Here is a 72,089-nt window from a genome sequence, read left to right as displayed (position 1 = left end):
ATTAGAAAAAACTAGCAAAATTATATTTTTAAACTACCTCATCTCATTTTTTTCCTCAGTTGAGACAGTTATGTCCATGACTGGGAAAAAAATAAGGAATGCAGCAAATTTAAAGGAGTTTAATTGTGATTGTTCCATTTATACTCACCTGAGAACCAAGAGCTCTGAGTCCTCCCCTTATGGCTACTTTTTTTTTTCCATTTTTAAGTCCTGTCTTTGAAAACAAGCTCAGATGGGAGTTTGAAAGGTAGGAGACAAAGGTAGGAAATCAGATTTAGGTGCTGGGACTATTCCTTAAGCTAAATCACCAGCTGCTGCTGATCCTCATGATTTCTGTCAGAACAACATGTGTAACATTAGAAGAGCAGCTCTACTTTTTGTTTCATCAAGAATTCACTTGCCTTAACTCTTCCCACTGAATCAGCCTCTCCTCATCAGTGGGGAAAGGCTATTTAGTCATGCCGGCCATGCCAAATGAAGGCATATGCCATCAAAATATTTGTACCCTTGGTTAAAAACTTTTTGCATTCTAGTGTTTAAATTAAATGATAAATTAGAAGTAGAGATGTGACAGAGCCACTGCCAGTATGTGACCAGTATCTGCACCAGTGTGACAGTAACTGTTTTGCTGTGTTAGTACAACTGGCATCTCTGGACTTTGGGGGATGGATGGCAATGGGGTAGCCAAGGGCTGTCTGGAAGAGTGACCCAGACATGTTGCTGGTATGCAAATATGACAGTAAGTTCATCATCTTAGTCCATAAATAGTGGACAGCCCAGGGCCTGTTTGGCTCTCTGCACAGCAACGGGCTGCATGCCAGGATATCCCCTTCAGTAGGGGCATCTCAAGGTTATTTCTCAAGTCTGAGAGACTCCTTGCAGCAACAGATCCTTGGGAAGTGATTAATAGCACACTAAACTTTGAAATCTTAGCAAAGGGATGCAAAGAATTGATTGTGCAGACATACATACTTTAGGCATGAACCATTGACCAAGTCTGGGACTAGGTATGGACCCACCTATCCTCAGAGTCCTGTCAGAAGAGCTTAGAACACAAAGGGATCCTTTCTGAAGCTCATGGCTCAGTCGTTCTCCCTGATAGCTCTGTGTAATCCTTTTCTCTGTGCAGTAATCAAGTGTATCTTGCCATTGAATCTCATTAAATCACTGTTACATTTGCCACCAAACTTTCTTAATTCAATTTTTTATTTCAATAAAAAATGCTATCACTTCTGATAGGATTTCCCTCTGCAGTGATTTGCATTAAAATCCATTGATGTTAAGTATTAAATAACCTGATAGAATGATTTGGCTTGGGAAGGACAAATAAGTCCCTTTCTGTATTGCCATCTAGCTCCCTCTGCCCCGCCATGGGCAGAGACACCTTCCTCTAGACCAGATTGTTCAGAACCCCATCCAGCCTGGCCTTGAACATGGCCAGGAGTGTGGTAGCCACAGTTTCTCTGGGCAACCTGTGCCAGGGGCTCCCTATCCTCACAGGGAAGAATTTTTTCTTCAATTCTAATTTAAAGCTGACCACTTTCAATCTAAACCCATTTCCCACTGTCCTATCACTCCAAGCCCTTGTCAAAAGTTCATCTCTAGCTCTCTTAACCTCTTTGGACTGGAAGGACTCTGAGGTTTTCCTCAATCATTCTTTTCTCTGGGCTGAACACCTCCAGCTCTCTCAGCCTGTCTCCAGAGCTGGTCTTCCCCAGTCTTCTGGGCATATCTGTGGACTCCTAAGGACTCCTTTCAACAAGTCCACATGGTTTTTATTAGGGACCCTGGAACTGGACACAGGTGGGGTCTCACCAGGGACAATCTCCTCCCTTCACCTGCTGGTGACACCTTTTGGCACAGGCAGGACACACTTGGCTTTTTGGGATGCTAATGCACACTGCCAAGTCATGCCCAGTTTTTCATCTACCACCACCTCACAGTCCTAGTCAGACACTGTTTTCCCTTCATTTAATTCCCCTCTCAGCATTGCCCAGAGAGATACCTTATAAATACCTGGATAAGGCTGAGATCCAATTTCCTTGACCCCTCATTGTGTTACTGACTCATTTGACTTAATTTTCTGTAGTGATAACCTGACCACAGCACTTTCCTAGTGGTTCTCACGGAGTTGTGATGGCCATTTGTGGAGTTGTCTGACATATATGGCTAAGAACACGCTGAGGAACACATGTAGGTGCATTACAACAAAGTTATACACTTACATCTGAGTTTGTGCATTTAGCACATTTACTAAAGAGCTGTGGGGTTTGTTGTGGTTTAGTTTTGCTTTTTTGTTGTTGTTAGTTTTGTGTGGGTTTTTTTGTTTTTGTTTTTTTTTTTTTCCCCCATTGCCTGTGCATTTAATTAGCAAAGTGAAGCTGACTTAACGAGACAGGAGTCATCTTCTGGAAATCCTTGTCTGTCTGTATTTAATATAGGGAGAGACTGATAAAATTTTTATTTTAACTTCCTGGAAAGTGGCTGAAGTTAGGTGGAATGTAAACATGGAGATGGAAAAAGTATAATTCACTTGCATATGCAAAACTAGAATAAGAAGCATTTATTTCCACGGAGAGTTTGGAAAACAAATATGTTTAACAGTCTGATTGACAAAGAAATTAGAGTATTCATTATGTTTGCTGCAAAATTGAGTTAAATATTTGATGAAATATGTTTCTGAAAGAAGACAGGGAAAATATTTTTAAAAATGTTTGTGCATCCTTTATTTTATGTGGGAGCTATTCAGGGCACTGTAATATTCCTATTAGTACATGGGAAAAAGGAAGATCATTTAAAAGGAAAATAACTAGATAATAGTTTATCCATATAATTATACTACAGTGAAATAATTACTGATAAATTCCTTACCAAGATTGTACCTGTCATTAAAAAACGGCACTGTCAAATATCATCACTTTTTGACAAAACTATTTCCTGACAGAGGGGAAAAATGATTAAAAACTTCAATCCACAAAGTGACTTTTATTTTAACAATAAATAACATACAAGTCACATTGCAAAATGAGACCCTTAATCATTTTCTGCCATGTTATTTGTCAAAATATAGACAGGAAAAAATGATCACTCATAAATAAAAGGTAACTTTCTTTTGCCATTTGCAGGGCGGGGGAGTAAATGCAGTGTTTGTTGAAGTTCCTAGAGAGGGAAATAAATGGCTGAAGTTTGGAAAATAAAAAATAACAACCAAAAAAAACAAAACAAAACAAAAAAACTCTAATAAAGTTAGTTTGATCAACCAGATTGAGTAATCAAAAATTCATTCTTTAGAAAACCTGTGGGGAAAAATAGCATTTTATTGTAATATTAACACTGAAAGGTTTGAAAACATCAGAGAGGGACAGCACTTTTCAAGAGCCTACTCTAATTGCCTGTGATATATAATCCCAGCCTAATTTAATGTTAATTGGATCACCCAATGTCATTGTCCAAATGACATTTTTTTGTTTTAGCTGCTTTCAGTCACTGATAAAATCACAGAAAAGCTTTTATGCTGAACATTTGTTTCCAAAAGGCATGAATATGTAGGATACAGTATTATACAAATCAGAAAAAAGAATGGGGATGATTAATTTTTATTTTGGAAATTTATATGTAAGATTTTCTTTTTTACAATAAGCTTTATTTACTAACGACAGCATCCTGTATGTGGGAACATTTTCCAACTGATTTCTGTATGGTTTCCTTCTTGTGTCAACTGCAACACTGACCTTTAGCATCCTTATGCATATACCCCATCATGTAAAAGTAGAAAACAATTGACAGTAAAACAATTTTTACTTACTTCATGGGCAAAGGATTACAACTTACATGTAGAAAGAAACCAGCATCAGTCAGTAATGTCCAGAAGTTTCCAGTAAATTATCACAATTCTACTCCCAATTTACAAGTTTAATGTCCCCAATTTTTATTTTTTTTTTTCTTGCTGTGATCATGACTTGAAGGTTCAAAGAGTTAATTGACAGACTTTGTGGTAGTAATGTGAATTCACTGTTTTGGTTTTTCAGTTACACCAAACTACATTGTCTGGACCAAAAATTTAATAAAATAAACCTTTTTCCTTAACAATTCTGTGTTTTCTATACCTATACTACAAAAAGAAAAACAGACAAACAACACCCAAAGAAAATGAAAAAGAGAGAGAAAGAGTGAGAAAGACAGAAAGAAATTGTAAAAGAAAGAAAAAAAAAAATAAAAGAATAGAGGAAAAAGAGTCTGCTTAAGAGTTTCTTTGATTACAGAAAATTATGCATGGACTTTACCTAGAAAGAAAAAAGTGATGTTGGGAGGACAGATGGTAGGGAGGGAGAAAGGCAAGCATGGAAATTTATAGATCCATTAATTAAGCGGCTTAGAGTGCCATGCAAATATAAATATAAATATAAATGGCAATATGAATTATGTTTTTTTTTCCTTCTTGAAAAAAAAAATATATAAACAGTACTCACTGAACACTCATGAAGCAGTTAATTAGCTTAATGTCCATTTCACATCTAGCCAGTTTCAGTTCATATAAGGAGCAAAATACTTGAACTTCTGACAAAAGTATATAAATCCAGTTCCTATGCTCTGGACATGTTTTTAAAGATATCAGTTTTAGCCGAAACTGTCTGAATATGAATTTTGCTCTTGCTTAGAATGACAACAGGATTTCCATTAGTGCCATAACAGCACTGTAGGACATACTTATTTAGGTTTTTTGTGAAATAAGGTGAGAATTAAGAAAGGAGCACAGAAAACAGCTCAGCAATAGAGCTGGTGATGCAATTCCAGTGTACTGAAATTATTTCAGTTGTTTAAATCCAAAGTACCCTTTTCACAATCAATAACACATTGAGCATCCAGGGAAATGCCTGAAACAGACTAAAGACAGGTATTGGTGAATCCACAGTGATGAAGTTGGCAGGTTTTCTGTCATAGATTTCAGCTGGGCCAGAAGATGGTCATGCATCTTATAATCTCTATTAAAACAGTATTGTAGGTTTCAGGAACACCCGTCTCTGTTTATGTGTTCTTTATCAGTATATGAAGAAACTTCTGAGTGTGGGGTGGATGAAAGAAGTTTGGTTTCAAGTCCTTCAGCTGGCATGGAATTCAGGAAGTCTCTTTTGCCATAGATAAACCACTTAAGGAGCAATAGGGTCCACATAGAAGATCTGAGAAAGAATAATGTGCATTAATTTCTGAGCTCAGGTCTCTGAAAGGGAGACCTCTCAATCCCAACTTTCAGAAAGAAATAGAAAGTTCAGATCAAGGAGAGAATATTTTTCTTCCATATCAGAGTTTACTGAAGATCCAAGGTGTTTCTAATTGAATTTGGTGAATCCATGTATTTTGAAATAAAACTTAAAAGAAGGAGATACTGTTTTTAACCCTAGATGAAGCTTCAGGACTAGGATAGCTTCTTGCATTTCTGTTGCTACCATATTCAATGAATCCTGAAGACTTGAGGAGTAAATGTTTCCCCAAGGAGAGTTTCACCTGGGCAGGTTAATTATACTACCCACTTTGTGCCTATGATACTCATCTCTTTTTGAAAGGACTGTCTCCCCTGGGTAGCTGTCAAGTCTTTGACACTTAGATTTGGATGTGGAATTCGTAAAGACTAATGAGTCATACAGGCTGGAGCTCAAGTCTGTTATTCCTCTTGAATAGCTCTTGGGCATTTTGTTTCCATTGCAGGTGAACTTAAGCAACAAGCATGTTTTTTATTTGCCTACCAAGTAAAACGCATCTGCTAAAGATGCATCTTTTTTAATTGTGCCAATTTATATGCAAAATAAGGTTTAGCACTTGTGCCTGTGGACAGCTGCCAATGCAACTCTGAGCATCTCAGGTCCAGACAGCAGGAACCCAGACCTTTGTCCCTTCTTGATCCTCACTTTCTCACTTTCCCCTGTATCTTCAGAACTGATTGTGGAAAATAATGTTCCCAGTTTTACCCAACAATATTTAAAGCTCTTCCCATGCAGATGGTTTTATAGAGGCCTGAATGGAAATTAGTTGAGGCATCTCAGAATCTAGCATCATCTATGCTAGCCATAGTCTAGCATAAAGAGAAGCAGAAGATAACTAAGATTTTGCATAAGGCAGCTCACTTAGCTTTCTTAATGGAAAAAAAGGAGCTAAGTCTTGCTCAGTATTGAGAAATTCCTCTATTAGTGTGTTAAAGATTGGTCCCTTTGGGTCAAGGTAGTGGAACATTAAGGGGGAAAGAGTAAAACCTACCTTCTGCCCATCTAAATTTAACTTGTCCTACAAATGATAAGAACATTTCATTCTTCTGTGTTCTCACTTTTTTTCTCCTTTCTTCTTGAATGGTGAATTTATCATTTAAATGTTAAAAAGAGAAACCAGATGTTATAGTTATTAACTTTTGGAATCAACTATAATCTTCCTATTAAATCCTTCCATCCAGGTACAGGCAATTATTTGCTTGATCTAAAGGTGCAGAAAATGTAGACACACTGGGTTTCAGAAAGTCCAGTTTAATAAGACAGGTGGGTAACTAATAATGTGGAAAATTACCTGCAGATTGAGGATATTGGGAATGACTAATGGCCAAAACTAAGCGAGTAAATTAGTTGCAAAATGATACCATTTGCAGTAGTTGTGTGAGTAGGGGACTGGATGGCACAGTGGCATGTGGCAGTGATCTGTGCTTGAATATGGCCCAAATTCAGGAAAACATGCCATCAACTTATGGCTTTTTCTTTTTATTTTCTTCATTTTATTATATTATATTTTAAAATATTTTTATTTTTTTTTCCATGTGCTCTGTGCAATTTATGTAAGGTTTAACAGCACAGTCACAGAGGACCATTTAGCTTTGCAAAGTTTAACATCAAAGTTGTCATCAAGGTCAAATGCATTGAAACTGAGACATCAGTTTGCTTTACAAGCCAGAGTTCAGATAAGCAAAACATTCAGTTCATTGGGGAAGATTCTGAAATGAAGAGAAGGGAGGATTTCAAAGAGGGTTTTTTTCCCCCTAATTTAAGATGTTCCATAAGTTTCTAATTCCAAAAGGCACTCAAATATTGGTTTCAATGGGACCATTTGTGCATTCAGATTTAGCACATGCTGAAGTATTTGGGGGTTTAATTAGCTACCCCCAAATACATGATTGGACAGTCTGTTCATGGCTAATGTTTTTCCAACAAATTGCAGACCAGGTTATCTTCTCAAAAATCCAAGTACCCTCAAGTGAGGGAGTGAGCAACACATTTAAGATCCCAGAGAAAAGTAGTCCAAGAGTGAGAACAAAATTTTCATATCTGTCTATCTGATCTTAGATTTGCCCACCCGACTGAGGTAACAATCGCACATTTTCTGCTGGGACTATTACCATGAGGAATGACTTTATTGTACCAGCTGTGACAGTATTTATTCTCAGAGAGGGTTTTAAACATAATATAATAAACTAATAATGACTGAATTAGCTTTTTCCACTTTGACATACTCATGTCATCTTCATTGACAGCCAGGGATACACAGAATATTCTGAAAATTACATAGAATTGAATACTTTTGCAAATTAAACCAGGCTGAATTTATAATTTTTCTTGACTTTTTTTGTGCTATTGCAAAAAAAAAAAAAAAAAAAAAAAATTATAAAGCAGAAGGGTGGAAAACAGATGGACTGTGAAATGTATATGCGTCTTTTAGAAAAACATACCCTCTAGAATTTGACTATGACATGGAACACACACAGAAACATTGACTTCCATACATACTCACAATCCTGTACAGACATTTATATCACGAAACAGCAGGGTAGATGTTACCCCATTAAACAACTTTCTTGACAAAGTTATTTTATAAATAAAGTTAAAAATTACAGCTGTAACAATATTTCAAGATTAATACTAGTAATAAAAACAATCATTTCAGTTATGTAGTTCACCAGATGAAGGTGTGCAGGTATTTCTTTCCTCCTACTGCCAAAAAATCACTTCTCCCCCCACCCCTCCCAATTTACCCCTTGTGTTCCTCATGTGGATTCTCCCTAATGAGCCTCTATAGGTTAGAAGAGATCCACTCTGGTTAACATTTAAACACAGCTTATTTGTTCTCCAGGGCCTAAACTGTATTCTGTGAAGTCTTGCTGTTGGATTTGAGAGACTGAGTTAATTTCTTAGGATCTCACTTAGTAAGGGCCACATACAGTAACACTAAAATACGATTCTCAGGGGTTGAACTTTCTCTTATCTGTCTTTGGGTGGTGATTGTCTCTGTATTCTTACCTCTCTCTCTCTAATCCTCTGCACTTCTCTTTATCACAAAATTTCACTGCAACTTACTCCTTCCTTGCTGTAAGACTATTTTCCCAGAGAGCATTTGTGTTTTTTATATATATCTGCAGATGCTGTAAAAAAGTGGACAATTTGATTTTAGAACCAGTGATAAGGGAAATAAAATCCTACTGTTTTCAGATTTTCAGGATCCCAAAAGTTGATTTAAGTATTTTGAATAAGTGGCATTTAATGCCACTAATAAAAAAATGAGGAAAAAAAAGATAAAAAAACACAAACAGGTGAAAACAGCAACCACAAAAAGAACCACATGCACAAAGACCAAGACCAAAATTTTAAAAGCTCATAGAGAGATTTATTAATTACATTGAGGTCTGACCTTCTTGTGAATAACACCTATAAAACACAGAAATATAATTCTACTGTACCTATAAAAATATGGCCTTCGTGTTTAGAACCTGTAAATATAGTGGGTTCACAAATTATTGGCACAGAATTAGTCCGATTTCCAAGGGAAGGATTTCCACTGAAGTAAATAGTAATTGATCTACAGAGGGACAGAGCAATAATTTACACTGGCATAGTCTAATCAGTTGTATGTGATAACGCAGGTCACATCTGTGTGGCCTATTCATTTTCCTTGTTGAAAAATGTTGAAAAAAAAAAAAGAAAACAGAAAGAAAAATGTATTGTAGCTATTAATACAAGTGGATCAACCAGCCTACTTTTCACTGCTCAAGACAGATAACCTGACCAAGAGTGCTAGAACTGGGAAGAAATCTATATGAGATCAGGGGTAATTAAACATTTGGGATCCACAGCAGTCAAAATTGGGCTAGCTGTCTAGAGAGCTGCCTGGCCCTTGCTAAAAATCTTGCTGTAATTTCACAGAAGATTTGTAAATAGTGTGGGTTTGGTTGTCTTGGCTGTAGGAATTTCCATTCTGCATGTTTGGATGCAAACCATGCCCATGAAACCAGGTAGGAAATTTTTATCTGTGGCCAGTGAAATGATCATGATCCAATTTCATCTGAACATTCCTGAGGCCAAAGTTTGCTGTTTAGGGCAGTGTCACAGCTACGGTATAGAGACAAAATGAAAATGGCCCTTCTTGACTTCAAGGACATAAAACAAGGACTGAGGTGCTTGTATTATATGCATTTTATGGAAGTCATTGCTTCTATCCCCTCACCTCCCATAACCTTTCTTGACATCAGCAAAAAATTATTAGTTTTGCTCTTCACTGTCATGCCTCTTGGTTACCTCTAATTGAAATGGAGGTGTTCTGAGCAGCAAAATCAGTTTCAAATCTATTCAATTGCCCCTTTTGTATAATTTATCATGGGATTCAGAGCTTGTGAGCTTGGATCATTTAGTTCTCAGGAGTCTTTAACATCTGATCACCATTTCTGGTGGGACAGTACTTGGTATAGTTGGTAGAATGTGAAGATAACTGAAAATTTATTTACTGTATCAAATGCTGATGTTGCCAGAAGAGTGGTTTGAGATGAGGATTACCTTTCACAGCAAATTAATTGCAAGGAACCACTTAATTTGAAGGAACATAGACAAGAAAGAAAGAAGGAAAAAATAGTAAGATCCTGTAGGTACTGAATAAAAAGGAGCTTGAGCTTTCCTCTGTAAATTATTTCTTTCATCATGAACAAGGAAAAAGATGCTCTAATAAGAAATAAAATATTTTGACTTTAGATAGAGAATGATACATGGAAATTTACCTTCATGAGAGCTTACCTTCCTGATCAGGCAATCACCCTTTATTCTTCCTTTGGAAATAGCATATAGCTACAGGTCAGTCATCTTCACCTTTTCTTTCTGTTTCAGTCAGTGTGGATACTCTTTAAAGCCAGTAAAAATTGTCATGGTAGAATTTTGCCTTTGTTAGCCAAATTTCTCTATGAAATCTGTATCTATCCAACTTCTGTACCATTATTCCTCAGTGATTTTTCAATTATTAGTATCAGGAACAGTTTTTTTCTAGAGGACTGGAAAATTCCAAGGTGAATTTAAAAGTCTGTTTCTCTCTTAGTCTCTGTGTAAAGAAGCTTGGCATAATACCTCTTAGGTCATGAATTCTCTGTGTAGATTTGATCAGGTCCCTTAGATGATTTCCTTGCTGACCATGTGCTGTGTTCTGTAGGCTCTGGGCACATCTGTGTATCTTGGAAGGATCAGGGCCTTTAGGTTTTACTGACTCATAGAAATTAGGGTATTAATTCCTTCAGCTGCCATCAAGAGCATGGTAGTATATTTAAAAATATACAGTAGGCTTCAGATAAGCATGTATTATGGTGATAAAAGAAGCCCCAGATCTGCAAATGAAAGTATCAAGTAAAATATTTGTTTGGTAGTTTTTCTTCTTACAGCATTGCCTGTGAGTAGCAAAGTAATGGCTATGCCACTGTTTAACAGAGTACAGAGTAATTCAAGAAAATTAAGAAATATTGGTGTTCATCTGCATAAAAAAATAGGAGAGTTGCTCTTACTTTTTGGACTGGACATCTTGTACACCTGGAAGAAATGTTGATTCCCCATGCATTTAAGACTGTAGCAGTACCTCTACACATCTACTGAACTGTCATGTTCAGAATAACTCCAGTTTGTACATTTCATCCAGATTATGCCAGTCAGCAGCACAGGTATATCTTTCACACTGAAGCCCTTGGGGAAAATGAACAAATAAGACAAAAAAATTGAAAAAAGTTTGTTGTTGCAAATTGGAATCATAGAATGGTTTGGGTTGGAAGAGATCTTCAAAGACACTTTTAGTCCAACCCCACGACCATGGATAAAGGCTTCCTTCACTAGATCAGGTTGTTCAAAGTACCACCTATGCTGACCATGAAGCTGTCCAGTGTCAAGCCATCCGTGATTTCCGTGGTTAACCTGTTCCAGTACTTCACTACTATAATCATCATCTTCTTCGCACAAAATTTAAATCTACCCTCTCTCAGTTTAAAATAATTTCCCATAGTCACTACAAGAATAGATAAAAAAATCACTCTTTAACTTTTTTATAAGTCCTCTGTAGGCAGTGGAAGGGAAATAAGTTCTCTTCCAGGCCTTCTCTAGGCTGAACAGCACCAACTCCCTCAGACTGTCTCCAGAGCAGAGGTGCTCCAGACATCTCAGCATCTTTGTGGCGTCCTCTGGACCTCAAGAGGTCCACATTTTTCTTGTGCTGGGGACTCCAAAGCATCCCAGCACCCCAATTTAGGTCTCACAAGAGTGCAGCAGAGAGGAACAATGGCCTCCCTTGGACACAGCATGTCCGACTTTCCAGGCTGGAAGTTCACAGTGGCAGCTCATGACCATTGACCATTTTCACTACCTCATCTAAAAGCATCAATTTTGGGCTGTTTTATTTTCTAATATGGTCGTTGTATACCAATAAACATACAGCACAATTTATTATCAAGTTAAAATAAGTTGATACATTTCTATTCTATTCTATTCTATTCTATTCTATTCTATTCTATTCTATTCTATTCTATTCATTATATATTAATGGCACTTATATACCTTTATATATCTTTGAAAAAGAAGATACTATTAAAGCTAGTTTGCTTCCTCTCATTTCTTTACTTTTCTTTGTATTTTTATCCTACTAAAGCACTTTCCCAAGTAATGGTTGGGCAACAAACATAGGGAAAAGCAGCACTGTTGGTTTTGTTCATTAACTTAACTATTTTCTTGAATTCACAGTGTGTAGGCACAGTGTTTTCCATAAAGCACTACAGTGTGAAAGGGTGGGCAGGGGGAGGGGGTGGAACAGACAGACATCACCCAGAGAGAAGTGATATTGAGAATAACTTGGAAAAAGACATCTTCTTCATGTTAAGACTCACTAAGTAATTCCAGGGGAAGAAAAAAAAAAAAAAGTAAATATTTGCTGCAAGTTTGCTTGGAAGCTGTGGGAGACTAAACCAATCACTTCTTACATCTTGAATATTCTTTCTTTCTTTTTTAAATTTCTTTTTATAACCATAATTAAAAACAAAACAAAACAAAACAAAACAAAAAAAAAAAAAAAACAAAACAAAACCAAAAAAAACCACCCCAACATTCCTCAAAGCATAGATTGCAGCCTGAGTTTAGCTTTGAATATATAAGGAGCTGACTGAGAGAAGAAAAAAAGGCACACCAGTCTATGAGGGAAGCAAACGCTTTCTCCTTCATGTTTCTAGTATCAAATATAGGACCAGATGTGAAAATTGAGAGAATGACTGGAAAACTCAGGTTTCATCAGAAACTGGGATGTTGGACTCAGTCATGAGAGGAACAAGATGTATGTCTATGCTAATCCACCCAAAAAACTCACCTGGTCATAGAATCATACAGTGATAAAACAATCAAGGCTGGAAATGACCTCTAATATCATTGAGTCCAACAGTTAACTCATCTCTACCAAGACCACCACTGCCCCATGTCCATAAGTACCAAATCTACACACTTTTTTAGGCCTTCCAGGAATTTTATGACACACAGAATGAAAAAAAAAAAAAAACATTCTGGGGAAACAAATCAGATAATACTTCCATCCCTGGAAGTGCTCAAGGCAAGTCTGGATGGTGCTCTGAGCAGCATGGTCTCATGGAAGGTGTCCTGCCCATGGCAGGAGGGTGGAACTGGGTGATTGTTAAAGTCCTCTCCAACCCAGGCCATTCTAAGTCCATGATTCTGTATTGTCCAGTAAGTTTCCAAAAGGCCACAGCACATATATTGCTGTTTCTTGACAAATACTTGCACAACATTTACAAAACTTCTACAAAGAAACCCTGCAGAAAAAAAAAATGCAGTGTACACTATCTGCCTTTTTCAAAAGACCTTATTTTTCCTCTGTATATTTTCTTCTGTGCCTATCCAATATCTAGTGGGTATAGAAGGAGATTATGCACTCTCTGTTTGCATATTTAAAGTATTTGAAGGTTTTTATCGGGTTTCCACATCAGTCTTTTCTTTAGCATAAACTTTGCTCTTTCCTCACTGATCATGCTGCTTAGACATTTGATCATCCTTGTTGCTTTTGAATCCACAGCAGGTGCCTGAAGGCAGTTTTATGCCCACTTTGATGCAATAGAAGTGCAACTTAAAAGGATCTCAGGCTCTCCCATATATCTTTATATCTTTTAGGATAATAAATAATAATGATCCATATTCACATTGCACTTTGCATTTGCAAGATACTCTACAAACATTAATTAATTAGTCCTCATGGCTCTCCTGTGTGATAGCAGTAATAAAGCTTCGCAAGGATATGACACCTTTGAGGTAAGGTTCTTAGATAACTTCAAAAATATTAATGAATATCCAATCTATTTATAAGTTACTGCTCACAGCAGGGCAAAATAGGAGGTAAATAGTGTAGTACACATTTTACATTCATCACAACTGAGACCAGGAACTTTTTTGACTGGGGACCCAATGCTAATATCAGTTGCAGACTTGTATGAAACAGCACTATGGGATTTTGGCACATATCCTAAGAGATCAGTCTGTATATGATATTCTCTATCCAGTTTACCATATTTTTCCTCCTACCACACCTATTCCACAAATATAAAGTCTGAAGGAGCAATCTGAATCACCCAGATCACCAAGCAGGTTACCTTAACCAGAGTCACAAAGTCCATAATTCATCCAGTTAGAACAAAATTATGTTAATAACCCATACATACATACATAACAAGAAAATAATTTTAAACTGTCATTCTATGTCTGTAAAAAACTTAATAAAAACACATATACATATAACTAAAATTTTAAACAGGAAAGCATAAAATTTAGATTAAAGAAATTTTATACATCTGTTATAAAACCACCAGTCTAGACTCATCATTTCTGTACTTTTTTTCCTGACTATTATTATTATTAATCTTGGAAACACATGACTAGGTAAATAGCCTTTCTGTGTATAGGTGGGATCTCCAGTATAAAAAGATAAAAAACTCTAAAAATTCCTTCAGCATCTAAATACACATGATAATAATCTCTCTTTAGGGTGCTACAAGGAAAAAAAAAATATTTGGAACAATGAGAAGAAAGAATACAAAAGCCATGACAATTCTCACCATGAACTCTGGGAAGACAGTTCAGAAGTATTACCGAAAATTAACCCAGAACTGTTAGAAGATATTCAGACACCATAATACTGACAATCCTGGATGCTGTATATGAAATATTTGGGAAGAATATTTGCATGACTTAGTTAAAAGGACAGTACTGTTAAACACTCTCCAAAATAAAAGGAAATTTAATAAATACTTTCATTGTTTTGTAATACCTACTGAGAGAAAATGTTATTTTTCCTTTGTCTTGTGTGATTTTATTGCTGTTAATTTCTGACTCATTTTTTTGTAATTAAAAACTCCTCCTCCAATGTCATGTATTATTCTGCAAGTGTGAATATATAAAAGTTGATCCTGGAGAAGAAGACCTGCTGGTTAGTGTTGCTTATATGCAGTAATTTTTGCTGTTCTTCATTTACCTTTCAGCAGAACAAATAAAAGATGAAGAGAAAAAGCAAGAGAAACTTAGCAGAGAGAATAGTCTAGTGAATCATTCTTGCCTGAATCTGCAATATATTTACCATTTCTTGCAGAGAATAAAGGAAGGTTTTTCTTTAACTTAGGTTCAGCTGCAAGAGAATACAGAAGGAGAAAATGAAGAAAAACAAGTTGAAAGTAATTTGCAATTAGCAAACTAACACCTCAAAATAAAATCTTTGCCATTCTTCCTCAGAACTAAGTTAGCATTAAACAAGAACAGCTCCTGTGGTATTATTTGCCTGTCATTTCCTGGTAAATCAGTGTCATTAGCATTGATTTTTTTTGGAGGAGAGATTAAAAGAGGTTTAGTTAGGAGAGTAAGGCAGGAGTATATATTATCCAAGCCAATGTAGCTCTGGGTCTCAAAGATGACATTTTCCTCTCTGGTTCATTAACTTGCATAGCTTGTTGAGCTTTAGCTGTTTCTAATTAATTCTTTTACTGGCTTTTTTGAATGTGTATCATCTCTGGCAAACCATATAAAATGAAGAAATCTCTCTAAGGTTTTACCCTTTTAATTATTATTTTTATTGCTTAAATGAAGCTCTGGAATTGCAAATGTTGACATTTTATTTGATTCTAGTCATTATACTTTTCAAGGAATAAAAAGGGGGAAAAGGCTAAGGAAAGAAGGGGCAGAGAAGATAAAATAATATATAAATAAATAAAATCACTAACTGAAGGGGATGCTCAGCAAGTGCTGTGAAAAATGGAAAATAAACAGGTTTCTCAAAATTGACCTCCAAAATGGTTTTGCCCTTTTAACTACTAACAAAGAAAGAAGCATCATTAGAGACAATTCCTCCCTGTCTTGTACACAGGCTGGCAAGTAAATTTATGGAGTTTTGTGCCCCAGCTTGTTATTTTGTTTTATTTGCGAAGGGTTTTGCTGGCTAGTATGGTGAGCACACATATACACATGTACAGTTTCACACACAGCCATTCATATTCTTCTTTAAAACACATGGTAGAACTTTTCTGACTTTTGGGATGAAAACCCCAAAACAAATGGAAAAAAAAAAATAGAAAGAAAGAAAAGAAAAAGCTAGGCAAAGCATATCTGCTAGAATGAAACTTTGTTTTTTTAAGCATTTATAAAAAGAGTTGTAATGATAATGTACTTGGCTAATGCACTGCTGTGTCAACTAGTCCAGCTGTTTGTCAGGTTGTTGTCCTGACTTATAAGATGGTGCTCTGGGAAGAGATGTTCATCCCTGTTGAACAAAGAAAGTAATGCAAGTATGCTGAAAAATTATAACCTAGAGGGTGAATGTGAGATGTGTCATCTGCTTGGGCTACCTCTTAAACCACAGCTTAAGCCCTGTGGGTTGTTTCCCCTGGCCTCTTTATTATTAATGAAAAAATAGAAATTAAAAATTAAAGCCTGCTCTTACAGAAATTTTAAAAGCAGTTCTATCACTATCTCAGACTTTCTCACTACTGTTACACTGATGATCATGAAATCATGTCCAGTGAGATTGTCCACTAGGAAGGGGGAAAATGTAGGAGGCTGATGAGAAGGTAGGTCTGTTGGCAGCCAAAGGGGAAACTAAGGGGCACAAGAGTTTGTTTATCCTATGGCCATGTCTGACTACTACTCCTGTGATCTACAGGCAGAACTCTACTGCATTTATTTCACTTTCACAGTCATCTAAAGATCAGTGAGGATTTTTTTGCAAACAATCTACTCAGTGGGAACTGGCTGGAGGTAAAAAGAATTTGTTCACAAAGTCATTAGTCATTAGTATGGTGAAAGCATGGTATGGCTGTCTAAGATATATAGGAGAAATGGTATTTTTCAATGAAATTTGCTCCTGAAAGCATCCAGAAGTGGACAGTTTTCCACTTTTAACTTGAAATTTTGTACAACTATTGCAATTAAGTAAAACTTGCTTTATTGTGAATATGTCAAGTATTCTTGTTTGACTATAGCCGGAATAGAATCCAAAAGCCATAAATATTTGTAAAAGTATTCATTTTAATGCAAATTTTGAGACCAAGACTTCTGGTGCACTTAGCCAATCAGTGAAGAGTATAAATAAAACATTACTTTGACCTTGCTGAAGTGATGAATGTGGAGTCAAATGGAAGCTTTGGTAAAGCATTGAATGTAATTGTGTCTAAATGTAGCTAAATTATCTTGCTATTGTGACGATAAGCAGCACAATAAAAGTAATTTTATTTATTAAAATAAATTGCATCTGAGGAAATCGTAGATAGCTAATGCACCCTTCAAAACAGAAATGCCTCCGCTACCTATTGCTTTATTAGCATTTCAAAAGCTATTAAGAATCTGAACCTTGAATCAGAGCACCACTGAGCACTGTGCTTTAGACAAACACAGCTCTGAAGAAATCTTCTTGGAAGAGAGTTATTTTCTCAGCTTTAATAATAATAAACACCTTTGGTGGGATCACCTGAGTTAAATTTATCTACCTGATAGTGATGTATACAGTTCAGCTATCACTGAGGCTCTCTTTACGGAGGGATTAGACACCTCCTAAAATGTAATCCATCCCAGTTTTATCCAGTGCTTATGTTAGGATGCTGTGACTTATCCTTTGGGGCTGGTCTCTTTTTCCAAGTACCAGAAAGGGATGGTGAAAGGGGGACAGCAGAGGATGTCATTGTGAACACCGGTGGGGCTGGAACTTGTCTGCAGTTGAAAAAGTGACCACATCTCTGAGGCAGCAGCTGTGGGTGGGCCAGACTGCAGGAATCATGGAAAAGGGAATTGTGTGGAGCAGGTGAAAGGAACACAACAGAAGTGGTTACTACCCCAGAGCTGAACCAGCAAACAGGGAAGAAAACCTGGAAGATGAGATAGGAGGTATCAAGCCATGTATGAGAGGATTCCTTCAATGGGTGAGTATGGGTGGGCTTCCATGAGCTGCTACAGATGTACACAGCCTTCCAAGAGTCCCTACATTGCTGCTAAACATAAATTAATTATTTTTGCATTTTTAGATACAACACATACCTAAACTACTTTCAGATTTTGTGTTAACTGCACTAGAACTTCCACTGTGTTCTTAGAACCCAAACAGAACAAGTGTTTATGCCAGAAACTATAAAATATGTGTCTATTTGTTTTACCCAACAAGATTTTGGGTGGTCCAAGTAGCTGTGCTTCTTTTGAACATTGAGGTGATTTTTTTTTAATTAAATCATAAATTATTGAGGAAATTTAAGTCTTACTCAAGGTCATAAGCCTGGGGGAATAAGGTAAGGTAGGTTCTGCATTTGGGATGGGGCAATGTCAATCACAAATACATCCTTGAGGGAGACAGACTGAGAGTAGTTCTGGGATCCCCAGCATAAGAAAGATGAGGACCTGTTGGAGTGGGTCCAGGAAAAGGTCATAGAGATGATCAGAGGGCTGGAGCATCTCTGATATGCAGACAGGTCAAGAAAGATTGGGTTGCTCAGCCTGGACAAGCCTCCAGAGGGAATTTATGGAAACCTCACCTTGCAGTACCTAAAGGTCTACAAGAGAGCTGGACAGGGATTTTGAAAGGACAGACCTGTAGAGAATGACTTCAAACTGAAAGAGAGCAGGTTTAGATTACAATTTAGGAAGAAATTCTTTACTGTGAGGGTGATGAGGCCATGGCAGAGGTTGGCCAGAGCAGCTGCAGCTCTTCTGATAGCATTTCCATCCCTGGAAGCATTCAAGGCCAGACTGGTTGGAGCTCTGAACAACTTGGTCCAGTGCAACGTGTTCTTGCCCATGGTGGGAATGGAACTAGGTAATCTTTAAGGTTTCATCCAGCCAAAACCATTCTATAATTCCATGAAATTCAAGTGTTTCTCTTTACTTTGAGACACCACCATAGTGCAGGACAATTTGATACTCCTACAGGATTAAATTGGAAAGTCCTGAAAGAGTTAAGCATTTTTTAAATGGTTCATTTCCATCTGTTCTCAAGCCACCTTGGCTGCAACCAGGACTGTGTGGGCCAGTGGCACATGAGTACACCCATGATAGAAAGGCAAAAGTAAAGTACCACACATGAAGAAGTGAGCAAGGACACCTGGTTATATGCTTTTTTACAGAGAATTTACACAGATTAATAAACATATAAACAATATAAACAATAATATCACACTGGGTCAAACCAACTCAGTATATGTTTGTACTATAATTTTTTTTCTAACTTTGGTCAGATATAATAACTAAAAACTTCTGAAAAAATATTAAAAGCACAGATATGAAGAAATTTTTTTTGTCCATTCAGCAAAAGGAATGTGGAAATCTCCTGTGCCTGAGAAAACATATTATCATCAGGTCCAACATCCAAGTGGAAAACTCATACCTAATATAAAAATCAGTATCAGTAATTTGTTTTGATATACAAAATTTATGTGTCAAATTTTACTTTAATGTAGAGCAACATGAAGTTGCAGTAACTTCAAATTCTGGTTTGTAAAAGCCATAGAGGTTTTTGGCCATATGATAAAAGGAAAGAGGAGAACAATTTGCCACTAAACTAATAAAACAACCTCAACAAAACATGTGAGATCAGAAGTGACATTTTTCCTTGTTCCAACAACTTTCTTAAAGTGGGTTGGGGTAGCATTCCTTCCTAACTCTTTGCTTCTATTGCAGTATTGTATTTTTCCCTCATTATTTCCCTGGTTTTACACAATTGAGCTGTAATTTGTGCAGTTGACCTTTCTTCATTTAAATGTTAATAGAGATCTTAGGAAAGGTGCTGCCATGCAAAAGGCCAACTAACTGCAATAGGCTTAGGACATTTTGTTTGTTGTGCTGGTTAAACAAAGAAAGGGTTAATTAAAGCTTACACCAAGACATTTATAGCCCAGGAGAAAAGGTTTGTGTTGCTCTGTGTAGGCCACCAGTAAAAGCCCGTTTCCACAGGTCACTATCCACTACATATTTCCAACCATAAAGAAAAGGACATCTCTCTCTGTATTCATTTTGACTGAAAAGATTTAAGGATTTGTTGCAAGAACGTCTCATTTGGGACATTAATTTAGCCTTACTGGGGATCCATGGGCCCATAAGTACCAAAAAACTTTTTATCAAGTAAAGTTGTAGCTAGTTAATGTAAGAGAGTGAAGATATTTACACCAACTTAAGCTTTATTTTCAATTTATTTTCACTGTGTAGGTTTCCTTTTTTATTGGGAGCACACAAGGTTTGAGGGGGCTGCAGGGGTGGAAGAGAGCAGGGGCTGCCCTGTGCTGGGCACAGACTTTTCCAGCCAGCTCCACAGTGAACCCACTGCAGCCCACCAGTGAGTTAGGCATACCTCTGAGAAAGGACATTTGGGAAAACACATAAAATGCAGCACATCCACAGCAGGAAGGGGGGAAATGTGAGAAACAGCAGGGGGAGCACCAAGATCTGAGCAAGAGATGTTTCATGATGGAGCAGATGTGACCTGCAGTTCTTGGGAGGCACACTCTGAAAATCATAAGGAGAAAAGACCAATAGAGAGAAATTGTGGTGCACTGACTAACTACCCCCATGCACAGTCCTGTCCTTTATGAAGGGACCAGATGTTACCTGCTGTGATGGCAGGATGGGAAGACAGGGATCTAGTGAGAAAAAGTGAAGCTGACTCTAGGAAAGGGGACAGAAGAATGTTTTTCCTAAGTGTTTCAATGGTCATTGGTTTTTAGTATTTTTTAAATTGTCTTTTCTTCCCAACACTTATAACAATAATTAAATATTTGTGTTAATTGGCAGAAAATTATGTTAACTCCCTGAATTTGAGTCTGTTTTGCTTCTGACAGCAATTGGCAAGTGAACTCCCTGCCTTTGGGCTGCCATCCTATGCCACCCCACAACACCTTTACACTTACAGAGAGGTGTGCAACTCCAGAGTGAAAGAAAACTGATAATAAAGGAGCTTTTTAGAGCAGATGAATCAACCTTTCCAGGAAATTTAGGGTTTGAAGGGCTTCTAGGTAAGGCTGGACAACCTATCCCCAAGTTTCACCAATTACTCTCTGTCAGTCCATAGTTTTCTGGCAGACACAGTGAAAAAGCAATAAAAACGTGCATTGTGCCCATTGTTTTTTCTATTTTCTCTGGGCTCTGCCATCTTGTACAGCTAAGTAATCAAACAGGTCTCTTTTGCAAAAGTCCAGGTCTTGCTATGTTGCTACATTATTCACATCTTTATTTGAGCTTCAAAGTCTTTTATTGCTCTCTGATGAAAAATTGTGACAGCTTCTGTATTAAAGAAAAGGAAAATTGGGAAAGGTGGGAGTGCAAAATAATCTTTGCTGGGGTCTAGCATTATCTTCCAACAAAATTTGCACCTTTCTGTTGATATGTTTAGTATATATGCATATGTAACTGTACTAGAAAATTTATCTAAATTCTGATAACAAAACACTGATGAATTTCAGGAAGATTAGTTTAAACTTCATGAATAATTAATTCTTCTGCAAAATGCAGTGTTCCACTGGCACAGTCTGATATATCCAACCTGAATCCCATCAAAAGGATTCTTGGAGGAGATCATTGCCCTGTAGTTACAAATGAGAGTTGTGACACTTTGGGGTGACCTAAGACAGAAGAACAGCTGTAGTTATGTTTGAAGCAGGGGTTTGTAGTTCTTGGGAAACTCCACCTGGTGCTAGAAGTCTCTGGTTTCTGGGGCAGTGTGGGGCTGATAGCAGGTTTTTCTCAGGCTATAAATTCAACTTTTAAATTATGTCTCAAAAGAAAGCATGGAGAATCATAACACTGACTTGGTATTTCAGGGACTGGACTTGTGAATGCAGAAAATTTCATGACCTGATTTTTTTATTTTTTCTGGAAACCACTGGATGAGTCACATACACTATGAGGCTTAAGCAGCTCAGGTCATTTGCAATTCACAGTGCCTGTAGTTTGAAATTAGCGTGGGTTTTGGAGATACTTTAATATTCATAATCTGACCCAATATTGAAATGTTCTTTAGAAAGACAGAGATTTAAGGGGAAGTACTGTGAAGTGATATCAGGAGAATTTGCAAAGTAGCTTTAATAGACTAATTCCAAGTGCATTAGCTGCATTTCTGATCAGAAAGTATGAAATTCATCTAGCTTACCTTGAGATTGTAGGTTAGTTACTATATTTCTGTAATTGCTAACAGTGATTCAGCATATATTTCAAATACCTGCAGTCTTGGATGAATTTACTTCATCATGCTTTTAAAACCCTATATACGAAAGGCAAAAAAAAAAAAAAAAAGCCTCAGGGAGAAAAGTGAGGGTTTGTGGTTGGGCTTTTTTTTTTTTTTCCAGTTTCGGGTGAGTGTTTAAAGAAAGATAGATATTTTTTAACCATGTAGGATAAAAATTAATGGTTTAATTAATGTGCTAACTAAATTCTTCTACCAACCCTGTTTCAAATACTTTTTCTGGAGGCTGGGTCTTCCAAAAAGGGGTCACATCAGGCAGAGGGACAGCTGTAGGTTATGACATATGCTCCTGGCTCCCAAGGAGGGGACTTAGACTGTCACATTAACTTTCACCTAGATTCTATTACACTGATAACACTAAAAGTACAATCTTTAAAATTTGGAATTCATACTCGTTTGCAAGAAGCTAGAACAGGGAATCTCTCTAGGTGGGAAAAATCTTCATCAGGAGTCCCTTGTGCTACCCAGGCATCTGCAAACACAGCCTTGGGTTGTAAATGGGTAGAGATTTTGGGTGAAATATGCCACTCTAATGCCTTAGGATTGCCTCACTTTCTTAGCACAAGTCTGCCCACAGAGCAAATGCTCAGGATTTAAAAACAATTGGAAAATAAGTGGCCTTTATGATTATTTGGTGAAGCAAAGGTAACAGGTATTGTGTTATCAGACACAAATGGAGCAGCAGCTTCATGATTCACTGAAGTTTTACACTTTCTTTCCTAGGGAGCTTTATTCTTAATTAGGTAATCTGTTGGCTATGCTTTATCTCAGATGGAAACAGGCTGATGATATGAGTTTCAAGTCAGAATAAATCTTCTTTGGACTGCTACAGAAGCAGAAGATTCATTAGGACTCTGGCATGTTCCTAATAAGATGTGTTTGACTCTAACACCTTAGCCTTCATTCAGCTATTACTTGAGTCTTTGTGAACATCTAGGGCCAGAAAAACACCTGACAAACTTTGCTTATTCCTTTCTTACATCTATTTTTCTTCATAAGTACATGATCTGTGTTTTCCTCAGCAGCTTTCATCTGAAGATCTCTCAGTTCTATGCTTTCTGCAATTGAGAGTATCTTCTTGGTAAAACAAATGTGTCTCCGTCTCTTGTTCAGTAAATAAAATATGTACTCAGTAGGATCAGATACTTGCCTTTCAAGAAAAACTGAGTGATAAAAGGTCAAACTAAATTATTACAGTAAATTAAACAAACATACTGCACCTCTTGCAGCCCAGTTTTCATTGTGAGAGATAAGAAGACTTTGTGAGATGCAAATAAAAGATAAATTTCTGTGCATTTTTAACCAACTGATCTAAGTTCAAGGAAGATACATCAAAATATTATCTCTTCAGAAGTCAGAACAGCAGCCACTTTAAGTGATGCAGTCTTAATTTGCCATGATGCTTAAAGGATTAGAAGCTACTGTTAACTAGTTTTAGCTGTATTTTCTTCTTTTTCTTTGTGTTAATTTTTAACATGGAAATGTAAGGTTTTTCTGTTTAGAAGTCTTGTGAAATCAACCAAAACATGCTGATTCCTTTTCTTGGAATGAATCCTTATGCCTTTATCTAAGAAGGCAGGTTTTGTTCAACTGACATGAAAAACAAAGCCAGGTTTCAGAATGTCACTGGGTTACCTTTGAACCTCCATTCTCCAAAATGTCAGGTACTTCTTGTTCTTCTTTAGGGTCACAAGAGAACTTTTGAGGCAATTTAGAGGCATTCAGCACACACATTTGTGTGACTTACGAAAAGTCTTCAGCAGTTATTTACTCACCAGGAACTTCCTCCACTGTTCTTAAGGTATCATGTCCTTTATGATCTATAACCACAGAGATGAGAGTATCCAAAGACCTGATGGCCTGTAGCAAATGCTTTTGTAATGGCTTGCTCCTCAGGGCTTCGTTTTTGTTTTTGGAGTTTCTTTTGTTTTGTTTTGTTTATTTGGTTGGTTGGTTTTTTGTTTTTTTTTTTTTTTTTCACTGCAAGAAAATACATTTAAATTTAGAAAGAGAAACTCGCCTTTGCAAACTTTAAATCCAAAGATGATTCTGAAATTCTGTCTACTTACACTAGAGGAGCACCTGGCCACTGGTTCAGCTTTCTGAGCAAAAGAAGACTAAAGACTTTATTTCACAATTTCCTTCCTTGAGATCCCAAGGATATTAATATGTATGGATATTTAAAGGCAATTAGTTGTTTGCACTAACCACAGGGAATAACTATCACTGTCCATTTTTGCTTGGTAGGCTGTTATTTTGATCACCACAAAAACAGAGTTAAGAGGAAGCACAATAAAGGGATAAGAAGTGACAGTTAGGTTTTCATTTTAATTGAAAGCAAACCAGAAGGACTCCAAAGGGTCTGCAAACAGAAGACTCTGAATGAATGAAAGGATAAATGAACTAACAAAACAAGATGAAAAGATTATTTTCTCTATCAAAATTTTGATAGAAAAAATTATTTTTTTTCAGGGCCGATGTTTTTAACTGTGCACACAGGAAATAAGGATGTGATGGGCAACCTCTCTGACATATGAAAACATTTGTGGACATACGAGACCGTTTCTTCTCCGATTCTCCAGAATATAGATGAAATATTCTGGAACGCTGAATTATTGTATGTAAAAAACTCCAGTTCTAGAGTTCTGAGGAAACCTTATATATATTGAATACACTAAAAGAGAAGACAATAAAAAGACAATCTTAAACCTAGTCAATAAAGATAAAACTCACATTTGAGAAATACATACCATGTAGACAAAGAGGAGAACAGGAGTTTGCTCCTGGAGGGTTTCACCCCATGGGTGAAGGAGGTTTTGGTATTTCAATGATTCTATTCCTCTCTCAGTTATTGGCTTTGTGATCATTTACTATGGTCTCCTCCCAGGATGTTGGGCTACACTCACTAATTCAACAATCCCAAGAAGAATTCTTGGACACAGAAACTGAGCCATAGTGAGAAATTGTTACAGTGGTCTACACAAAGAATGGAACAAACCTTTTAACACTCTCCCATGGTTCTCTTGACTACAGGCCAAGCCAAGGACCTCTTGCAAAAGTATTTCAGAAACAGATGCCTCATTTTTGAAGGGTTTTTTTCATATAGCTGTCGATATGGCAATCTATGACAGTCTTATTGTCAGATACATTTCTAGCCATGTATGTCTTTCACACACAAAGTGCAAGGACATCAAACGTAAGCTAAAAAAAGCTGCATACATTAACAGTTGTGCAAGCCTAACCAGAATTATCTAACTTTTAATCTGAGGAAGAATTAAGGATTGGTCCTTTCTTGGAATTTAAATTATCCTATGTTTAATTTACTGGAAGAGATACAATCATAGACACCTCTGTGCTGGGCAGGTCCCCTCTGTTCTTTATTCCAGCTTTCCAGGAAAACAAGGTGAGGTTATGCTGTTCTTCCAGAAAACATTATTTTACTCGAGTACAAAGAGGTCTGCAGTTGCTTGAAAAAGAAGAGACAAGATGAGACAAGATGAGACTGAATAGACTTCCAAGACAATACTGATTATTTTTTTACTTCTCCAGAATTTTTTTACTCAGAAAAACGTGGATTTTTTAATTTTGCCTTTTTTTTTTTTCTTTCTACATAATATTTCTGGGTAGAATACTGATGTAGCCGAACAGGTGATTCTTATAAGTTCATTCTGCTGAAACAATTTATTACAGATATACCTAGAAAATTTAAGAATCTGTAACATTGTGTTTGAATTTTGACCAGGTAACATTTGCATTGTTTTTCTTTTTTTCAGTTCCTGTCCATAATTGTATTTTTAATATATTTTTCCTAAGTTATCTGCCTTGTTTAAAGAAATTTCTTGCAAGTGAAGAAAGCATAAACCTCTGTACTCCTGTGATGTTTGGTAAGGGAAGAAGTCTCTCACTCTGGTCTGTTATCACAATGAATCCCAAGAGTTACAGAAATGGAAAAGAGTTCTCATGTTTTATTTTTGCATTAGAAGTCTCCAAATACACACTCAAGACTCAAGAGCTGAAACTACAATTCTGTATATAAAAATACTGCAATAATTAGTAGCATTGATTGCAGAGGGCAATAAAGCTCTCAGATCAGTATTTTAATGGGATTTTAACATGCAGAGTAGCAATTTTCTTCAAATCATGGCAATTAATTTATAGTCTAGTTAAAGAAAAGACAATATCTCCATATCAACACATTGTTGTTTTGGTAGACACTTCACTCTTTCAAGGAAAATAATGCCTTTGTGTGTATTGTATTGGAGTTAAGAGAAATTCCTGCAACTTTTTAGAGAACCTGATCGCTGTAGATGACAAAGTACACTACAAAAAACAGCAATGTTTTTTCATCAACATATCCACAACTATGACTATTTAAAATGTAGTGTGGACATATTTTTATTCATGGAATACTTAAGGTTAGATGTGACTTTTGGAGGTCATATTGTTTCACTTTCTTTTTCCTTCAGCTGTTCTACTTCACTGTTTGCTTCTGCTTGTTTTTTCTGTATCCTCATTTTTCAAATGGTCTTTCATCTCTCTCCTTCTTCTACTAATATTTCTTTTCTCCAGTCTGCCTTGGTTTCCTGTCTAATTCTTTTACATATTTTTCCTCCCTCAGAGTTTTTATTTTATTTTATTTGGGTTTTTAAAATTATTTTTAGTTATTTTTCACTTCTTTTATTCTATACTGCTTCTCTAACGGTCCTGTCCCCTAATTTTCTCCTCTTCAAATAATTTGGAGTCTGTAAGGCAACAAGTGGCTCTCATAGAGGTTGGTAAAGGACAAATATTTTAATCTAAATCTACATATCCACTTCACAGTCCCTCTTCCTTTTCATTTGCTGTGATCACAGTCGCTGTATTCCTTTTGCTGTTCCACAGAAGATGTGAAGGAAGTGCAGGATTAATTAGATTATGTAGTTAAAATCCCTATGACACAGCTAGAGCTATTTGAATGGGGTCTCCAAACTGTCTACTGGTAGATTTATTAACTTCTATATACACGAATGCTGTCTACAACAAAATATTTGCCCAGAGAATTTCTGGATACCCCAGCCTTGGCTATGTTCAAGCACAGCCTGAACAGGGCTTGGAGCACCCTGGTCCAGTGGCAGTGGGCATGGAACAAGAGGGTATTTAAGGTCCCTTCCAACCCAAACAATTCTGTTATTCTATGATTCCATGGCATTTCAATGCTCTAAATAATTTCCTATCTTCTTACAATGACTGGTCCTCCAGATCCTAAAATTATGTCTAAATAAACAGTAATTAATAGCTCTAGTTAGACACATCCTTTATGGCAGTCATATATTTTTTAATCTGTTGGTACTTTTCCATAATGTGCAGCACCAACCATTTCCAGAGTCCTCATCTGGAAAACTAGTTCTTTTGCTTTTAACATTTGTCTGACTTTTTTTTCTTGTTCTTGTATTCTGAGAAATAATGAATGATCACTTCTTACTCAGTTTTTCTGCATTAATTAAGTACTGGAGCTCCATGCCACAGGATCTTGTCAATCTGAATATCTCTGTGGTTTCAAGGGGAGACTGGACAAGGTCATTGAGGATAATTACATCTGTAGAACCCATCTCCAGATCAAAAAACCCTGAGGTGCAATTATTGCAGGCTCAGGAAGTAGCAAGAAAAATATCACATACACTAACCCTGATCTTACACTCATTACTGGACATCTATTTCTGGCCTAAGACAGGATATTGTATTAGATGAGCCTTTTGTATGATACACTCTGGCTGATCTTACATTTTTATCCGTGTTTTCATCTCTCCCTTATCATACTCTGCAAACACACAACTAAAGTCTTTAGCTAAGTTTTTGACAGGGCATCATTTTGACATCCCCTTCTGTATTCAGAGAAGGCATCTTCCTAAGGAGAGCCTTTCATAAGCTTACAAGAAGGGGGGAGTGTGCTAATTATCAAATGGCAATCTATGGGATCACCTGCCCTGATTGAGATATACAGTCCTTTGTTATGTGGGTCGGCCACGGGTCAAGGGAACAGGTGGTTGAGCACAATTTCAAAACTGCCTGTTTAATATCTGGCTCTGAAATTTCCCTGAAGTTGTTGGGGAGGAGGGAGAGGATCATTATCAAAGATTGTTTGGAGAGGCAGAATCTATACTGGTGGGGAAACTGCTAATTACCATGTAATCTTTCCAATTTGGGCAGCAATAAAATTTAAATAAGATTGGCAAGTAGCAGGATGGCTTTCAGAGGCCGCCCCCACCACTGTTCCTGTCCCCATAGCCCGATGCCAGATGCAAAGCTTCAGCCTGGATGTTCTTCTACTGCTTCATAAATTATGACTGTTTAGTTGTGCATAATTACAAGGCACTGGATTGAATAGGATTAAGACTGAAATTTTCAGTTTTCTAAACACATTAGTAAATCTTGGTATTTGAATCAAAATGTGCAGCTATTTTTTTTTCAATTTGCCAACAGTCCTGTCCCTGTCCATTCCCAAAATGCTTTTTGTTGTGCTTTATAAAATATGTAAGATTTACGAATAGCCTCTAAGCTGGCCTCTGAAAGCTCTTGGCAGCGTGAATCATAAACATGACAGTATGCAACAAGGACAGCATGGAGTTACAATTAGCCACTCCTTCAGCACCGAGCTATTTCAAATTATTTTTTGTGCTCCACACTATTCCAGCACAGCTAAGTTGCACAGTGTGTCCTTGTGCAAATGAATGCAGCTATAAGCCTAAGAGTTACAAAAGATACTATGACCCATGATTATGTACTTATCAATCAATTCATTTAATTTTTAAATACAATTAACCCATCTTTCTTAGCAATGACAATGTCATGTTAGATTCTGTGATATGGCAAGAACAGACCATACTGTAAGACTGAAGACATATCAACCATACTTAATAAAAAAACACAGGAAAATATGATTTCTTTCTCTCTCTCTCCCCCTCCCCCTCCCCTCCACCCCCCCCCCGAAATAGTGGCAATCCAACCACAATTTTATTTTCAGGTTCCTTTGAAATCTTTATTATTTATTAAAGACCATCTTTCTAATTTATTTTATAAAAAGGTATTGCAGCTATTTATGATCTCATCTTTGGCTAAGACATCTATTTCTCTGTCTATGAGACCTCCAATTAGTTGACAGAAGTTGTATAATTAATTATCAAAATTCAAATAGGAGAGAAAAAACTTCCTTCCTGGAATCCTGGAATCCTTCCTGGAATTCTTCCTTCCTTCCTGGAATCCTTCCTTCCTTCATCCCTCGTTTCCCACAAGAATACAACAAACCTTGCCCAAACTCTTAAGCCTTTCTTATACCTCATTTTTCTACACTAATCTTGTACCAATGAATTGCAGTGATATATTTATTCCAGTCTGGTTTCATACAATCATAGAATATCCTGAGCTGGAAGCAACTCTCAGGGATCATTGTATTCCAACTGCTGCACCATCATAGGAAGAATTCACAGGATAGTTGTATCAACATTCTTACTTGTATAGCCTTGAAAAACTCGTGTTTTCTTTCAGGGTTCCCAAAACATTCAAGTTCCCACATAAATGATCCTTATGGGTTTTCAACTTTTGTTTCCACAAAGAAGCTTCAGTGTTGTCACTAATTTGATTCATGGCATGAATTTGTAGAAAACTTCTCAATCTATTGTAACAGCAGAAAAAGGGCTGATGCAGTTGGTATTCCATTAAGAGAGACATCCTGCTATCAGCAAGTGGAAGAGTCAGGGCATTCATTAATGGAGTTGTCATGTTAAAGGATGATTATCTGCCAAATTTCTGGCAAGGCCAGGGAGGTCTTTTAAGAGAAAGTAACAAGACAGGTAGCCATTCATATTCTCTGTGGATTTAGCATGCTACTTGAATGGGTTCATCATTTGCAGTTTTGTCTTTTGAAAAAAAAAATAAGCACTAATTGTGCTTTCCTGCATTGTAAGAATGGAAAATAAAATAAAATGAAAATATATGTAGGGGAAAAGAAAAATTTACAATATAATGGACAATAACATGACTTTCATTTCTTCTGTCTTGAGTTAAACATCTGATGGCAATTAAACCTTCATGGGAAATTAGGAAGACAAAATCGATAGTGCTCTATGAAAGAGTCCAGCTTTGTTATAAATGGGATTTTTTTTTCATAAATACATAAAAGAGGATCTTAAAAGATAACTTTTTTTCAGTTACCTTTGTTTCTCAGTGTCTATGGAGAAGATACAAGTCACAAGAATCTTCTGTAACATATTCTGAAAGGTGATATCCATGCTAGATGGACTGTCATAATTAGAAAATTTCAAAATATTTGAATATATGATAATTTAATTTCTGTTCTGCCAGGATAGTGCCAATAAATTAGCATATCATAGATTTGTTATCTAAAAAAAACAACCCACAAACAAAAAAAAACACATAGCAATTGGTGTTATTATTGTCATCATCTTAACTTTTTCTGGGGTTTATATCTATACATGATAAATAACAAAAGGCCAAGAGAAAGAAAAAAATAACACAGAATTTATTTGAACATCTCTTACTAAAAATAATATAATGAAAACAAACGGACATTTTGATTAAATGGATATCATTAATGCAGCATGTTATGATCTGAACCCATAGTTTAATTATCTAATTAAGAGCAAATGAAAATCATTAAGGTCTGTGGAAAGAAATAATTAATTTTAGGGGAGAAACAGAAGAAAAAAGCAGTCCGCTTAATTACAAACTGTCATCGACATGTAGCACCTAGGAGTAAATCTCACTGCAAGATGTCATGCCTAGCTATATTGTACAGCAGGTGGTGGATGAATCATACCAGCTTCATGAAGAATTGCCAAAGAAAGGAGTGTCATTAATGAGCAGACCTTCAGACTGGGAGTAAGGTCTCGTGAGTCCTATAAACATTTCTCTTTCTGACATTTGGCAAATCACTCAGCATCAGTTTGCTTAACTGTAAAATAATCATATGCCTTTTGAGACCTTGAAGACCTTATGTAGATTTGCTGGTCTGCTGCTGAAAGACGTTGCCAGATGAGGGCAAGAAACTTCCCTAAATTCATCTCCAAGGTTATGAAAGCAAAGAATAGGACCCATGCACTGTCACCTGCTCAGGCACCAGCATAATGCAGTCTGGGATCACACTACAGGGATATAACACACCAAGCAGTTGCAGAGACAGCATTCAGTTCAGAAATGGTTTTGTTTGAGGCTTACTGATTCTTTAAAATCTTTCAAGTGTGCCTAGAGAGTACACTGAAGGAGAGCGGTTCCCTTATTAACTATGGAGACATAAACACACTTTTTTCTTTCTGTGGAAATTGATGCGCTGGAGGAAGGTGAAGTGACCATATGTTAAGGTGTGATTAGACTAACTTATCCCCTGAGAACTGCTGCTGGCTTCTTCTGATTATGTTTGCAAGAAGCAGCCAGGCATTGACACAGATTTTCCCCATAAGTTCATTGATTAGGAAAGATGCCCAAACTTCATGGAGGCCCTAATGAGAAGGGCTGGGACATTAAATCAATGTGATTCTTTTCACATTCAAGGGTCCTGAAAAACAAATATGCTTCTTCTATTGATGGTTTATTTTGAGGGTGCAAATATAAACAAGCCAAATATAAAGTTCAGTAATGTGGAGAGAACGTTACTGTTCCTGAAGGCTTTGCAGCACAACAGACAGGTCCAGATTTCAAACAGTGAGCAATCTAGTTTCCAATTATGAATGTGACCTACATTTCTGAATCTTAGGATATCTGTATCATCTACTATTTCCCATTCTGCACAAAAAAAGTTGGGTTTTTGATGATGATGTGCAAGACATAATGAAGAAACCTGCAGTACAAGGAAATCTAACCATAACTGTAAAGCCTAAACCCCCCTCAAAAAGGTGTTTTGTTGTCATTCTCTGCTTCCTGGTTGCTCCTCAAACAACAGCTTAAGCATTAATAATAAACATATCATGCCAATGGCTGTAGAGGAGTTCAGGGTAAACACAGTATGTTCCACAGGGGTGTCAAATAATGGGTATGAGGAAAGAAAAATTTAAAACTTGATTCTGAAGATGACAGCTCTAATGAATGAAGATAAGAAACTGGAGAATAACTTTTTTAAATAACAGCTCTACAGAAGACCACTGAAGTGAAAAGAGCTGCTGGGACTATTACACAGAAAACAGCTTGAAACAGCTACAGATGCATATATTTGTTACTAGGAAAGGATTTCATATGTATGGAAAAGTCCATCCAGAGAGCAGTTGTGGACAGATGTAGCCAAGGCAAAGCTGGATCTGCAGAGGGAATTGGAGAGTCTGGTTGGTTTCAGAAACTGAGATTTAAATAGCTAAAGTTTGTCTGAATTGTCCATTATCTGGACTGAATAATGAGCCATGGCTTTGGGGGCAGGGAGTTTGCAGCCTGAGTATCTGAAACCAGGTGTTGGTGTTTTTTTCTGTGGCTAGTACCATCTGTTCTGTGCCCAACAGAACACTTCAGCCCAAATCATTTATTTTATGGCTGTGGATGAAAAGGTGAGTGATGCCCTATGGAAGGCAATTGTAATATGGCACAAGGAAAGTACAGAGCATGACTGCAGATGAATAATCAGACAGATCTGAAGTGAGGAGACCTATTACACAAACACCAAATTATATTACCCGTTTTCTTTCTCTGTGTGAAACCTCTGCAGTTGACTGGACCCTGCACTCTCAACATGCTTCTGAGTTCTGTTAGTTGACTAGAGAGCTGGGAAATACAAATCAGCAAAGCTTGTGCCAGGTGTTTTCAGATGTTTGTGGGCTGCTACTGATTCATCTTCAGGATGTACCACCTGCCTGTGACAGTGGTTTGGAGCATAAGTTGCATGAGTAAGGTGGAATGTACAGCACAGGGAGAGAGTGCTTTATTATTTTTTTCATCCACTCCTTAACAGTCTCATCCCTATTATTCTCTATCACCAGCAACATGGAACAAGAGGAGGTAATTTCTACACACTGAACATCTTTACTTATATCCCATTCATATCCATAAACAATTTCCCTGGATTTCTTGTGAGTTCCTTCTTTGGGTTTTTTTTTTTTTTTGGTTTTTTTTTTGTTGTTGGTTTTTTGTTTTTGTTTTTTTTTTTTTTTTTTATTAGGCCAGAAGCACTGACTGCAGCTTTATGCACTGCAGTTTACAACTGTACCCAGCAGGAATGTTGTACAGCTGGCCCAGCACATAACATCCTAACTTTCTACTGCTGACAACCTCATTTTCTTATCCTCAATCAGATTATCTACTCTACCTTCTCTTCAAACAAAACCAGTTAAAATGATTGGAACAAAGGGAGTCACAATAAGCAAACAAACAAGCAAACAAACAAAAACCAAAAATATATCCAAACGTTGTCATTTTTTGCCATTTTTTTCCCATAGTAAGAACTTATTTATTAAAATAGACAAGCAAACTTTCTCATATCAGAGGTAAATGCCTTGCATTTAATTTACCTGTGGAGTAGAGTGACAGGTCAGATGAGGAAGCAAAGGAATCTGCAGATATGAAGATATGAAGGTAGAAGTACTGAATTTCCAAGGGTTTGAGTTTTTTTCCTAGACAGAGAGTCATCATATTTTACAGGCTTCTAGATTTGCAAAAGGTGTGGGTCTTCAGGGATCACAGCAGCATTAATTTAAACTGTCATAAATAAGACTATATCTGTCATTGTTTCTATCTACTCTTGTTTCAGTGAAGAGTTTGCAAGTCTAGAAAACCTGCCAGGATCCAGTGTTTCTATTAAAAAAAAAAAAAAAAAAAAAAAAAAAAAAAAAAAAAAAAAAAAAAACTTTAGGTTGAAAAGTTTTTGAGTTTATTTTCTTCCATGGCTTGAGGAGTCTCAAAGTCTTGATAGCACGAAAACCATGAATTTCAAGAAATGTGACTTTGCTATTACTGACAGCATAAAGTACTTAAGAATAAGCTATTGTGACTTCAAGTCTGTCTTTAGGACACAGAAGTTGGAGGCTTTAACTACTGAGAGTTTCAGGGTAAAAATCTAGGACAAAAATATCATCTTGCCTCTAGGGAAGAAACCATTGACCTTTAGGCCTAGAGTTCTTCAGGAGCAGCCCATCTATCACAAATCAGCTGAAGTCCACAATACTAAAATCCACAGTATCTAGCTGTTTTTTACATTCATTATCACTGCATTTCTTCATTTCCCAGAAGATTTAGTACCAAAGTCTTATTTAATAACATTAGCACTTTCCACTTTGGACCACTACTGGATACAAAGTGAAAAAATATTTTCCTTTAAATGAAGAAACAGAAACCCTATAATGGTAAGTGTATTTCAGTTTAAAAGTTTTTTTTGAAGACTCTCAGTCACAATTTATAGATATCAATTTTTCTTATTGCAGGCAAGTCCTGGGAATCTTTAAAGGAATATTTTAGTAATCAGGATGAAACAGAACATACTTGATTCATCCATACCTTTCCTTTACATACTTCTCCACATACATGTAACTAAGAATTAGTTACAATCTGTGTCCTTAAATTCAGTTAACATAAGTATTTCTATTTCTTATTTCATTTTCTTTTTGAGGTATTTACATTATTACTTTTGTTGTTGTTTTTGTTGAAATTATTCTGTTTAAAGTCTGCCTAAAATGTAGAGGAGCTTATATTTTATTAGATTTTAAATTTGGATCACAAAATATTCAATGTTAAAATCTTGGTTGTTGAAAAAAATTGCAAGTCTTCTAAGTGTGGAGACAAAATGAGGAGACCATTTTCAGATAAGAAACAAGATGATGAAGTAACTGACTACTTTTTATGTTCTTGGGGAAAGAGCAAGAAGCAGCTGATGCTGCAACTAGAAAAATTACTATGTATAATAGAGTTTTCAGTGGAAATCTGCTGTATTTTTATTTTTTGAAAAGAGAAAAGAGAAAGAAAATTGTGTCCTATTGAGTCTGAGGAATATCCATCCCTACAGATTTTTAAACAAATTTGTTAGACATCACTTAAGAGCTCTTTGTGATTTGAGCTTTGACCTGAAAGTGCTATAGGTAAACCCTGGACTTTGGTTCCAATGCTGAATCTCCATGGATCTATATAAATGAGACATGAGGAGGACACTTTGACTACTCTGAATTTACTTGGACTGTCTATGGTTCTCTTTACTGCCAGGTTGTTGAGCACCTTTTATGACATATTATGCTCCAGGAATCAGTGCATTTTGAAAATTATATTTATTCTTTTAAGCGGTTGAAAAGAAAGAAGAAAGTATAAACTCAGCAAGCTTTCAACAGAGCCTGCTTACACAAAAAGCAGAAATCATCATTGAGATTTATTAAGAAACACAGAAAACACATCATCTTTCATAAAACACTGTGCCTTGAATTGTTGAATCACCCTACAATTTAATGTGCAAATTTGTTCCCTGTTTTTTTTGTTGAAAAGATCAGACCATTTGACATTTTGTCTGAGACATAAATGCATTAGGAAGATGCAGTATAATTTATTAAAATTTATAAAGGGAATAAAGAATAGGATTAATTTTCTTTTCTTTTTTTTTTTTTTTTTTTAATTCCAGGGGCACCACTAGGGCATTTAATATGGGTTAAACCAGATTCAAAGAGCATTTCATTCAACATTTAACATAAATGACTAAGAGTTTAATCAGCACATACCATTTAAATGCATTGAATAGAGGAATTGGAGTGTACATAGCATTATAATTTATAGAGTTTTGTTTTTGATTACATAAGGGAAATACATTTTTTATGCCTTAAAAGTATTCTTTTGTGATGTCAAAAAAAAAAGTATAGTATTATTGTTCAGAAAATGGTCTTTCAATTTGGTAGTGAAGCCTAAAGTCACCCAAGTGGAAAAGATAACTAACAAATTCCTCAAAGTCCTGTAGTTTGTGGGTTTTTCTCTTCAACACATCCTTTTCTTCTGGGCCTGATAATGAACATTGCCTCTGCTTTCCACTCTATGTTGCTTGTACATTCTTTTTAATGGCTTTAAAAAAATTGACTTGTGAATACTTCTGGAATGCAGTTTAAACAGAATTAGTGAGAGCATCACTATGCTGGGTTTGCAGCTTGGAAGCAGAGTGGTCCTGAAAACGTGTTTTGCTTCCTTTTTTCAATCATTTAGTGATAGTATAAAAGTAATTCAGTCCCCACTTAAACAATACCTGGGGTAACTCTGTGTGTATCATCTGTTCCATCTGAGATGATTATAGGAAATTAAAGTGCTGCAGAGGCAAAAGTGGCTCCCATTTTCAGGAACTTTATCAAAATGTTAAGGAAGGATAATATTCTAAAATGCTTACTTCTTAGCTTCTGTTTGCCTTCAGCAATACTGTCTATTACAATCACTCTTCAAATTGCACTTGGTTTCCTTTCTAACAAAAAGCATTGTTTTTTTTTTCCCCTTCTCTTCTCTTATATCTTTGCAGGAGACAATAAAGTATCTCTTCTTATCCAGAAACACTGAGAGTTCTTATCAGCAGAAAGGTAAGAAAAAGGAAATATCTCAGCAATGGAGATTTTTTTTTTGTACTTTTTTTTTTAGTAGGTCAGCAAAAAGAAAAAACAAGTTCCATTTTCGGTGATGCTATCCCTTATTGTTAGAAGGAGAGCTGGAAATCAAGATAAAGCTCTTATTCTCTGAGAATGCATCCTAAAATGCATACCTTAGTCTCACACTTGCTGTTTCTTCTTTCCCTCTTTTTAATTTTTTTTCTGTCTTTCTTTCTCTCCCTGTCTCTTCTTCTCCAGATGTATATAATAATTTAATTTAACTGTAAATTTTCTTGTAGTGGATTTGCTCTCTCCTGACTGATCCTATCCACAGTACTGGAAAAACAGGGAGCAAAACCACACTTTAAGAAATTAAAAAACTCTTTATGTATAAACATGCATAAACAAATATATACATATATATATATATATATATATATATATATATATATATATATATATAGCTATGGATCTGCCAACCTACATCTGTGGTTCAAATGCATACACTTAAATATGTGTGTATATATATATATATATATTTATTTATGCACATTTATTTTTATATATGTAAGGATATAAAGAAGCTCTTAGAAGGTGGAATTCAGCTCTCATTATGGAGGCTAGTTGTGTTCCACTTGCTCCCAGTGTTTTCTCCCATTTAAGGCAGTAATGAATTTAGTGGTATAACTAACATTTGCTTGGTGTGGCTTCTTCTTTGTTTCATCTTCTGTCTCAGAGTTATAGCTGTCCAGAATATTATTTTGGTAGTATTTTATTTTCATCTGAGTAAATATTTACCCAAACTGAGAAGGGGTGGGAGAGGGAAGGGGTGCACAAAAATCAGTCAGTTTTACTTGGGCACCAAACTTGGTGAAATCAGTACAGGTCCTTACATCCTACCAGAGTTTGTTCCATTCCCTCATATTCCTCACTTGGGAAGCTTTGCCTTTTGCACAGGCTCCACAGTGAACCATGCCCTGCTTATTCCTATCCAAGCATGGCACAACGCTGAGAAGGACAGCTTTCCCCATCCCCAGTAAACATTCCTGTTCCTTCTTTGCATCAGGTTTCGGACTATCAGAATAGGTGAGTCAGGTCAGCATGCCCAAGTAGTAGGTGTGTATCCAAGCAAGATTATGCTCCCTGCTTAAAAATGTCTAAAAAATTAATTCAGTGTTTGAACTAATTAAGCACTGAAAATGAAAAAAATTTAGATTAAGTTTCTTTGAGGTTATTTTACACGTTCATCCTGAGCAATTACTCTTTAGAATTGCAACTTCTCACCCATTGTTTCTGAGGGATGTTTTCCAACCCTCAGTATCAGCTAGGGCAAAAGAATCAAGGCTAGGCTGGATATGGGTCTGATCAACCTGGTCTAGTGCCAGGTGACCCTGACCCTGGCAGGGATTTGGAAATAGGTGATCTTTAAGGTCCCTTGGGACCCAAATCATTCTGTGATTCTATGAACACCACCTTTAGTGCCAACACACAGTGACTGAATCATCCTCACTGAACTTACCAGGATAATGTTTAAATCTGTTCACAGAATCCCACTTGACCAGGGGAAAAATAAAATGAAGGGGACAGGGGGAGGGTGGAAATGTGAAAGAAAGCACATAGCTTTAAATATCAAAATAGAAATGTTCTTATCCAGCATAAATATACTGACATTTTCACCCTTCCTGCAGTCAGTAGGTAGAGGCTGACTACAAAAATCAGGTCCTGGGAATCTGATGACCTTCAGAAGTGTCCAGTTTCTCCGGTGGCAATACCTGAGAGCTTTAGCAACTTACTTAGGATATCTGGATCACAGCTAAATCAAATGCACTTCACTTGAAAGGGATTCAGCAGTAATATGATAATTGTGGTTGTGGATATTCAGACAATAATTTTTAAAATATATCTAAAAGCCAGCTGTATCATTGGTAAATATGATTATATTGGCCTGTAGAAGACTTCCAGCGGAAGCAGGTGGATATTCCTGAAATAGACAGTACTCTATGAGAAGGATCCATCCTGGACTAGAGAGCAAGGGTGAGAAGGAAGGAGCATCAGTGAGAATCTGTAGTTCATGGTCATAACCATCCCAAGCTGCACAGCTCAAAGGACTCAGGTAAAGAAGGTCAGAGTGAAGGAGTGAAGAAGTAAATCTGAGCCTGGAAAAAGTGGTGGTGGGAATAGAAGCATTTTTTTGTTGTTTTGTATGTTTGTTTATTTGGATTTTGTTTCTGTTTGTTTGGTTTTTGTTGTTGTTGTTTTTTGTTTGTTTGCTTGTTTGTTTGTTTGTTTTTAATTATTTCTTCCTACTTAAGTCCATTTGAAATAACAGTAGATTAATTTTCACCAAGTGAAAATGTTTTGCCTGCAATGGTAATTGGCAAGTGATCTCTCTGTCTTTTCCTTGATCCACAAGATTTGTCACCCTATTTTGCTGCCCTGTCCCACTGGATGAGGGAGCAGCTGGATAGACATTTGGCAGCTGACCTAGATCAGCTCACTACAGTGACACTGAAAGGTCTGCCCATCACCTACTGAAATATATCAGACTGCTGAAGATTAGAATACCAGCTCCATGCACTTTGCATTGAGTCCCTCTTGTTTATTTCGATGAATTTGCTTAAGGATTCTGAGCTGGTGCTCCCTTCAGGGACATTTGGAGTTGTGAGATACTTCTGAATATTGCACCAGTCCCACAAACTGCCTTGAGATTTTGAGCAAAAAATTAATGACATGAAAATGTGTTGCAAAATTTGACTTTCTTGTATTAAAAGATGTTATGTTGTTGAAACAACAGCAGATTTTCAAAGAATAAAAATCATTAAAGTACTTTGTAAAAGTAAAAGTAAACCTAAGAACTCATGTTTGCAACTCACCAAGAAACTCAAAACTGTCAAAACCATTCAGCCTGTGGCTGATTATGATGCTATTCATCATTTGCTCTAATTTTGAAGGATGAGTGTTATTTTTATTTCCTTAGGTTTTTAATGGGTACATACTGTGTGTGTGCATATGCATTTTTGTCTTTGCTTGGCTTATAGTTGATTTTTACACTTGCCTTGATAAATTATCAAGGGAACTCTTTAGAAATATCCTCTTTGTTTTCTCCTAAGCACAACATTAGCAAGGGGTTTTGTCATTAACTTCACTTTTATGCATTAAAAAAGGGAGGAGGAGGAGGACACTACATTTTGAGATTTCAAAATGATCTTTCCCTTTTCTACATATTTTTTTCTTGCTCATCACTTATCTTTTTCTCATTCCCATTTTTCTGTTTTGTCAGTGATGACAATATGGAAATCCATATATATTGATATTCCAATAGAGATTTGCCTAGCCAAACAGAAAGCAAAAAATTACGTTAATACAAATGTATTAACTGCAAAGATAAATCACAACCCACAGGCAACTTGAATAAGCTGAGGAATGAGAGGAAAAGATGTGGGGTGAGGAGTACAGCTTGAAACTTGCTGAAGTCAGAGGGTGGAACATCACACAAAGAAATCAGGAAACATTTATAAGCATAACTTTTTAGTATCACACAAGCAGAAAACACCAAGTGATTGAAAAGAAAGCAGGCCCACAACCACATTGCACTGGAAAAGTTTTATCATCTTCAGAAATAATCTGTGCTCATTGTCAGGCTTTTTACAACCCTACCTTGGTTTGGGGGTCTTTTTCTTTCTTGTTCTCCATCTTCTTCTTCTTCTTCTTTTTATAAAGAAAAAGTTTAAAAAATATGAACTTAGGAAAAGCCAATTTCATGTGCTGTTAATTTAATTCCTAACATAAAACCTTACTTCTTCTGATGGAAAATGAAATTACCCTTTCTACACCCGTTTTATCTGTCAATTAAATTCTTCTTTTTTTCCCCTTTCCTCCCCTCAAAGAAAAAAAGAACATGCATATTATTGGTTATATTTTCTGTGTTTGCAACAAAATGAAAATGGGAAGCGGTGGCATTAACTACAGTAAGTACACAAAACCTGCTCGATTATCATGTAAAGATGCTGGAATGACAACCCCAGAGACTTTGAATCTCCTTTGTGAGGTTGTAGATGTCTAGGCTAATTTTCATTTTCCATTTGTCCTGGTATTGCATGGCAAAGCAGTTTTAATAATGGGACTCTTCACAACGTTAACTATTAGCCTTTCTATTTCGTGGTATCTTACAGAAATGGCATTTGGAGGCAGCTTTCTCTTCCTGAATCTCTGTGTGAATAAAGGTAGGAAAATGAAATGCATCTTTTGGGCAGAAAGAGGGGGATATTCACTGTGATCCATTCTGTATGATTAATCTCAGGATGCTATTTGTCCCTCCTTTATGTTGTCATTATTTGACAGTTATGAAAAAAATCACCTACTTTGGTCTGGTTTGGTTATTACTTGTATTACCTTAAAGATGACTGGAAAATAGTAAATAAATAAATAAATAAATAAATAGATAAATAAAAACCAGTGTTTCAAAATTGAAAAGAAAAAGAAAATCAAGGCAGAATTTATTTCCTTTGTGTTTTAAATGGAGGGAAAAAATACCTCAATAAAACACTTTTCACGACTAAAACAAACCAAGAATGATCCTTTCACTTTTTAAATGCATCCCTAAAAGGAGAGAAAAGCAGATGCCAATTTTTAGCTAAAGCCTAGAAGATTGTATAGCTCAACTACAATAGCTCGTCTGAAATGTTTTAATCCTTACCTGAAGCAAAGATACCATTGATAAATTGAAAATAAGACACTTTTACCTTGTAGATTTTTTGCAGGTAAGCTGGGGACTGGCAAGTACCAGTGTTTGTGTGCTGAGGGGCATCTTGTGGTGAATGTTTTCTTTTGGCATTGCCACAGCCCAACCTAAGATTCCCTTCTGCTTGTCCCTACAGCAGGGGTGGCAGGAGCAGCCACCCTTCAGCTGTGTCAGCTGGGAGTTCAGTGGCCCTGAATTACATGAGTGGATTTAACTCTGGTCTGAAGTGGTGAGGATCAGCTAGATTTCTTTTTTTCTACAACGTTTTCAGAGAATAATAGCTTGGAGGCTGTGAGCCAGAGGGCTGAGCAAATATGTGTCTTAAAAGCCTTGCAACCAGATTTGCCAGAGGACATCTGCTATCTTTTCTCTTCGAACAATTTTCAAGGAGGATGTTCTCCTCTCCTCCACTGTCCTTTGTCTTGACTGACCTTGAGAAAAAGGACAAATGAAAGTTAAACACTTTCTGCTTATACCTGTAAGAGTTTGGGGAAGCTTAATGGGAAATTCTTTTAATCTCTCAGGCATTCAGTGAGGGGTATTTCCTGGGTCAACTTCCTCCTACTTGGAGAGTTTTTGCATAGCTGAATGTATCTGAGACTCTAAATAAATAATACTGATTTTGTTGTTGTTGTTGTTTTCTTTGTTCTCTTTTTTTTCTTTTTTTTTTTTCCATTTTTTCCCATCCAACTATGTATATATATATATATATATATATATATATATATATATATTCAACTAGAACTGTTTCAAGTCTGTCACGGCAGAGGCATCTGAGGCATGAATCTTCTCACACTGGCATATGCAAAAACCATATAAAATTTGGTTAAAGTCAAAACTAGTATTATACCAAAGGAGAGTGATTGAGTGAAAAATCAGGCCTACGGCCTAAAAAGTGCATGCATATATGTATATATGTATATAGCATCACTTTTTTTTTTTTTTTAGCTTGACTACATAGCCCTGGGAGGCATTCAAATCATGCACTTGCCGTTATTTGTTACTCCTGAAATGATTAAAGTAAATCACATTGTTTGATATGAAAAATATGTTGAACACACACTTCTATTTTTCTCAGTGCTCTGCCCTCCATGCTGCATTTTGTAGCGTAATCAAAATGCAAAATACATTTTGAAAAATTAAATGAGAGACACATGTGTGAATCATGAGGTTTATTTGCATGTTTGGCCCTCCAATTCATTAGGGATTTTAGTTTATCCAGGAGGGAAACTGTCAAATTTACATATTCTTAGACAGGCACGCAAATATTAGTCAGAAACTATAGTTTATTCAATGCATTACAAGCTCCTGGGCTGCAAAACAGTAATTTCAGTTCCTGAGTAATATACGTTTTCGGAAATCTGTCGTAATAACGCTGTATCATAGTATTGCCCACTAGGACCACTTATGATTTTGTCAGGTTTTCCATTATCAAGCCTTATATTCTGGGCCACGCACATTGTACGCCAGCCGTATAAATTTGTTATCTGACATGCATGGTCTCAGTCCCAGAGCAAATTTCTTTTGCAAATTTCACAGTGAAAAATCATGGCAGCTTATTCAGAAGTTCCAGCTGAACCAGAGGGGACACAGCACCAAGAGCAAGAGAACCAACTAGCACAAGGGTCCTTTATGAGCACTTCTGTGTTTCTCTGATCTGATGTGTTGCAGAGGTTTGCTGCTGCAGACAGAATTATGTGCAAAGAATATACACAATATAAATACACTCTTGGTAACACCTGCCAAGTGGAAAAGAAACCTTTGTCACCTGTCTGGGAAGTGGGATGTGGTGTTTTATATAGCTCTGCTTGGCATAAATTAATGAAGTGGCGTAACAGAATGGGTTACTTCAATGCATATTGAAGCAGATAGTTTACATCAGCTGACTTCCCTTCTCTCTGCCCCACCATTTCATGTGGAATTTATTATAACTGCTAAAAATTCCCATGGATAAATTCAGTCCTGGTTAGAGACAAGGCTACCAAAAAGGTCAAGGAACTACCACAGCAAAAACAGCTCACCAGGGTGATGTATGTGCCAAAGGTTTCTTTAGCCAGAGTAAGAGGAACAGTGTGATTAGGGTCACAAAAGGTGCTTCCTCTTCTAACCTTGATGGCCCAGGGCACGTTCACATTTACATTTATTTACCCTGGTCCATAAGCTGGGTGAGGCTTAAACAGGTGCTCCTGACTTTTTCAGCAAGTGAAGAAAGTTAAAATGTTTATAATGAAAAACTGAACTCAGAGATGAGGAAGATAGATATTCTTATAGAAATTCATTGGGAGAGCATATCGATTGAACCATAGGGACTGAATTAACCAATGCACTCTTTCAATTAATATTAACAGGTAGGAAAAGCTGACCTATGTGTAAATTTTTCTTTTCTTTGTGCTAGAATATTAAGGACAGTGATATCTGCTGAAAGTCATCACAAGAGCTTTGCAACTGTTCTAATCTCATTTTCACTTGACCATTTGGGGAACTGGGACCAGATAATTGCTGTCATTCACAATATTTTTGCAATACACTAATATAAAAGCCACTCTGTAGACTTTAAGTTCTAGTTTTGCAGTCAGGAAGGCTGCACAGAACCTCTTGGTTCTGTGGCTGAGGGGATAAAATTGATAGCAAATGAACATGTGATACATGTTTGAAAATATCTTTTGTTTGTTTTATTTTGTTTTTTTATTTGTTTGTGTTTTTTTTCTCCTAGAAGCATAATTATTAGACTGTTCATGTTTTTCATACACTGCAACTTCTGTCAGATTTCTTATGCTGCAGAGGTGATATATATGTAGAAATCTGCTGTTCTCTAAAGTCTCATATGTACCAGAGACTGCAAACTGTTTGAAGGGACTGTTGCAATCTGTCACGTTCGTGATCTGTGGATTTAGGATTTCTCTGTGTGGAGTTGCAGAGTAGTTCAGTGATCCATTATGCTGTCTTAGTGATACGTAGACTGTGGGTTGATTGTAGATATTTGAATTATGCATTACAATCAAGAAGTGTGGTTCTTTGAGGATTTGCTAAAGGAACTGAAGGTCTCTGTACTTTGAGGTGACTCCAAACAGTATCTAGGAATTAACACTTGACAAAATTCTGCTACAGTATGGTAATGATCATTGTTCTTTGTTCTGCTATAGTCCAAACACAACTTCCCTCCAATATGCTTGTGTGGGAAACAAAGTCAGCATATAGTAATGGCTCAAGAGCTTTTCTAGAGTCTTGGGAGGGTATCACAGATCACACCAATTTCTGTGCTGCAATGCCTAGACAGATGTGGAAGCTGGTGTATGTTGGTACTAAAAGATTATGTACTTTTTGTCAGGGATCAAAAAAGATACTTGAAAGAATCTTGTTCTATTCTCCTTTATTTATATGATTAGTGCAGTAGTACTCTATTAAAAATTATCTGAATTTCACTGTTTATCTGAATTTACATAAATTACAATAACACAGATTTGTGAGAAGCAATATAATCCATTAAACATCACTGCAACAGAGCATTTTGCTTGCAGCCCCAATTCTGCTTTTCACCTGAAAGATGGCCATAAGTTACTCACCATTTCCCCTTCTATTTCTCTCTATTTTGTCATTTTATATAGATTGTGAACAGCTCTTTGTAGCTTGGTTTATCACTAGCTATTGTGTAAACAGAGTCTACCAGAAAAGCCAGCTTGGATGAGACATTTAAATCCTGTTGCAATAAAAATAAATGTAATATAGGGTATTTTATACACTTACAAGAAGATAATTGTCTTTTTGGACAAGTAAGAAATATTGCCCATGATCCTGAATCCCAGCTTTTTTCAAGACAACTCACTAGCAGAATGTTGTCATCAAAAAAATATTCTTCCTCCCTTACTCTTCTGCACTGAATTTATTCTAGTCACATGTGTGGGTTGAGAAATATACAAAAAAACCCAGTGTTTTCGTTAAGATTAGAGCCTTTAAATCATTCATTTATGCAATTTTTAACTGTTTTTAACTAGCACAAAATAGCTCATTGGAATTATGCAAGTATAGATCATTTTAATTTGAATCATTGTGGAATCATAAAGGACTCCGTTCTTTAATTTTGTGCCTTCAAGACAGTCACTTTGATTAAAAAATAATAAAGCATGAGAGCTGGAGGGTACTTGCAGGTTCTTCCTGCTATCATGGATCCCTGATCTTTGGTACTAATTCTTCTCATTAATATTAATAAAGGGCTGATAGGCCATCTCAAAGCATAGTACAAACCCCATGCAATTAATTGCTTGTAGTGTTTTTATGCTTATTTTGCACAATGAGAAGCGATGCCTCAGGAGTCTAAATATCAGTTAATCGATAATATAAAATTCACTGGAAATGAGCCCTTCAATCCTCTTTTTTTCATAGAATCATAGAATCATTTAGGATGGAAAAGACCTTTGTGATCATCAAGTCCGACTGTAAACCTGAAACTACTGAATCCACCACTAAGCCATATACTCAAGAGCCACATATGCAGATTTTTTTTAGATACCTCCATAGATGGTGACTTCAGTGATCCCTGTGCAGGTCTCACCTGTCTGCAGGCTCCTTACAGTTACTTGTAGAGAGCAAGAAGGTGGCCCTTAAACCTCTTTTTCTCCACGCGTATGCTGTATGATATATTAAATGAATGGTAAAAGAAAACATAGGGAAATATCAGGACAGGTTTGCCCTAACAGTGTTTGTTCCAAATTTTATCATCACACAAGTGATGTTCTCTGTGGTCATGCAGCCCATAATATAAAGTGATACTTACATTAATAGGGGTATTCAGTTTCCTGAGCTTTATAGGCATTTAATGCCATTTTAGACTTTCAAAATTTTCCATGGTCTAATAACTACCCTGGAGGAGCTCTAAAATAACATGAGGAACTTACACTTAGGAAAATTGGAATATAATCTACAGATATTTATATATAGTTGAAATCAACTACTTATTTTAAATTCTTGTTTTTCAATACAGTCATCCTCAAAACACAGATGGAAACAAATTCTAGAGATATACATGTCTGGTGTGGTCTCATTTTATGTCATGATTTTTATAGCTGTCAAAGTGGTAACAGACAAATATGAAAACTCTTCTCATTGGATTAAAAACACAGTCTAGATTGCAGTAGATTGCAAGTAAGAAATTATTTTTTATAGTTTATCAGATGGATTTCTGTCATGTGAAGCAGCATACATTTAATACAGATATACCATTTTGAGGATTACTCCAGAAATTGAGGCTTGAAGTCATTACCTCTAGTCACATTAAAATTAACTTTGATTTTTGTCCTTAGATTTTATTTTAATATTTTGTGTTTCATTTTTTTAGCAATTTTGCCTTTAAATCTTCTTTTACTACACTTTCTCTTATTTCTATCTTGAATTATGAATTTGAAAAATTGAGTTTCTTATCACCAAGTGGATCAGAACAGCTGATCTAGGAATTAAGTTTCTAAACAACTTTTGTGCCTTATTCTACATTCTTATGTGGAAGAAAAGCTCTTTATGTTCTCTTTCGCAGTGACACATTTTTCAGCACAGTGGAGGATTTCTGTACTTGATGTGCCTGACCTGGTGCTTGGAAGAGTCTTGTTTTACTTCTCAAACACTGCACCCTACCATTGTCTTTAAATTTTAAGTACAGGGAGATTACAGCTTAAAGGAGTTTTGCTAATCATTGCTTTTTTTATAAATCTTCCCAATTTTCAGCAGGATTAAAACCAATTGCATATTGTTTGTTCTTAAGTTAAAAAAAAAAGAAAGAAAGAGAAAGAGAAAGAGAAAGAGAAAGAGAAAGAGAAAGAGAAAGAGAAAGAGAAAGAGAAAGAGAAAGAGAAAGAGAAAGAGAAAGAGAAAGAGAAAGAGAAAGAGAAAGAGAAAGAGAGAAAGTGAAAGAGAAAGAGGAGATATTGCAGACAAATTTGCATATTGCCCTTTGTTTCTCCTTTCAGTGCTGCAGTTTTTATGAGGTAAAATGTTTAGATTTCTTTTCTTCTTGACTTCCACATAACAGAAAGACAACTGCATGAAAAGTAGATGGAGCACCACCAATAAAGACCGTAGAACAGGTTCCTGAAAATTCAGAAATGTTAACAATGCTGATTGGGTGGCATCCCTCAACAGCACATGTTTACACATGGTTTTGGTCAGCAAAACATTTCAGAAAAAGGAGAATTTCTCTCCCATCCTGAACAGATCTACAAGGAGGAACTGCTGACGCTGCAGAACAAAAAGGAAAATTTTTTTGTTGTGATTTTGTTTGCTTGTTTTTAAATACAAATATAATATTTCACTAGATTGTTTGTATTGGTGTAAAGGTTTAACCCCAGCTGGCAACAAGGAACTGCATTCTCAGCTATCCTTCAGCCCCCTGATAAGGAGGAGAATTGGAAAAAAAAACCCAAAAAAACCCTCCTGGACTGAGATTTGAGTTATTTCATGACTGTAAAAATAAATCAAATGACAAAATTCTAATAAATTGTTTAATTATACAAATTGTCATGAAAATTAGACAGAGGAATAGAACCCAAGAGAAACAAGTGATGCAGAACAAAATTTCTCGGCACCTGCTGAGACGTCCAGCCCACCTACCAGCAGTGATCTGTCCCATCTGGATAGATCCTCCCAGTCCATATACTGAGCATGATTTCTCATGGGATGGAATAACATTTTGGCCAGTTTGGGTGATCTGTCCTGGTCATGTTCTCTCATTTCCTCATGGATTCTTGTGCCTCTGCTCACAGGTGGAGCATGGGAGCCTGAAAAGTGCTTAGTTTGGAATAAGCACTACTGAGCAACCACATCAATGTCTTGTTAATATTATTCTCATACTAAATTAGAAACACAGCACCTTTACAGATACTAGAAGGAAAATTAACTCTATCTCACCTGAAACCAGGGCAACTGGGGATGGCCAGATATGGGGATGTGGTCTTGTAAAGCTAAATGACCAAGAATATCCCCACTTTTTTGTCATTTTTATTCAAATAGATATTTATGAACTTTGTACCTACTGGTATAGATGGTGTTTCAAATATACTCCATTCTAACAAAAAATCCCTACAATAAATTTTTATTTCTGTTTTGTTGTTGGTTTTATGTTGCATAATGGTACAGAAAGTGGATTTGAAGGAGCCTGGGTTGTGGTTATTTGAGATTGTAACTTTGTGGGGCCTGCAGCAAAGGGCTGTTCTGCTTCATGTGGCTCAAAATAACTGGTTAAATCCTGCTGCTATTCCTCTGGGTTTTTTACAGCTGGGTGAAGTATTTTTAGCAACAGAAAAGTACATTTTTATGCACACCTCTACCTGTATTGTTTTATCAACAAGTATGAATTTATAAGGTCAAGTCTCATCCTTCAAGTAGTCTTCATATACACATGCACACATGAAAGAAAATGGTTTTAGGAAATGTCAGAATGCTTTATATCAACATTTTCAGAATGAACTGGAATGTTTCATTTCAAAATGTCATTTTCATTTCGAAACTGATCTTTATAAAGGGTAAGAAAAGGAGGGGGGAAAAAAAATGTCTTAAATAACTTGAAAATGAAACACAACATTTTCCAATTTGAACGAAACTTCCTGGCATACAAACCCAAACCCATTGATTTATTTCTTTTTTCTTTACCACTGAACTCCAAAGTTGGATATTCTCAGGAGAAAAATGTTTTATTCACATTTCAAACTAGTGGTCAACTAAAAGTGCAGTTTCTGTTTTCTCTGTGCCTGCACACAGGATGTACCATCAGGTGCATCTTTAACCACTGGAGGCTGCAGGCATGGTTTCATGGTTCTGTTGAGAGTGAAGTACCTTAAATTGCTATAAAATGAAATTTTGTCCAAGGAAAAATCTGCAAAACTAGGAAAAACTACTGTTTTACTCTTTTTAAAGAGGAGTCATAGCAAGGCAGAAAACTCCAGGGATTTCAACATGTGGATCCATATAGAGTTCCTCCTGTTTTTCTTTTTTTCTTGGGTTCTAGGTTGCTTGGACTCCACTTGATTCATGAGAGCAATAAACAGCTCCTCCCAGACATCCCTTCCAATCAACAGGTTGGCAACAGCCAAGAGCTAACTACACATTAATGTTGGCTTCTGGTTCTCTGTACATTCTGACAAGGTCATGAATATAAAATTCTTCTCTTTTTTTCAACTCTTATTATGTAAAGATTCTATTTTGTTCCAAGTCAAATATTTCAAGAAGTATAAGAGGAGACATTGCAGGTAATAAAAGGCAGGCCAGTCTGGCATCAATTCTAATTAAAAAGAAAGAAAACATTAACTTTAAATTATCTGAAAGCTTTTTACCTTGCGAATCCACTTATACTATAAAAATCTTGGGCTGAAATATAACGTCTGTAACAAGTTCTTTTTAATATCATTGTCATTTGATGCAGCTGATATTAACAGCCTGAATAAGCCAGGCAAACAATTACCTCTCTCTCTCTCATGCTCACTCACAAACTCTTTTCTCCAATGTCATTAACCTACCCAGCTATTATGAAGGACTTGTCACTGCTAAACTCTGACTTAAATGTGCCATTCATCATACTCTAAGAATATATCAACAAAGAATTAGAAGCTAAAAATACTACTAACAGCAATTAGTGCAGTTTCATACAAAGTGGATCTTGCAACATATTTCCTACTTTTGATAAAATAAAGGTCTGGTTGTTCAGGTCTAGGACATATGTCTCAGCACACTCACTTTTGGTATCCCATGATATTTCAGTTAAAACAAATAATTAAATAAATAAGCAAATAAAACAGTTTAGTCCTAATTACCTGGATATATTTGTGTTACAAAGAATATTTTTTTTCTTAAATAACCATGCACCATTTATTTTTCATGCACTCAGATTAAAAATAAGAAGCAAAGGAGAGCTGGCATGGAATGAGAAATCATGCCCATGGATAGTAAAACCAATCTAAACAGTTTGGATGGGGCATGTAGCAACCTGGCTTGGTGGGTGTATGGCAAAGGGGTTGGAATTTTATGGTTTTTAAAGTCCATTCCAGCCCAAACCATTCTGTGATGCTGTGGTTATGGTTGGACTTGATCCTAAAGGTCTTTTCCAACCTTAATGATTATATGGCTCTACTATTTTATAATTTTGTTTAGATCCAAGTCCTTTCTTCTCCCAGTTCCCTCATTTGTTGTGCATCATGCATAGATTCATTTGATCCCTCTCTGGGCTGATTCAGTTAACTTATTTTGTAGCAAAATATATTCAGTTTATTGTGAAGTTTCAAATGAATGTGGGTGATAAGCAAATAACAGGGGAGGAGATTGTTTCACTGTCAGCACTAATGGGCCATTTAAACTTCAACTTCATTAATATTTTCTCTGTTTGAATTCAGTAGGATAATATGGCCGCCAAAATAGTTAAATTATTTACTATATCTAGAGTTAATGGCTGTAATGTAATAAAGCTTCTGTATTTTTTTCCTGTGGTACAGGAAGTCACATTATACAAAGAAACAAATCCAGTCAAAATGGATCCCTAAGAAACTGTGACATCACTTCCCAAGGAGCCTCCAGGGACAGTGAATAGCTGACTAGAGGTGTATCTAGCTGATTTCCAACTAGGGAGAAGATGCATGAGATAACAATAAAAATCACAATAATAATAATAATAATAATAATAATAAAACATATATACAGAAAAATACTCTGATGAATCCCCCCAGGATAACATCTCCAAAGCTTTAATGAAATCCTTGGATAAAAAATTAATTTCTCTGCCATTTTTAACAAAAATCTCATTTTAAAACAAAAAGTTATTATAGGAGGAGACGCCAGAAAGCCCAGATGTGTTTCATCCTCTCATGTATGAAAAAGCCTTTTCTTCAAAGGACTTGCAATTCAAATAAGTAGGGATGCAGGAATAATATTATGACAAATATTAAGAGGAATTCTCGAAACAAAGAATGATCGTACGGTTCACTTGCTATGACACAAGTGCTCAGACTTGGTAAATATTTACTTGAGATATATGGAAAATTATCATAGGATTTACTGAGTTGGAAAGGATCCATCAGGATCATTGAATCCAACTCTTGGCCCTGAGATCACACTATTTCCTGCAGGGATTTCCTGCCCCACCCTAGTTGAAAAACTTGCCCCACCCTTAGCAACAGGCGCAGAGAGGGTGATGTGGCCACCATCCCCAGTCCAATGTGTTAATATAAAGTGGTGTGGTTTGTAGCTTCAATTAATATTGTGATGTACAGCAGCAGATAACTGAAAACTCCACAGGTTCTTCCAACCCCAGCTGAAAGATAGGACTGAAACATATAGAAGGCAGAATTCCTCAAATCCTGCAGTGAAAATACCCAGATGTCAGTAAGTTGAAGTCTACAAAAATGTAGTGTTTTGATGAAATGAAGAAAATTCTCACAAATTCCATGACAGTTTTAACAGAGAAAATGCTCTTTTTTTGCCATTGGCGAGTTTGCCCAACTTTATTTTGGCTACTTTCCCATCATTAATGTAAAGCTATTAAATGAACAAAGATCAGCAGAATTAGCAATAAAAGGCACTGGAGATTGCTGGAGCTGTAATTCACAGTTTGGTGCAGTTAGCTCAAGAGTAAGAACTGTACTTCTAGTAAGGAATCACACACAAACTGCCAGCTCTTCCTGCATGTTCTCCCTTTCTTTAATAGCTACTTAAATATAAATTAATGATTAAACTCATATTTCTTGACAACCAAAAGCACCTCCATCTCTGCATATTTACCAACATTGGCATTAAGAACCGCTGGAAATCGTGGACAAGGCGCAGTTCAGCAACGGTGTGGAATTGAGCTCCAGTTTTCCACTAACAGCTAACATCACTCAATTTCTGCTGGCTGCCCCATCTATTTTACACCTACGAGCTGATAGGCAGGAGCATGAAGTCCATGGTCAGCCCTGATACCTGGTCAGCCCTGGTCATACATACCTTGTATGTTCAGTGACAGAAATACCACAGGGTAGGGAGCAGGTGTGAATTACCCAGAAGCTGTCAGATTGGTGGTGCATGCTTGAAACAGCTGTGAGGGGTCCTGAACAAAGCACAGCAGTTGTAGTGAGAAAACTATTAGCATATGCATGAATAAGTGGGTGTGAAAATGCTGGCTAACAACATGGAGTTTGTGCTGTAATCCAGCTGAGTAGGTGTAAAAAACATCCTCTTGATGAAGAAGTGTGAATTTCAGGGAGACAAGCCTGATGAATGATAAAGATTTGTGTTTGTTTCATTTGTTTAGATAAAGGGCCTTGCATTTCTGTGGTGTTATTCTGTCCTAATTAGCTGAGTTTTGCCCCAGTTTAAGACAAATAAAGCAAGTACAAAATAGCAGGACAGCATCTGTGTAGGACTGAGAATCACAATATGTTTTGAACCAGCTCTTTGAGGTCAAAAATGTAACTTTCTCACTGGTAATACTCATCAAAACTTCAGTGCCTTCACCAGGCTACACAGAGGTCATGGCCCAGGTTTCTGTATGGCTCTTTGTTGTATGTGCCTGTTAAGACTACCACTAAAAATCGAAAGAGAAACTGAGCCATCCCTTTGCTGGAGATCATAACTGTCCACTAAAAAAGCACGCTTAAAAATTCTGCTCCTGGGCACTTGAGGGCATTTCACATTTCAGCTGCTCACAATTTATATTTATTTGAAAAATTGTGTTGCTCGGCAGTCTTTTCTAATAGCAATATAATGGTATTGCAGCTGGAATTTAATGGTACACTATTACACTTCAGGGCAACCACAGCACGAGTGTATCAATTCAGGGATGAGTCAATGGTGAAAAAGCAATATTGAGGTCATATTTTTCCTCTTTCTGTACATCAGTGAGACTGAGGTATAGGACTTTTGGCAGAAATGTAAAAGATTATTTTTCAGTGATCTAGTTTTATTCCAGACAAATTTCTATACCTCTAACTTGAAGGTTTGCCATTCTACCTTGTTCTGTTCTCTGACAGGAGCTGTCACACGGATATCAGAAGAGTTACCAACAAAGCAATAAATGACATGATCTTCTACCTCATTTGCCTTTGTTTTTAATATAACTTTTCAGCATTCCTTGAATCTTAGTTTCTGTCACAGATAGAGTGAACATGCAGTTGACACAACACGTTGTGGAAAGCAATAAGACTTTTGTTGGTTCAAAAGCTCACTTTTTAATCCAGAATTTTGAAAAATGTCATATATTTTGCTCTTAAACTTTGGGTTTTGCAGCTGATAGACATGTCATTTTTAAACTGAGATCAAATCAGAATGTCTTCTGTGTTTTGCTGTAGGGGTTCTTGCTTCAATACCTCATTTAGGGAGAAAAGGCATCAGATCAGAAAATTGGCTATGCTGGATCAGACCAAAGGTTCACTTAAGTCAATATACTCTTTCCACTACTTCCCAAAAGCTGATAATTAAAGCAAACCAGAATAACAAGCAGATTTGTGTACATTTTGCTGGTGCACACTTACAGCCTTCAGCAGTTTGTGCCTTGGAAATTTCTTGAGCTAGTGTGTGCATGCTTCTATTTAGCAGCCTTTGGTGGATTTTTCATTAATTTCTTTGTGACAATTTCTTGAATCCATGTAAACTATGAACTGTTAAAGAAACAGCATTTTTTTCTACCATTACATCTATCTGACAGTCTACATTTATAAATATTCGTGTATATATTGCTGTAGGTATAAATAAATACTATAAAATAGCAGTTACACAGGAAACAGAAAAGGATTATATATTATTGCCACTGCTGCAATAGTCTCCTTCACAGAAAATTAAAAGGAATAGCAAAACCCCAAATCAAATTCATGCCCAAAAAGAATCACAAATCTCTACATATTTGATAAACTACATTACCTTGTACTGATCTGCATGTAATTGTTTAGCTTGGGAAAGCAGTCATCACCATTCAGAGACACTCAGAGAGGACATATTTTTGCAGTCTAGAGATTAAAGTCTTTATCTAAGTGGCTAAAGATCTTCAGCTACTGTCAAGAGCATTCTAATTAATTGTGTTTTTGAAACTTATCAATGGATAGCATAAATGAACAACAGTCTTTCAAAGAGATAAGGCATTTCAAACCTTTACTTTTTTTCAGAATACTAAAGTGAAAATCTGTTTTATTTCCTTTCACTCTACAGAATTTGCGACCTAATAGATGAGCTTCAAAGACAGGGGTATGTAACTACTAAGATAATAGAAAACTGTGATATTCCCCCAATTTATTGCAGTAAAAATAGTTCCCATTGGCACAAGTAAAGAGCTGTGTTCTTTACTGAACTGACAGTACTGGGTCTCTGAAATGAGTACAGAATTCAAAATTGTGTAACAAACAACAGCTTTTTATATTATTTGGGGCCGGTGAGGGTTTTGGGGCACTTGCAAACCTTACCTGGAAAATCACATGGAGGGGAGAGGTCATGAAAAGGAAATGGGACAAAGGGACAATGAAAGGGCTGAGTGGGCTGAAAACTGAAGAGGAGGAAGAATCCTTCACTGCACTCTCACCCACCTCCCTGCATCCTAGTGAACTTTTAACTCCACCTCAGGCGCTCCTCTTCTGAAGGACTGAAGCTTTCAACACTGCAACTCAGAGTAAAGCAAGCACAAGTTTCCTGAATAACAATTTTTACTCTAAAGGTAATTTCTGTGTTAATTTTCACTATGTGCATTGGTACAAGTACTAATATAAAAAAAAAAAAAATTAGGCTTTTATTTAGACTGCTAAACATTAATTAAAATAACAATAAAGCCTTAGTTTGAAATACAAGAGATACTGTTCCCTTTTCATCAACAACATTTTGAATGTAATACTATCAAGGGAGGAGATTTCTATGTGTTGGGCATAAAATAAACCAAAGTAAAGCAAAATGAAATGGAATTAGATTTTATTAATTAAAAATAAACTAAAAAGTACATATAAAACCAGTTAAATTATTATGAATTTCCAATTTTTTGTTGCAATGATCCCCTTACTCAATTTTTTCAAGTGGCATCCCTAATTCTGTAATTGTGTCATGCCATCACAAAGACATCCATTTAATCAAAAACCTTCTGCACCTGGGACACTGCTAGTCAATATGTAGTAAACAACCCATGTCTTCCAATCTGAAGTGGGGACGCTGTGTTCCAGAGAGATCCATTGATCTCAAATGGCAGAGTTAGTCTTCTTTTGTGAAAAGAATCTTTCAAATAAAGCTACTTGAGTGTTTGAAGGTGTGAGCACTTTGATGTTTCAAAGCCTCAATTATTTAGGTACCACAGAGCTGAGCATTGTGTATCTGCCAAAGTCTCTTTTAAAAAGCTCAGATGGCTAAGATGTCATGTTCTTTTCAAAGTCTTCTGGTGTCTGAAATTAAGAGAAAAGCCCTTTTATTTCGATGACTCCTAAGGCTCTCTCAGCATCCACTCTGTTGTGCTTCAGCATGACACCATTAAAATGCTTGCTTGCAATTTGAGTACATTGTCAACATAGCAGATGGATTCTAACGAAGGAAGTGGTATTTATGCTGATAGACTGTGGTAAAAGAAAAACAAACAAACAACCCTTCCCCCTCCAGCTTTTGGTGTATCTTATTAAGGGATGAGATTCAAGTGCCTGGCTGAAAAACGGTTTTACTCATATCATCTTCTTTAATTATTAATTCGGTTTTGTCACCAGGATTGCATAAAAGCAAGTGTTTACCTCTCCTCAATTTACTACAGTTGAGGAGAGAATAATTCCATCAGTGGTGCATCATGCTGCTTTCTCTTACTATTAACCTGTTATTATTCCTACTGAGACTTCTGCACTAGGCTGAGTTATGTAATTCAGCAAGATCTAGCCCACAGACCAAAATGTGGTATCCAGACAGCAATGAGATCACCCTTTAAATTAAAGGATTTAATAAAAGCAGCTGGTTGAGAGAGGTAAGGAGCAATTTACAGGTGGTATTGTAGGTGTGAAGACACAGGTTGAACCCAACTTTTAGGCTCATAACTGAGGTATTAAGGCCAGGATTATTTATATAAATTACTTTCTGCTACTTTTTTGGCTGCTGGAAAGCTACAGGAACCTCCAGGGTGATTGATATCTAAGCAGAATAAATCGTCACTTCAGGAAGTATATTTTTTTATTTGGTCATATAAATGAACTAAGGTACTAAATAAATTGTCTTAACTAAGAGCTTAAAATTCAATGCAATTAACATTTGATTTTGATTCTGTTCATGAAATAAGATCTGTTTGATTAAAAAGAGGAAACATGAAGAAAGAAGTAAAAGACAGGTGGAAATGTTAAAGGTATAAAAGCTGAAAGAGGTAAGAAACACAAGTCCTTTGCACATCAGTATAATTCTTTAGGGTAGAGTCCAACTGTTTTTGGCAGAAAACAGCAGCAGATCTGAAGACAGACTATTCAGTCACTCCCTGTCGCAGGATTTCCTGTCCTTATCTCAATGCATGAGCCTTTTGTTACATTTTCTTTCCCTTTTCCAGCCAAAAAGAGGACTGACAGAGTGGCTCTGGTGAGCACTGGGTGGCCAGGCAGGGCCAATATTGCTCTGGTGCAAGGCAGCAAGCTGTCTTCTCCTAATGTCATATAAGCACTCTATTTTCACACACAGTGAGTACTTTTGTGCTCAGTGAGTACTTGGTTTGTGGGTGGAGAACTGAGGTTTAAAGTGCAGTGTTGCACCTTGAAAGCTGAGCACAAATGTATGGAAAGACAGATGTTTGTATTCACTGCAACAAAACTACTATCTGATGACATTTTGAAAAATACTTATCTCCTATTCTCCCATGTAAATAGAAATTATTTTTGCCCTTCTTTTTTTTGTTTGTTTGTTTGTTTGGGGGTTTTTTTTGTTTGTTGTTTGGGTTTTTTATTGTTGTTTGGTCGGGCTTTTTGTTATTTTCTTTTTTTTTTTTTTATAAATTTCTCCCAAGAGAAGAGCGTGTCTAGAGATGAACAATGCCTACAGATGCAGAACTCCACAAACTTTGAAGTTATTAAATCCCATTTTCTTGCAATAGAGGTTTTTCAGTTTCAGGCACGGACAGTGAGGATGTGGGTGCACGATTACAGGGTGTGGAAGTTTTCAGTGCAAGAGACTCAAGTCAATCTAGAGAAGCAGAATTCACTAGGGACACCATAGGACTTAGAAGGCTCATGTAAGGGACTCTGAATGTCCCTGCAACTTTAAAATAAACTGCTTTTATTTCATGATTTCTCTACCATCTTCATCTGAAAGACATACAAACTTCTATCCATGCTGACTATTATGTGCTGAACTTTGTTTTGGGTATTGAAAAGTCTGATGCTTTTGTTTACCTTTTCCTTATTTTTATTGAAAACATACCTTGCAAAACATAATTATTTTTTTTCTTGTTTCGTCTCACAATCGTGACCATTGTTCCTCCTTTATTTTAAAACCAAGAGCTGGCTAAGTTTTCTGTTCAATCAGCCCCATAACAGTGTTTAATCACAGGACTTTGAGAGAATTTTACACAAAACCATGTGCTAGGTTACCGGGCAAGCAGAAAGTAACATAGCCATTTAGACAATTAGATAATTTGTATGAGTTTCTCAGTTCAACTAGCTAGTAGAAAATTAACTTCTACTTGAAAACATAAGCTGGGGCGTTAAATTAACTCAGCTTCTTCCTGATGTATAAGGTAAGGGCAGGCACCATGACTGACTCCCCTGAAATCTCAGGGAGTATACAGTGGATGACAATTAAAAAGATAGATGGACACTGCAAGTTGCTCCAAGACCTTATGCTGAGCAACCTTATTAATTGTCACTGCTTTGTATTGCACAGACAGGTAGGTAGTCACACCATTATGAAGCAAGTTAGAGGTTCTCCCTAAACTGGGTGCATCAAATCCCTCATTTCAATGTACTTCCCTTAAAAATATATCAAATTGAGAATGCAGGTATATCTATTGCCTCCAAGCAAAAGAGAAAAAAATATACTTTTGTTTGTGAGATAAAGCAACAGTTCAATATAATTTTAAATTATTTTTAATTTGAATTTTAAAATATAAGATGGGGACAGAGAGAGAGAGAGAGAGAAATGAGCAAGAAGATTTAAAAAAAAGGGGGGGAAAACATAGGAAATAATAGTAATAATAAAGACCAAAGCTAATTAATAAGCTAAATTAAATTTAATTTTCTCATTTATTAAAACATAGTCAGGTCTTTGATGGTCTATGAAGTCTGATATCCCATCAATTACATTCCCAAAAGATTTCTGGAACGTTTTTTTAAGTGAGAAGTAAGTAAATTATGGGTTTGTCTTTTAAAGTGTGTTTTATTATGTCATTACTTCAAATAATGTCAGTAACTTGGTACCAGTTTGAATGGTTATGGAACATTTGTAATTCAAGGGGGTGTGATTATCAGTGAATATTCTGGTATAAAAAAAGACTTTAGCCAGATTACTTTTTATCGGCTCATGAATTTAGATGCAGTTCCTTTAGTTCCATAACACAGCTGTCTGAGAGTAGATATATGCAGTCCTTCAGACTGGCTGCCATTGAAAACTGGTAGTGTGAGCCTTGATAGTTTGCATTGGGAGGAACTCTACTGGTTCATAGGTAAAGGTATTTTAAAGGAAAAAGAAAAAAATAAAGTAGAACTGAATACTGAGAGTCAGCCAACCATTTCATAAGGTGAGATCTGTTTTTGAGTCTCATCCTGTGGACAAAATATGCTGGTCAATCACCTAAAGTCATTCAGTAGATTTAATGCAGGTTATAGCTTCTTACCCAAAGAAACAAAACCTGTACTCTGTCTGACATGAAACCATTAATTTAAATGCCAAATTCATTCTTTACACTTAATGTGTTTGCATTTAGATACTAAAGCCATTTGCAAAGTGGGGAGGGGGGGCAGAAGCAAAGGTTGGCAAAATTCATAGTGCCAGCAATTTTCCATCCATTGAAGATTAAATGCAGAACATTCTGTATACACCTACGTGACTATCACACACAGCACAATAACCCAGCAACCTCAAATGATTTAATTGGCAAGCTGCATGACTCTGAAAAAAGCCAGGGGAATAATGGAGAAGTTACTCATGTGAACTTGGTCAAATGGTTTTTAAAAGATGACAAAAAAAAAAAAAAGCCTTCTTATGAAGGAAGACACAAGTCATGCTTCTGGTTATTGTAGATTAGTATTTGTAATATAATGTGTAAATTTCTGTCAGGACAGAGCTGAATGCAAGCACAACTTACTGACTGATCTATTGGAGTTGGACTTTGTCAGCTGAATGCTGTAAGTAAAAGACTCCCTTATTAGGTACAGATGAAGATTAGGAACTAAAGAGCAGAGTTTAGGGGAAAAAAACGATGAGGATTTATTTCAGAAGAGTAAATAAGTTTAGGAAATAGCAAAGTACTATGAAGTGAGGAAAGGAAAGTTTTAATGGTTCCTTGCAGTTCCTGAGCGGGTGGAAAAAGTTGTAAAAGAGATCCTTAGTTCATGTTCCCACAGAAAGGCAGAACTGGTTTAATGTGCTGTAATGCTGAAAAAGAGGGTGGAATGATTTGTAGTAAATGCTGAGTGTAAAGTGTGTAACAAGATTATTATGGTCACCAGTTTTTGATAAGCTGACTCTTTGAGGCAAGACTTGTGTACTGGCATCTTGGTGTCTGTTGGAAGGTCTCAATGTACATCTCAGAAAAACTTTAAAATTTATTCCCCTGCTGTTAAGTGTTAGTAACTTGCTTAAAAAAACAAGTTGTGTGTCATCTATATTGTCTCAGGTGACTGTAAAATTGTGCTGATGCTAAATGCTTTGTAACATTTTAACTACAGCTTGCAAGGATCCACAAAATTGATTGATGCCCAGTCCAAACATTGCACTGATGCTGCATAAGATAAATATAATATGAATAATAATAATAATAAAAATATTTGGGGGGTTTATTGTTGTGGTTTGGGGTTTGTTTTGGGTTTCTTCATCTGGTTTGCAGGTTGGTTTGGTTTTGCTTTAGTGGTTTTTGTTTTTGTTTTTGGTGTTTTTGTTTTTGTTTTTTTATATATATATCAATTGGTGTGGAAAAACTGCTGAAGTTGTAAGGAAGAAGAACCTCACTTAGAGGAAACCAAAGGGAAAAATGAGTTTGAAGGGAGCCTTGTCTACAGTGCAGCAAATGCACTGTACGCAAACGTTTTCCCTGTCCCTTGTCCTCTAACACTTGTAGCAGAGGTACTGTAGCAGCAGTAAAAGAAATAATACAAACCAGGGTGCAGTTCATGTGTTGCAGTTTATGTGTTATTTTAGGAAAGTAAAGTGCTGTGCAGTTGATGTTATTAGTATTATCAGGTGAGCTTCTCCTTTCATAAAAAATAAAAACTGCATTAAAATAATTGCTGTGTCCTGAGTCTCTGGGAATTTTTAATTAATATATTAAGACTGAAATTTAATGTGCAGTACTGGGACCTTTATGGACTGCATCCATCTTTGCTGTGGCCTACCCACATTTTTTGACCTTACCTTAGGATTTGCATTTGCACATCTTGAGTCTGGTGTCTCAACTTTTCCTTTTTCCCTTTTGTTTTTTAAATTCTTTTCTTCATTCAGAATGCATTTGAATGCAAGCCTAAATGTAAGCATAGGTTGGTATCCCATTGCTACCAGTGAGATTTAGACATTTTCCTAAAATTTAGTAGTTTGCTGAAGAAGAGTGGTTTACAAAAACACAGAATCCCAGCTACTTAATAAAGCTAAGAAAAAGAATGTTAGAGTAGAATTCCTCATCCATTAATTCTATTCACTTGCAAGTGACAGAAAAAATAATATAAAATCAAATAGTTGTTCTGGTTTTTTTCCCTGCAAAGATAACTTGGGGCTATCTGTAATGTATGATCAATGAAACTAAGAGGTACTTTGATACAATGCTAGAACATGAGAAATTCACCTTCAATTTAATTTAATTTAATAAGTACTAGCTCAAAAGTGGATTGTTTTTCAGGTACGTTTGTTTGGGTTTGGTTTATTTTGTTAAAGTTTTTGTATCTATAGGGGTTTCTTTAAAAATTTAGGGTTTTTTGTTTATTTTATTGTTTCTCAGCTGGTGCATTGGCTGAAACTCAAGGAAGCCAAGTGATTTGCCCATGTTTGCCTTCCAGTGAACAAAAGTGTGAACCTCTCAAATGATCAACTTAGGTAACCTTAGCCATTAAGCATCAAATAAGCCCCCTCATTTTGTAAGACACTGAGTGTAGCCATCGTTAAATGACAACAAGAATTGACTATGTCTCAGCACTGATTGGCAGCAGGCATCAATTATTATTTTGGCAAGTATCTTCAGGAAAGCATCACTTTGTAGCAATTCTGGCAGGTCTGAATGGGATTATTTTGCATTGGTTTACCAATAACTGTCATGCCCAAAATCTCAATAAAATAAGAATTCATCACTGGTGCTAATCACATACTTTGCACCAGCCTCAATTCCTATCCTGGATAGTTTTTTCCCACACTAATGCTGCAAACAGAATCACCAGGCTGGAGGGGTGGAGAGAAACAAATAGTGCAAACCACCAAGAACAAGACTGGAGTATCCCCTGACATTTAGGCAAAAGCCTAAGTGTTTTGTTCTAGAGAGCCTCCATATCACTGGTACTGAAGGTATCTGAATAAAGCAAGAAAAAGCAATTATTTCAGATGATGATTAATGAAAAGATTCCTGCTGATTGAGTGGACAATATTTAGGCACATAAATTTATGGTAAAAATAAAGCCCAGGGCTCTATTGTCACGATATTTGAGCACTAATTGGGGGGTAGGAAAATAAAAGAAATTAAGTCACAGAGAGAATAAATGTAATTTCCAAAGTCTTATGAAAGTTTTCTATTAAAACAGAATTTGAAATATATATGTTGCTGTCATGCCAGAGTAGCAATAACCATTAGATATGTTCCAGAAAAGGGCCAACAACACATAGAGGGTCAAATTGAAGACACGATGAAGGTGGAGTCTATTAATCATGGAAGTAGATGGAATATAAATCAACTTTAGAAAGCATAGACTGTAGTTCAACCCCACATGTGATAGTAAATATAGAAAACAAGATTTTGATCTACAGATAAAAAAATAAAGGGATCATGGGAAAAAAATCTTACAGATTTTGGGGACACACTATTTCCAATACACACTTTCTGAATTTAGATCCTATCAGGATAATAAAGATTGATATTACCTGGTTTTCACCAGAAAAACTGGGCTTAATCACATAATCTGATTTAGCATTAGGTTCACCTCGTGAACAGACCAGAGGATTTTTTTCTCTTCTAGGTCCTACAGTAACATGACATCAACCCCATAGAGCACTGTGTGCACTGACCACACCATGACAAAAGGATGTGATAGAAAAAAAGCAAAAATAGTTGTGTATAAAAAAATACTGAAAATGAAATTTTCCTCTGAGGTCCTCCAAAAATAGATTGAGCTGATGGGGATCACAGACTTAGAGATTTCTACTATCAGCAGAAGAGCCCTCATAAAATGAATAACTGACAACATGGAAATGAAACTGATTCAGCCTTCCTAATTTGGCACTTCCCTTGGAAAAATTGGGAACAGCCTCATCAGTAAGAAATTCACTTCTTTAGGGCCTAGGACTTTGAGGGACAGTGGACATCTCACACCACGTTTATGTATTTGTATATAAGTGTACATTTCTACTAAGGAGAATAAATTGATTTTGAAAAAAAATGTGGGTTTCAGATTTTTTTTCTGAGCTCTGCGCATTTCAATTCTTCTAATTAGTTTATATTTTGCCTGACAAGATGGTATAGCAATATTCACATCCTCATGAAAGCAGGGGAAAATGAGCCAGGATCCAAGCCTGGCAGCAAGAAGGGCAGGTCTAATGATGGAACCAGGACCAGCCACAGGCAGTGAACCTCAGATAGGTGCATAGGGTTGAAACAGGTCTGAGGCTAAACCAGAATCCCCATCACCAGGTCAGGGTCAGCATTGTTAATGGCTAGGGCACAGGCACACCTGCAGTGTAACTCGGACAAGGAACCAAAACCTCGGGCACCCACCATAGCTACAAAGCCAGAGAACGTAGGCCCAAAATGAGTCTTCTCACAACTTCCTCTTCTCAAAAGGAATTAACTACCAAATCAACGCTCCCTAGGAAATGTCTATTGAGCAATAGATTCTGCTTGAGCTTTTCTCTTAGGCTGTCCTTGCGCCACACTAACATGCAGCACAGTGTCCTAGGGTGACTTTATGATGCTGAATTGTATTCCCATTCATCTGTTTAGCCCAGAAATAGATTTTTGCACCTTTACAACTAGATCTGAGAGTGAAGGGTGGGGTGGAAAGGGGAAACAATATAATGTCTGAGGCAGCTGTATTAAAAAAAACATTGAGATACGAGCTTCAATTTTCCTTCTCGTAGACTGGGTTGTCTGTGGCATGGACAGTGGGTGCGACTCCTTTTCTTAGTTTTGTCTTAGCTAGCTGAAGCAGAGAAGTTCCCCAGACCATGGTTTTACTTTTTCTTGGAACTGCTCTGGACTGAAGACCTAGCTAGAAAACACCTGGAGCTCACACACGCAGCCATCTGGGATGTGTCATTTTCCAGTGCAGGAGGGACTGATAAGAGAGTGACCAAGCAGAGCTGTACCCCATGAGAAGGACTTTCTGAATTTGCCGTCTCTTCAGAACAGAGAGATGTTTTATTGTTTAATGTTATTCATTTTTTATGCTTGTGAATACTTTGCTTGTTAAACAAAGAGTTTTTTCTCACTTTTCCCCAAGGAATTATTTTCCTGAACCAGCCGGGGGAGGGGCCGCTTGGATCTGGTCTCTACAGGGACACCTTTGGAATTTTCCTCCCAAATTTGCCCTAAACCAGGACACACAACAAAACATAAGTTTCCTACTCCAGTTGCTCATTTCCTATTGCACAGTTTGAAAAGTATCACAACAGCTCATATAGAGCTGAGAGATGAAATAGTGAAGTAGTAGAAAGTTAAAAATGCCCAAAACTATTTGCTGTTGATGTTGGTTTTTTTTTTTCTTTGTTTGTTTGGGGTTTTTTTGTTTGTTTGTTTGTTGTTTTTTTTTTTTGGTTTGGTTAGGTCCTGTGTATTTATTTGCCTTGTGACACAATATCCAAATTCATTTCACAGTTTTGAGATGTGGACATTGGGCCACAGAAACTTGTGTATCTCAAAATGTGGCTATCTAAATCACTGTCTTTCTTAATGAACAGTCCATTTTAAAACTGATCCCAGCTCACTTCAAATGAAACCATTGCCCAAGACTGTGAATAAAAGTTAAGCAATGTGATTAGAATTCAGAGAGTAGCAGTAAGCCACAGAACTGTGAAAAAAAATCCTCAGAAAGATTTCTGGTATCTCTTAAGTGAGACTTGCTCATGATCCATTTTCCCCTTCTTATTTCCTTTTTTCTCTCTAAACGAAACAGAATGATTTAATAATGAATGAGAAAATAGTTTGCTAGAATATATTTTGTAAAGAGTTGTTAAAAATTATACAGGTAAAATAGCCTTTATTTATTCATAGCAGGGATTTTCCTGAGACAGCTCAATTAATTAAAAAAAAAAACCAACCTTGGAATTATAAAATAAATGGGAAAAAAAATCAGGCCAAATAGCAATGCTTTGAAATTTTTTTTTTTAGCCACTAGCTAGTGTTAAGAACGTTCCTTATTCACCTGAATGAATAAGCATTTATGGGATCAAATTCCACAAAATTGAAGAGAATTTATAGGAGACAACAGTATGTCCTTTCTGCTTAATCAGAAACCTTTTGGATGATTCTAATAGAATGATTCTCTTCAGGTTTCAAGAGTAGTGATTTTTATATGGCTGCAGAGAGCCTGATAAATCCAGAAGTTTGGAGATGAAGGGACTTCAAAAATAACATCAATATCTGGAATGATATATGACAAGATGATTTAAAATCAGAGACAATTGCCTTTCTGGCTGAATCCAAGATAACCATGAGTCGAGTAATAGTCATGGTAATGAGGTGTATATGGATATTATAAAGCAGGATTCACTAAAGCTGATCATGATCCCTGAGTGAGTGATAGGCCAATATTTTTGGAAATCTTTGGTTTTGTTTTGGTGTCTTGTTGGTAGGTGGTCACAAGTATGGGAGCCTGGCATGTGTGACAAAGTAAATATCCTGTTTCGTGTAATTTTGTTTTGTGAAGGTGAAAAATGGCTACAGGGCTCTTCTCCATCAGGTGAAATATTTCTGATGCATCTGTGATGGAAACTCTCAGGGCAGAGGGGAACAGCTGGCACCTCACTGAGCTTTGTGTAGGACACACTTAATGCTGCCTTGCACAAAGGAATTCAATTCATTAATTGTGGTGACTAAAGTACAGACTAGATATTAAATTTAGGTGTCTCTTAAATAGTGTTGTCCTACCTAGCCAATGTGTCCTTCAGTGGCTCCTGATGGGAAATTCTATTACTTCAGCTGGAGAGGCATATGGCATGGTCACAGGTGGGTTTTGTTTTCACATTTCACAGCATAAGAGAATGTTTTGGATTGGGATGGACCTTAAGGACCCTCTTGTTCTAATACCCCTGACATAGCCAGGGACCCTTTCCAATAGACTAGGTTACTACAAACCCCATCCAGCCTGGTCTAGAACACTCTCAGGGATGGGACAGCCACAGCTTCTCTGGGCAATCTGTGCCAGGGCCTCACCTTCACAGAGAAGCAATTCTTCTTAATATCCAATCTAAATCTACCCTCCTACTTCTTTTTTTATAGCCATTTGCCCTTGACTTTTCACAACATGCCCTTCCAAACTCTTCCTCCTTTGAGCCAGTTTCCTCACACGTAAGGAATTTAATTCACAGAAGCTGAGATCTGTGCCAAGCCCATATGTTTTAGTTTCTGTACAGGTTCTGTAATGGCTAGATATTATGTCAAATGCTTGCTGCACCACATTGCCCTCAAAGCCTGGTATCTGTAAAGTGAAGCCCAAGGGGATGCTCTGCACGACTAATTTCAGAGAGGTAGTTTAATCCCTGGAGATCATGCTCCCAGAGGTGGCTTGTTGGGAGGAGGGCTCAGATACTCCAGAAAGAGGGATAACTTCAAACATGCTTCTGTCCTCTGTGTCTCTTTGTTTTTTTCCTGACATTTTTGTAACTCCCATTAAATACACTTTCCTAATACAATGGAAACAGTACAATGGCTATGACCATCTGTAATAGACACCTCATTCTATTTTAAGATCTAATACCCATGCTACCTACTTCTGAGAAACATCCCTCAAGAGTTTTTAAAAAAACAGAAAGAAAATGGAATGTTTACAGGCTGTTGTTACATAGTTGATGCTCCCTTTTATACAGTGAGGTTACACATTTAAAAAAGATTTAGTACCAAATTCCCTCTCTTCCTTAGGGTATGCTGAGACCTAAAACTTCCACTGTTAAGAAAAAAATGTGTAATGTTATGAAACATTTTGCCTTTCTAGTGTTTGTTGTTGGTATTATTCTAGTTTATTTGAGAGCTGGAAAACAAGGGAAATAGAGAAAGACAGGCAGACAGTCAGAAGAAGCAGGCAGTCACAGAGGCATATTTCCATGGCCTAGATACTTATCTGTGGAACATGGGGGTTCCAGTCCCTTTTGCAATAAATTATAATTATTTGTAGGCTGGTTTCCTGTAGGAATGAGGCAACATGATCAATTGGTCTGTAGGTATATCTGAGTCACCCACAATTTCTTTCTGGACTTCCTAACTGTTTTAAATCCAGTGGGTTTGAGAAGTGATGGTCCCAGGAGAATTATGTACCCACAGATAATAATAATAATAATAATAATAATAATAATAATAATAATAATAATAATAATAATAACATCAATAGTAAAAGAGAAAGTAGAATGTGCAATTGCAGTAGCTAGATGGAACACAAACATATTTTTACCTTGCAAGGTCTTCACTGGGGAAGTCAAATTGTTCTCAATATCAAAGCAATTCAAAGTTCATAGAATAAAATATGGAGTTGGAAAGGACACACAAGGATCATTGAAGTGCAACTCCTGGCCACCCCAACAAACAGGACACCCCAACAAATCTCACCATGTGCCTGAGACCAGTGTGCAAACACTTGAGCTCTGACAGGTGTAGTGCTATGGCCACTCCCCTGGGAGACTGTTCTAGTTCTCAAGCTCTCCCTGGATGAAGAACTTTTTTCTAATACCCAACCTAAACCTCCCTGACACAACTTTGGGCCTGGGGTCTTGCCCCTGTCACCACAGAGCAGAGGTCAGTGTCTGTGCCTACTCTTCCCATCACAAGGAAGCTGTCACTGCATTGAGTTCTCCCCTCAGTTTCCTCTTGTGCAGCTGAGAAGACCCAGCTCCCTCAGCCACTCCTCACCTAGCTTCTCCTCAAGCTCTAGTCCTCTCAAATGCTAGTAAGCCATCAAGAAAAATGGTTTCAACATCTACTGGATAAAAAAACAACAGAACTTCCTGGCTTTGCAAGTACTCAGCTTTTAATGGCAAAAATGCAGAAACAAAGGAACACTCCTGTCTCAAGAGTGCAGACAGCTTAGGGGCTTCTTACATTGATGCTGTCACTAAGAAGCATAAACCACTACAGGTCGCACATAGGAGGACAAGAAAAAGGACTTTTACAAGAAGATGTGAAGATAACAGGAAATTTTAACATAATACAGCACAAAGTCATTCAACTAAAAAGGCATAGATCTACTGGAACCCAGACTGCTTTAGCTGCAGTGTTTGTGACTGTCATTGGTGTATCCTCACTGTTTCCCTTTCTGGATAATCTTCCTAACTTTATGTCCATTTCTCTTAATAATTTGGTTTTTGTTGTTTAAGCACAGAAAGTCATGAAATCTCTCAAATAGACAGTTATGGAATAACATATAAGGTGGTTCCTACTAACAGTCATCATGCTGAGAGCCTGAAGTCATGTATGAGACTTCCCAGAAGTGGAAACATAAATATTGTTAGCTGTTACAAAGTGTACTTTGAAGACTTTTCATGTTCCCTTTTTAGCTGGGACTAACAGCTATATTATTTCCATTTTTTGTTTAAAATAAACCTCAGTTCTGGATGTTGCATATCTGATTTAACCCTTAGTTTATTTTCTACATAATATCCAAAACATTTTTAAGGCTTTGAATGTGCACAGTATAGGGGTATCTAGTTTATGGTTATGTGCACGTACATTTGCATATATCTGTGGGGAAAGGCCTAAGCACTAAAGGGGTCCAAAATGCAAGAGTTAATATTTCCTTTAATACCAGTAGTTTGACTCATTATGGAGGTAGATTTTGATTGCAACCTGTACGGAAAAAAAAAAAAAAAAAAAAAAAAAAAAAAAAAAAAAAAACAAAACAACTTCTCTTATTCCTAAAATTAAACTTTTCAGATGGGAAAAAGATTATTCCATTCTCTCAAATAGCCAAACACACACACACACACACACATACACATGCCCAAAGAGATGTGTTTTCACCTCAAACTTACAATGAGAAAGAGTTTTTTGGGCTTATTGAATATTCAATATCTGAAGCTGGTTTTAGCATTATATATCTACATCAGATATATATTTATATGCACATTTATACAAATACACACACAAATAAACATTATGCCACACACACATGTTGCACAGACACACACATATATATATATACTATGAACATCCTCATGCATACATTAAGATTTCATCTCCAAAAATATTTTCTTCTTTACTTCTTTACTAAAAACTCACTTTTAAGTGACAGATTGCTGTTTACAATGAAGGGGATATGTAAATGCAGAAAACAGATAATTTAATTTTTAAAATGGAGAAAGAAAAACCACTGGTTAATGTTGGAGAAAAATTAAATTAAACCAACAAATTAATCTTTTCAAGTCTCTAGATTTGAGAGGCTGCTGGTTGGACTGATAGAGGCAAGAGCTCATTATACAGAGAACACATATGGTGTCCTTAAAATATAACTCCTGAAATACATTATTTTAAGAACCATTATTTACTGTGTATGTAATATGCTTTTATTATTTATGGCCAAGTGGTTTTTAATTGGAAGTAGGCTGGGTGCCTTCCAAAGGGGTTGGTACCATTTGTAATGAGTCTTTGACTGATAATCAAAGAACACATATTTAATTATATGCTCATATATTTTCTGTGTTTGATGGGGGTCTGGGGAGGAGTTCATCAGCATTCCTTGGGTAACACCTTGAAGTGTTCTCAGCATCTCATTCTGCAAGAGCACCTCTCTTTTGCAGCAGAGTAAATTATTTATACTGCTAGTGTTCCTCTTTTTTAGACTGTCAATTTATGTAAACTAGAATTTGATGATGATGATGATAATAATAATAACAATAATAACAATAATAATACCTACATCAAACTGCTAGCATACTTGTGAACTTTAATGACAAAGTTTTCTTTGAACATCAGATTTTTTTTCTCAGATTTTTTTCTGTAGCACACAGCAAGGGGCATTATTTAATGTACTTACTGCTAAGAAAAATCTTCCTGCCTGTAATGAGTCAAGTTTTATTTCTTGTTCAGGGACTGATTTCTTTGGTTTGGTTTGGTTTGGTTTGGTTTGACTTTTTTGTTACAATGAAATGTGTGCCTTCCCTCAATCATGTTTGTCTGTCATAGATTCAAAGGCTTCTCTCAGAGGTGAATTATACACATTGCCAATAAGGAAAGGCTGCAAAAGAAAATGCAAAAGACCAGAGGGACAAAGAGCAATGCCCAAAGTGTACCTCAGAAGGGTGTTAAGACACATTAGCGTGTAGCCTCCAAATTTTGCTCCAGTCTGCTTTACCTTGATCTACAGTATTTGCAGATCATAACCCACCAGCATTAGAACAAGGATGTCAGAAGCTTCTGTGATACAGAATTTGTGGTGCACTGCAACCCTTCATGTTCTCTGTTTAGATAGTGCACTTGGGGCCAATTATTAGAAGGGACAATGAAAAGTTATTTAAACTTCCTAAGTATTCCTCCAAATTATGTGGAAGAAACCTTTGTAATAAAGATCCCTTTCCCACACAGAACAATTTTCCAGCCTTTTTCTCATCCTGCTATTGTTACTTTCTGGGCTGACGTGCTTTGTTATGAACAATTATCAAGATCCAAATTTTAAACATATTAATAAGAAATTTCTAAAACCTCACATCAGAAACTAATACCATAAATCTCATTGTCACAATCCTCCATCAAACCTATGTCTTCCTTTCAATTTAGACCTGATTGAATTAACAAAGTATTCATCTCCTTTCCTTTTCTGCAAAAAGTACCTGATGTCACAGTTCAACAGTACATAGTATCTTATATTCTGTGCTCCATACTGCTGGTGGCTTGTTCTGTGCAGCTGGCACAGAAATTGCAGTTTCTGGGCCAGAAGAGATTGAAACCTTTATAGCTTCACCAATTTAGTTTAAGACTAGAGATACCAAGAGCTTGGAAGTAGTAAAATCCCTGCCTGACAGCAAGAAAGTATAACACAGACACTCACATGTGGACATGCACACACAAAATGTACATAGATGGTCAGAGTTTCATGGTGAGCCACTGAAGATCAGATTACAAAGAAGTTTTTTTGTTTGCCACAATCAAAAGGCAATAATAGCCTGTTTGCCTTATGCCAGCATTTCCCCTCTCCCTCTTTGTCTTCGCCCTCAAACCTAATGTGTCATTCTGTAATGCCCATCAGTCCTATAAGATTATAACAGAATCATTTATTACTTCAGCTGATGCCCCAAAGATTGAAAAAAAAGTTGTTAGATATCAAGAGATGATTGTGTGCTGAAAGATTAATAAGCATAAGGATTTGCCAGCTGTCCACTCTATTCAGAGAGAAGGACAAAAAAAAAAAATGTAAATCACTTTGGCTGCTGGCACAAGATGTTCTACAAGATTTGCCTGCTGCCAGTCACCAAATTGTTTACTTCATTTAGGCCCTATCATCTTCCTACCTAAGGCTGGAATGCCAAGAGCCGACTTATTTAGAGTCTCACACCTTCAGCACTTCATGTAAATGTACTTCTTTCTGTGCCACTGACCCTTTGTGTGGAAAAGTTTAAATAGAAATGCTTTCAAAACATAAAGTAAATCAATCCTCCCTCCATCTCAGCTCCCTGGTACTCTCTTTCTGTCTCATTCCGTGTCTGGAAATGGAAACTTTAAATTACTCCATGTAAATCAGTTTTTCACATGCTTTGTATTATAGCACAGTACAGTCTCCTTTGCACATTATGATTGAAGGATTTGGACTTGGGTTTCTTGTTTGTTGTGCTGGGGTTCTTTTTTTTCAGCAACATCAGCTGTGTTCAGCTTCAAAACCAGTGTTACATAGACAGCTAACAAAATAATGGAAGAAAGGGAGTAAGGAGACATGCAGAAGCAAATTAAGGGGGCTTTAGAGAAAAGGAAAGAGATCGTATCAATGTGGTAAATAAATAAAAGAATTATTTTATTGTTATGAAAATAGGTGTTTTGGCAGTGTTTTCAAAATCCATGTTATTAGGTCCCCATTTGGACTAATTGTTTTCCATTTCCCTTACATAAAAATAAGAGTCACTTTTTACATTCAGTTAAAAATTCATGCATTCACCACACATGCACTGTTCACTATAGGAGATACAGGGCAGAACTTTATAATTTTATACACTTCATGATCAGTAAAGATTAGAAAAGGCACTGTTAGAATATACAATGGATAATACTCCCCTTCCTGCAGAGAGAAATAAATATATATTTTCCTTTTTTTAATTTAGTTTGCATACAGAGCTGAATTTAGATTTTAAGATGCCTCAGTGAGGATGAATTAGAAATTAAG

This window comes from Cinclus cinclus, chromosome Z (assembly GCF_963662255.1).
Source record: "Cinclus cinclus chromosome Z, bCinCin1.1, whole genome shotgun sequence".
NCBI classification, from domain to species: Eukaryota; Metazoa; Chordata; class Aves; order Passeriformes; family Cinclidae; genus Cinclus; species Cinclus cinclus.
Note: the sequence above shows the minus strand (reverse complement) of the source record.